At 48.1% G+C, this 71097-nt stretch overlaps 1 protein-coding gene across 6 annotated transcripts; it reads right to left on the bottom strand.

Annotated features, from left to right (window-relative positions):
* Window positions 1-24618: 24618 nt before the first annotated feature.
* Window positions 24619-65950, bottom strand: BRPF3 (bromodomain and PHD finger containing 3). 6 transcript variants are annotated; one of them, XM_026482748.4, is made up of 14 exons: window positions 61182-64912; window positions 58152-58308; window positions 55255-55386; window positions 53111-53239; window positions 52507-52819; window positions 51471-51773; window positions 49151-49657; window positions 46203-46296; window positions 42360-42457; window positions 39011-39108; window positions 35027-35181; window positions 29530-29588; window positions 28890-28949; window positions 24619-28129 (listed from the first exon to the last, which is right to left on the bottom strand). In XM_026482748.4, exons 1-13 carry the CDS (start codon window positions 62765-62767, stop codon window positions 28927-28929), a joined length of 3654 nt encoding a protein of 1217 aa, XP_026338533.1. In that variant the 5' UTR covers window positions 62768-64912; the 3' UTR covers window positions 24619-28129; window positions 28890-28926. The 6 variants fall into 6 exon arrangements, with proteins under 6 accessions (XP_026338533.1, XP_026338534.1, XP_026338538.1 ...); XM_026482749.4 differs by having other exon boundaries at window positions 24619-28949; XM_026482750.4 differs by lacking the exons at window positions 24619-28129; window positions 28890-28949; window positions 29530-29588 and adding exons at window positions 31334-33700; window positions 65770-65950 and having other exon boundaries at window positions 61182-62658.
* Window positions 65951-71097: the final 5147 nt, after the last annotated feature.

Genomic DNA, 71097 nt, shown 5'->3' with positions numbered 1-71097 from the left:
ACGGTGTCTTGTCCTGACATGGCCTCAGGCGCCCTCGCTTGCCAGGCCTGGCTGTTGAGTTAGGCCGCAGTCTCCAATGAGTGCGTCTGACGAGGGCCGGTGGGCCGCAGGCCTCGCCTGTCCTGGGCCTCGGAGTTGAACAACTGCGAAGGTTCACCTCATTTCCCCTTGTTCCTGACGTTATACTGAAAGCCCCAGGGACTTCAAGTGGACGACATCAGGAAAGGATCACATTCCAGCATTTCTGCATTTGATTTTTCAAGGCAATTCATAATCCTGTCAGGGGTTTTGAACTAAGTTAGCACTGCCCGTGTGACTCAGCAGCCCCCGAGGCAGTCACGGGCAAGAAACAGAGACGGCTCAGCACACATGATCCCAACAGGACGACCCAAAACAAATTTACAGAAGAACCCGGAGTTCCCGTAAGTATAAAATATGTGAAGCCGCCCAGGGCACCGCTCTCAGGGAGAAAGACAGCGTCTGGATTTTGGGGGTTAGCTCTTCATTGATGGCACACCACCCTCTGCTCAAACCTCGTAAAATGTTTATTTAGTGAAGAAACTGGTTGTTTCTTGAGGTGAGCAAGTATGAAGGTCACGACATCGCCCATGAATAATCTTGCCAATAATGTTTAACCTGAATCTAATGAAGACCTACTTTCCAGTTCACAATGAATACAGAGCGTGAAGGGAAAAGTGAAGAGAGCTGGGCGGAAATAACCAGACAAAGTGAAACTGTGGGAAGGGCTGGTAGCTCCTGTGGTTGCCACACGGTAGCCATTCCCCGTCCACTTGTTCTTTGCCCGTGTCCCTGTAAAGCAGCTGAAAGACCTGATACTTGATTTTTCAGCCCCCCTTGCATCTAGAAGCCATCATAAAATCCACTTGTGGTCAGTGAGAAGCAAGGGGAAATCTGCTGGTGGCTTCTGAGGAAGAGTTTCCTCTTTGGTAAAAGGAGAAAGGCACATAGGGAGAGCCCCTTTTGGTCCATCCGCCATTCTTTCTGCCTGAGATGCTGCCCTGTGAGAACTCGATGTTTGGAGCTATGGCCGTCATCTTGTAGCCATCAGGGGAAACATGGCGGACACACACAGTGTATTAGTTACCTATTGCTGTGTCACAGATTACCTCACCACTTAATACCTCACAATAACATGATCTTATACAGTTTCTGAGCATTAGGAAGCCAGAAATGGCTTATCTGAGTGGTTCAACACTCTCATGGCTGTTGGTGGGCATCGGTTCTTTGCTGGCTATTGATAAAAAGCTCTGATACCTCACCACATGGACCTCTCCAAGGGGCTGCTTATGAAATGACAGTGTGCTTTTCCCAGAGTGAGATGCAAGAAAGTGAGAGAGAGGAAGAGAGAGAAAGAGAGAGGGAGAGATGAACAAGAAATAGTGTGAACCCAATATGGAAATTGTAGTCTTTTTATAACCTCATCTCAAAAGCGATACCATCCCTTCCGCCATATTCTTTTGGCCACACAGGCCAACCCTGGTAAAACGTAGGAGGGGTGTGAATACCAGAAGGTAGGAATTGTTAAGGGCTGATTTGGAGGCTGGCTACCGCACTGAGGATAGCAAAAGAATAGTCGATCGACTATCGGTGTATTCTCTGTGTGGTGCAAGTGTTTACACCTTTTTCTAAAAAGTCAGCAACTTTCTAAAATGAGGCTTAGGGAGAGAGGAGAAAATCTGACACAACGGAGGTGGGGACAGGGCTTGCTGACATCCTGTCATGTTGTCCTTTGTACGACCTTGAGATAATTCATGCAGCCTAAATCATATCTTCTCATTATGAAACAGCTTCCACATACAGTAAAGTACCAAAAATAGAACAGCAAACATCCAAGTACCTACCAGACATATTGAACAACCTTAACATTTCACCACATCTTGGTCAAATATTTGTTTGGACTTAAAGGAGCGAAACACCACAGAGGGAGGTGAAACCTCCTTTGAACCCTTTCCTAACCTTACCTCCCACTCTCCTTCCCACGGGAAACCAGGTCGGATTGGACAGAATCTGTCTCCTGCATGTTTTTACACTTTTATTACATGAATATGACCTATAAACAATGTATAGTATTGTTTTATACATATTTCTAAATTTCACGTAAGCAAACACATTGATTTATTCTGTGATTTGCCATTTTCATTCCGTGTTGTGATACACAAGGCTCTCATCTTTTCCACTTTGCTGCTTTTGGATAACCCATTATGGGACCACGGGACAACATACTTATCATTCTACCGATGGACATTCTGGTTGCTTCCAATGCTTCACTATAACCAGCAGCGACGCAGTGAGCACCCTTATATACAACTCCCTTTGCAGGGGATGGGAATTTTTCAGGTCACGGTGTGGGTGTATCAATTGCACCCACAACATCTGAATGTACGGAGGGGACTGAGCAATGATGGGAGAGGCTAATGCCATTGAAAGAAGATTTTTATTACAGTGGTCCCCCCTATGTATCCCTGAAACCGTGGATAGTACTGAGCCCTATATATACAATATTTTTTCCTATATGTACATACCTATGATAAAGTCTAATTTATGAATTAGGCACAGTAAGTAAGAGATTAGCAGCCGTAATGAAGAATAACACAACTATAACAAAATTCTGTAATAAAAGTTGTGTGAATGTGGTCTCTCTCTCTCGAAATTTCTTACTGTACTGTACTCACCCTTCTCATGCTGATGGGAGATGACAAGATGCCCACGTCATGAGATGATGTGCGGTGACCGACGCGGGCATGGAACACGGCATGGGGTTACTACCGACTTTCTGGCATGACGTCAAAAGGAGGATCATCTGCTTCTGGTCTGTGGTTGACCACTGGTAACTGAAACCACGGAAAGCGAGCCACTGGTGAAGAGGGGGTGGGGAGGGAACTACTACACTCACATTTCCAGAGACCAGGGGGCATGCCACGCCAGGGCTGTGAACTCTAGCGGTGGTCTCTAGCTGTCTGGTAGTTGGCCCTGGGTGATGAGGGCAGAGAAATGTCACCTCCTGGAGTGTAGGAGCCCGATGGAGGAGGTGGGTCAGAGTCTGGACTCCAGATTGCTTGTTTGCGTAGGAAATGTGTGCTCCCAGCTCTTTGCTCTCTCCAAGAATTGGCCAGCCCTAGGGTGAGGGGTGGGATGGGAGGGCAGTGTCTCCCCAGTCAGGGAAGCCGCACAGGTCAGAACACCCAGAATATACAAAATAAGAAAGCAGAGCTAATGCAGAGGCCGCTCCTCACTTTGGCTACCACGGCCGTGCCACGTTACGCCCCCACTGAGAGCTTGTAAGAGGTCTACTAGCTTTGCTTCTCTTGGTACTTCCAGAATGAAAAATCTTGCCCATCTGAGGGATATGAAATGCTATCTCATTGTTCAACGGCGATTTTCCTGGTTATTCGTGAGGCTGTGTACCATTTCCTCCATCCTTTAGTCAATCCAGTTTCTCTTCTCTCAATTGCTTGTTCTTAGACTTTTGCCTCTGGGGTGGGAACAGTGTTTGTCTTTTGTCAAGAATGCGCAGATGCTGGTACTAATCCGAGCTAATATCAAATGCGTGGCAAATACCCCCTCCCTGTTTGCGGCTTGTCTTTTAACTTTTTTATGTCTCTATGGTACAGAAGTTTAAAATGAGGCATTCTTTTTCCTTTACGATTTGTGTTTTTGTGGCTTGAAGTCATAAAAATGCTCTCCCATATGAAATAGAGTCTGGGTATTTTAAATGGTTTAACCATCAAGCCTAAGCTATTCGTTCTGTCTCCGTTGAAAAACTACAGTCTGGTGGGCAGTTTGGCACCGTCTGTTTTTAAATAAATACTTGTAGAAATTTATCCTACTGACATACTCACAGGAGTCCCCAGAAATATAAGCACAGGACTGTTCAATACAGCAACAATCGTAATAGCAAACATCTAGAAATGTCTGTCAGTGGAAAGCTGGTTAAATGAATTACGGCGAGGTCATATAATGTAATTCTCCTTAGCCAGAGTACAGAATAAGAGAAATCCGGATGTGCGCATATGGGAAGTTCTCCAAGATATATTGGTAAGTAGGAAAAAGGAAAATTAAAAAACCAAGGATCCAAACAGTATGTTCTCATTTATGTTGAAAAGGAGGGGAAAAAAAGAAAAAAGAAAAAAAAAGATTCTCTATGTGTGTGCTTGTAAAATTCCAGAAACAAAACTCCTGAGGGTGGTCACTTCTGAGAAGGGGGACCAGGGTTTGAGGGTGGGTAGGAAACCCAGCGTTCACTGCTGCTTTGTGCTGCTTTCACTGTTATTTCCTTGACTATAAACAAAGAAGAATCGCTGGGGACGGTCCCGTTTTGCCCTAAGTTGCTATTTGTTTTGGCATTTGAAATATTCTGAGGTGAAGAGGGCCTTTCGTTGCAACAGCTGAGAAGAAATTGAATTATCAGAAGTGGGGCAGGAGCAGGACAGTTTCATTACATGTGTTCTGCGGCTGGGTCGGAAGGGCAGCGCTCCCCGCAGATGAGATCCAGACCGGCCCTTGTCTGGGGGACAGGGGAGCTGTCTGCGGAACAAGGGAGAGGGGAGCTGAGAGAGGTGGGGGATGGGCACCTGTCTGTGGAGCGGGAGTGTGTGGGGGGAGGGGGAGCAGGAAAGACAATGGAAGGTGGGGGCAGGTCTGAGCCAAGAGGAGCCGCCCAGGGCCCTGCGGTCCCAAGACCTGCTGTCTGAGTCCCAAGGTCTGGGCCGGCCCCAGGCTCTGAGGCTCCCTGCGCTGTCTGGCTGCGGGGTAAGAAGAGGAGGGCCCCCACCTCAAAGCTGCTGGCAGGCAGTTCTCTGGAGAGGCGGAAAAGCCAGACTCAAAGTAGGAAACCGCTCATCCTATAAGTGAGAATTAAAGGCACTTGAGTTTACCCTCCTTGAGATTTAAGAAGGGAAAGGAATTGGGCCAGGGGTCATAGAACAAAGACAGAAAGTGCTGCCAGGGTTTAAATCCAGTGGCTGCTCTCGGGGGCCCGGCTGCGGGGGGGGGGGGGGGGGGGACTGAAATCACAGCCGGGTCACTGCACCGCTGGCGAGTTACTCAACATCTCTGTGCCTTAGTTTTCTTATCTGTAGAATGGGAAAATAATATTTACCCCACAGGGGGTTCTCCTGGCATACGGTAAGTGCTTATGAAGCGGTAACCAAGGTTAATTCTGTCTTCATTCACCACCTGTGTAAATTTCACCGCAGCTGAGACCCGGCGGTGACAGGTCAGCACCTGGAGGCTGGAGCTGGGTCTGCGGCGCATGCGCATCAACCAAGCTCACAAGCGAGATGAACAAGGTGTGACCCCGCTTGTTGGTTTACACAGGCCAGCCCGCTGAGGGAGTGCATCATCACCCTTCTCTCCGCTCCCCATGTGGGAGCCCAGACTGTACTCAGAGGCTCCTTGGGGGGAATGGGAACACTTCTGGGCTCTTATTTATTTCCACGGCTGTTCCAGCGTCTTGCCTGTCGGCCCCTTAGGGGAAAGCACTCTGGTACATAGGAGGAGCGCAATTGACGGTTGTCAAATAAATACTTGTTGAATGAGTACATGGCCATAGCGTGTGCCCTGTCATAGCAACACTGCAAACGACCTAAATGCTCAACCACAGGGAGTTGTTATTAAATGTGGTCCAGTCACCCCACAAAACCAAACAGTCATTGCAACGGATAATTATCGCAATTACATAGAAAGATAGAGCTATGCTTGTGATGTAGTCTTAGAAAAACAAAAGAAACCAAATGGGCTGGACATGAGGTTGATGTCTTGATGATACTTTGTTAAGTGAAAAAGCAATCCTCAGAAAAGGGAGCATAATAAGCTACCATCTGTGTTAAAAAGGGGGCAAGGAATATAAGGTTTCACTCACAGTGTTAAGCATAAAAAACCCTCTGAATGACACACAGGAGACTGAAAACACTGGGGGCCTGTGGGGAGGAACAGAGGTGAGCAGTGGCTGACAAGTCACTGACAATTCTTTTGTACCTTCTGAATGTTGAACCATGTGAGAGTGTTTCCAGTTCAAAAATCAAATAATTTAAAATACTTGATAGGAGAAGAAAAAGAAAAAAGAAAAGTTTAGGGGGCGCTTGGCTGGCTCAGCAGAGCATGTGACTCTTGATCTCGGGGTCATGAGTTCGAGCCCCACATCGGGCATAGAGATTACTTCAAAAAAAGAGAGAGAGAAAAGTAAAATAAAACACTTGCTGATACATAGCAAAGTAAAATAGATCGATATTTTTTTCCTACTATATTCCTCAATTCTAAGGCATGGAGTTTGCTCCCTACATTTTAAAGTTTCTGATATCAGAACATATCTTACAATCAACGGGCATTCTTAATAGGTTCTTGTGGTGGTTTCTTTTACTCCCTAAAAAGCTTTTAGTCAATTGACGCTGCATCTTAAAATTGATGGCGTTTTAGAATCAAGGAAAAGCAGAAAAATAAAAATGTGGCACGTGGAAAGGGATTATAACAATGAAAACCATTGTGTGGTGGGACTGCAGGGATCTTTCTACTTTAAAATGGCCCTCCCCAGTCTTATTACATCATCTTTTCAACAGTTTTTTAAAAACATATTTTAAATTGTTTTTAGGACAATCAGTGGTTTTATTTTTTAATTTTATTTTTAATTTTATTTTTTCAAAGATTTTATTTATTTATTTGACAGAGAGAGAGGGAACACAAGCAGGGGGAGTGGGAGAGGAAGAAGCAGGCTCCCAGCGGAGGAGCCTGATGTGGGGCTCCATCCCAGGGTCCTGGGATTGTGACCTCAGCCGAAGGCAGATGCTTAACGACTGAGCCACCCAGGCGCCCCCAATCAGTGGTTGTGGAGGGAGGCGGCATTCTCCAGCACCAGGGTCTAGATAGCCTGCAAAGCAGTAAACCCTGGAAAGTCACCACTTCCTCAGTTTGGTTTAGTTTAAATAATTATCAGAGTAAAGCCCTGGGCCCTAAATTTAGCAGTGGTTACAAGGAAAGACTCATTTTCTTCGGATTTTTCCTGAGATACCCGCCTTCTAGGAATAGTCAAAACTTGAGACAACACTTACTTGGCCACAATGGGTGTTTATTTCAGCAATTGGTTCAGACCTCAAGTTTTGGTCCAAACCATTGCCATGGTTCAAAAACAGTTGTTGAGCTGAAAACACTGATAAAACCTAGTGCCTGCGGGCACCAGGATGGCTCAGTCAGTTAAGTGTCTGACTCTTGGTTTTGGCTCAGGTCATGATCTCAGGGTCATGAGATCGAGCCCCGTGTCAGACTCCAGCTCCACGCTCAGCACAGAATCTGCCTGAGATTCTCTCTCCCTCCTCTTCTGCTCCTCCCCCTGCTCATGCACGCTCTCTCTCTCCCTCAAATAAATAAATTAATTAATTTAAAAAACAAAAACAAAAAACTAGTGCCTGGCGAAGCATACTTGAGTGTTGTACCCAAAAGGTGGCCCAGGAAACTTGTTGTTTTCGGTTGAGACCAGTGTCCTGTACCCTGCAGGACTCAGTTCTGTCACATGCTCTGTGGATAGAGGATTTCTTAATCAAATAATCAAGTTTAAGAAATACTGCAGGTGAGATTGGGATAAGAACTTGGAGATCGGGATGCCTGGGTGGCTCAGTCAGTTAAGCGTCTGCCTTCGGCTCAGGGCGTGATCCTGGCGTTCTGGGATCGAGCCCCACATCAGGCTCTTCCGCTGGGAGCCTTCTTCTTCCTCTCTCACTCCCCCTGCTTGTGTTTCCTCTCTCACTGGCTGTCTGTCTCTGTCAAATAAATAAATAAATAATAAAATCTTTTTTAAAAATAAAGAAATAAAAATAAAAGCTCTGAAAAGTCCTGGGAGGCAAGTTCCTTTGGTTTCCTGCTTAACAGAAGTTCTCAACTTCTTCCTACTAATCAAACCCTAATTCTGTTTACCCTTTTCAGGGCAACCATGTCCCTTCATGGCAAGCAAGTCCCAGAACAAGGGAGATATTTTTTTTTTTAAAGATTTATTTATTTCACAGAGGGAGAAAGAGCGAAACATCGAGGGAGTGAGAGAGCGGGGGTGGGAGGGGCAGAGGGAGAGAGAGAGAATCTTACGCAAACTCCGCGCTGAGCGTGGAGCTGCACATGGGGCTGGATCTCATGACCCTGAGATCATGACCTGAGCTGACACCAAAAGTCTGATGCTTAACAGAGTGAGCCACCCAGGTACCCTCAAGGGGGATTAAGAAAGAGCAGATGAACGTAATTCTGGCCAATGAGACAAAAGAAATCTGCTGAGGAATTCTAAGACCTCTTTGGTTTTTAAAGAGAGTAACAAAAACCCTACAGACAGGATGACGGGATACTGTAACAGAAAATCCTGACGGGGCTCCTGGCTGGCTCAGTCGGTAGAACACACAACTCTTAACCTCAGCATTGTTGGGTTCAAGCCCCATGCTGGGTATAGACATTACTTAAAATAAAATCTTTAAAAAAAAGGGGGGGGCGCCTGGGTGGCTCAGTCTGTTAAGCATCTGCCTTCAGCTCAGGTCATGATCCGAGGGTCCTGGGATTGAGCCCACATCCTCGTCCTCTTCTCCTCTCCTTGGCTCCCTACTCATCAGGGAGCCTGCGTCTGTCTCCCTTTCCCTCTGCTCCCACCCTCCCCACCCCGTTTGTGCTCTCTCTCAAATAAATAAAATCTTTAAAAATAAAAACAAAAAGAAAAATTAAAATCCTAAAGAATCCACCGAAAAACTGTTAGATCTAATCAATGAATTCAGTAAAATTTCAGGATACAAAATCAATATATAAAAATCTGTTGCACTTCTATTCATTAATGACAACCTGTTGAACCAGAGAAATTAAGAAAACAATCCCCTTTACAATTTCATCAGAAAGAACGAATATCTAAGAATAAATTTAACCAGAGATGAAAGGCCTGTACACTGAAAACTGTAAGACATTAATGAAAGAAACTGAAGAAGACACAAATAAATGAAAAGAAATTCTGTAGTCATGGACTGGAAGAATAATACTGTTAAAATGTCCATACTACCCAAAGCAATCTACGGATTCAATGCGATCCTCATCAAAATTCCAACAGCAGTTTTCACAGAAATAGAACAAACAATCCTAAAATTTATATGGAACCATAAAAGGCCCCAAATAACCAAAGTAATCTTGTGAAAGAAGAACAAAGCTGGAGGCATCATGCTCCCTGATTCAAACTACAGTACAAGCTGCAGTAATCAAACAGTATGGCCTTGACATAAAAATAGACACATAGATCAATGGAACAGAACAGAGAACCCAGAAAGAAACCCACACATACACAGTCATTTAATTTATGACGAAGGAGCCAAGAACATACAATGAAGGAAGGACAGTCCCTCTGATGAAGAATAATTGGAAGGCAGGCAGGCAGGGATAATGGGCCCCCGCCCTAAGAGGAAACCACCCTTAAAAGGATTTTACACCCGCCCTGGAAGGAGCCCTCCACCCTTTCCCATGTGATAGATAAATGACAAAAACCTGATTGGATGACAGGTGCAGGGAGGGTTCATCAGATGAGAACAGCCCACTAACAAGCCCATAAAAATCCCTCTCAGTCCCCACCCTACTCAGGAGCTTGGTGCTCTGACTTTGCTCTCGCTCTATACATCTTGCTTCGCTGCCCACCGCTCTGCCTGGTCGACCTCTTTGTTCTTTGGAGCATGTGACCAAGAACCGTGGGCACCGAGGGAGAAAAAAATCCTGTAACACCTCCAACATCCAGTGCTGGGAAAACTGGACAGTCACGTGCAAAGGAATGAGACTGGACCATTATCTTACACCACACACAAAAATGAACTCAAATGGTTTAAAGACTTGAACAAAAGGCCCTGAAACCATAAACTCCTAAAAGAAATCACAGGCAGTAAGATCCTTGACACTGGTCTTGGCAATGAGTTTTTGGATCGGACACCAAAGCAGATGCAACGAAAGAAAAAAATAAATAACGGGGACTCTATCAAACTAAAAAGCTTCCGTACAGCAAAGGAAACCATCAACAAAATGAAAAGACAACCTATGGAATGGGAAAAATATTTGCAAATCATATGTCTGATAAGGTGAATATCCAAAATGTATATAAAGAACTCATACAGGGGCGCCTGGGTGGCACAGCGGTTAAGCATCTGCCTTCGGCTCAGGGCGTGATCCCGGCGTTATGGGATCGAGCCCCACATCAGGCTCCTCCGCTATGAGCCTGCTTCTTCCTCTCCCACTCCCCCTGCTTGTGTTCCCTCTCTCGCTGGCTGTCTCTATCTCTGTCAAATAAATAAATAAAATCTTAAAAAAAAAAAAAAGAACTCATACAACTCAATAGCAAAAAAACAATCTGAGTAAAAAATGGGAAGAGGATCTGAATAGACATTTTTCCAAAGAAGACACACAGATGCCCGGGCTCATGAGAAGGTGCTCAACGTCACTAAACATCAGGGAAATACAACTCAACACATCAATGAGGTATCATCTCACACTTGCTAGAATGGCTATTATCAGAAAGGCAAGAAACAACCAAGGTTGGCAAGAATGTGGGGAGAAAGGGAACCCTTGTGCACTCTTTCTGGGAATGTGAATTAGTGTGGCCACTACGGAAAACGGCATGAAGTTTCCTCAAAAAATGAAAAACAGTAATACCGTACAGTTGAACACTTCTGGGTATTTATTCAAAGAAAATTAAAACAGTAACTCAAAAAGAGATCTGCACCCCCACGTTCCCTGCAGCATTATTCACGATAGCCGAGATATGGAAACAAGCTATGTGTCCACCAATGGATAACGGATCAAGTAATTGTGTGTGTGTGTGTGTGTGTGTATACACATGGAATTTTATTCAGACATAAAAAAGAATGAAATCTTGCCATTGCAACGGTGAGGATGGACCTTGAGGGCAGTATGCTAAGCAAAATAAGTCAAACAGAGAAAGAAAATACCATATGACCTCACGTATATGTGAAATCTAAACAAACAAACAAAAACAAAGAAACCCAACCAAGCCCATAGATACAGAGAACAGACTGCTGGTTGCCAGAGGCAATGAGTGGGAGGTGAATGAAATGGGTGAGGGAGCTCAAAAGGTATGAACTTCCAGTTATAAAATAAGTAAGTCCTAGGAATGCAATATACAGCATGATGGCAATCATTCCTGCCGTATTGCCGATTTGACACTTGCTAAGAGGGTGAATCTTAAATATTGTCATCCCAAGAAAAAGAAATTTGTAACTACATGTGGTAACAGATGTTACGTAAACTTAACGTGGTGATCATTTTGCAATATATACAAATATCGAATCATTGTTGCATCCCTCAAACGGATATGTCAATTATACTCAAATTAAAAAAAAAATTCTGCATCCAGTAATGGCTGAGCAGCTCCTATTGGACCACACACCATCCACACGACAAAATTATAAAAAGCAACTGTGAAGACACTGAAGAATGATGAAAGCGCTCGGATAACAGAGATGAGTCAACACTGAAAAGAAGGGAATAGCACTGGATACATTTTTAAATTTTTGTCACTTTTTTACCTGCGGGAAGGCCCTAGCCAGGTGCATGTGGGGTGGTCAAAACTGAGATATAAGCCCATAGCTGTGCTGGCATGAAAAACCAGAGGACAGGGCCATCTGGGTGGCTCAGTGGGTTAAGTGTCTACCTTCGACTCAGGTCAAGATCCCAGGGTCCTGGGATTGAGGCCTGAGTTGGACTCCCTGCTCAGCTGGGAGTCTCTTTTTTCCTCTTCTCCCCCCTCTGCTTGTGCTCTCTCTCACACTCTCTCTCTCAAATAAATAAAATGTGGAAGGAAGGAAGGAAGGAAGGAAGGAAGGAAGGAAGGAAGGAAGGGAAAGAAAGAAAGAAAGAAAGAAAGAAAGAAAGAAAGAAAGAAAGAAAGAAAGAAAGAAAAAGACCGACTAGAGGACAGAGTTCTGCTGAACACATGGCTGGAAAGTGAGGAGTGAAATCCTGGAAAGGGGAAGGAGCCACAAAACGAGAGCCCCAAACTCGGTGTGTAGATTGCACGAGTCTCTGAAGCCCACTTGCGCAGGACAGACTGCAAGCAGCACAGGGAAGACTCGAAAGACCTACATTGAGACGTCCGCTCGCATCTGCCAGCGAGGAGACGTGTTTGCAGTTTGGGAGTTCAGCCCAGCCAGCTGCCCGCTGAAACAAATAAACACAGAAAGCAACACTCCTTAGAAGAACAACAGAAATCCAGAGTCTCTACAGCGTATTGCCTGCAATGTTCAGGATACCATCCAAAGGTACTCGACATTAGAATAAACAGGAAAATGTGGCCCATTGGATGAAGAAAGCTCAATCATTGGAGACCAAACTCAAGATGACCAAGATGGGAGAATTAGCAGACACAGATTTTATTTATTTATTTATTTATTTATTTATTTATTTATTTAGATTTTATTTATTTATTTATTTTTTTATTTGACAGAGAGAGAGGCAGCAAGAGAGGGAACACAAGCAGGGGGAGTGGGAGAGGGAGAAGCAGGCTTCCCGCTGAGCAAGGAGCCCGATGTGGGACTCGACCCCAGAATGCTGGGATCATGACCTGAGCCGAGGGCAGACGCTTAACGACTGAGCCACCCAGGCGCCCAGACACAGATTTTAAAGCAGTGATTGTAACTATGTTCAAGAACAGAAAGGAAAATATGGAAAAGGAAGGGACTCGAAATGAATGAAAAGATACATCTCAGCAGAGAACAGAAACTACAGAAAGACCATAATGGAAATTCTAGAACTGAAAAGTACCTGGAAGGAAAAGACTGAAAGAAGAAACAGCCCATTCTCTACCGTTGGTCAGCATCAGGATGTGACGTTTCTTTTCCCACCATCATCTCCTGGTCGTGAGGACAGCTAGCCCAGGGACCGGGCCCACACGCCGTACATGGCAGAGCAAGAAGATGGACAGGACCTGGGCCCTTAATGATATCAGTCAGCTACTGGATTAGCCAGCCTAGAACTTCCCTGTGACCAGACTTCTTGTATTGGAAAAAAAATTTAAAATGCTTACTTAAGCAATTTCTTTTTTTTTTTTTTTGAAGATTTTATTTATTTATTTGACAGAGATAGAGACAGCCAGCGAGAGAGGGAACACAAGCAGGGGGAGTGGGAGAGGAAGAAGCAGGCTCATAGCGGAGGAGCCTGATGTGGGGCTCGGTCCCATAACGCCGGGATCACGCCCTGAGCCGAAGGCAGACGCTTAACCGTTGTGCCACCCAGGTGCCCCACTTAGGCAATTTCTATTTGGGTTTTATGTGACTTACACGAGAAAGAAAGCATCATACGTTACAACGCTACAGTAAAGAGTTTGGCTTAATTTTGCTTAACCCAAGGTTTACCAAATGTACGTGACCACATTTTTTTTTTAGCTAGTATCTATGGACATGTCAAGCACACTTAGGAAAGTCCTGCGTAGACTCCAGTTTCTACCGTCTAAGTCTGTGCTGTTCTACTGTGTGACCTGTAGGATTTTAAAGGCTGCAGGTGGTTTTCATCACACGGCCACGCGGAACGCATGCCTGTGCAAACTGATGACTGCGAAGTCTGCCTGGAATCCACTATTAGGAAATGTCATGCCTGTCAATTGCTGCAAACCCTTGTTCCTCAAAGTGTGGTGCGTGAGCCAGCAGCCGCACCTCGTACCCCAGACCCACGGAGTCTAAACCCGCACTTAAATAAGACTCCCGGAGGATTCATACACACATTGGAGTCTGCGAAGAGCTACCGTAGACTATACACCCCGGTATAGATGTCAGCGGTATTATGATGAATGGAAACAAGACATAGTGATTAGTTAATTTCTTTTTTTTAAGATTTATTTATTTGTTCGAGAGACAGAGCGCAAGCAGCGGAGGGGCAGAGGAAGAGGGAGAGAAATCTCAAGCAGACTCCCCGCTGAGCACAGAGCCCGTTTTGGGGCTCGATCCCAACCCTGAGATCATGACCTGAGCTGAAATCAAGAGCCAGACCCTTAACCCACTGAGCCTCCTCGGCGCCTCTTAGTTAATTTCTTAATCTGTTTTCAGAGACCTTCAGATAATCATCTCATTTGGCTTTCACTGCAATACTGAGTTAGAAGTTTTTTAAACTCCCATTTACAGAAGAGAAAAGGAGGTTCAGAGCAATAAAGTGACATTTATTATATGACGTTTCTCTAGTCCCATAGTAGGTAAAAAGGTGGCCAACTCATTGCTCGGATGCTGTCATGGTTTTCGATGATGCAGACATCTGATGTCTAACCAAACTGGGAAGGCAGTCCCTGCCACCCCGCTGAACATCCTTTCCGTCTCTGCTAGGCTTGTGCCCCTCTCTCAATGCCCAGCGCTGTCCTGTCCCTCGGGAGGAAATACGTGACAAGCCAGTTCACACAGCTAGGCCCTCCTGTCTGCTTAGCCAGGGCTCAGAGAGGTTTCAAGTCCCCGAGCGGTTCAGAGCCCAAGGCTGAAGAGCTGGGATAACAGATTCCAAGTCTAGAAAGCCAGATGGGTCCTTACGCCAGCCTAACAAGGACTTTTAAACTCCTCTCCGGTTGGAATGGCCCCTCACAATCAACCAGAGGATCGAGACGAGGATGGTATTAGGCTGTGACTGAGAATAATCCAGGCTTAGTGAGAACAAAACAGAACATTTATTCCTCAAGAAACTTTATTATTTAAACCTAAGAGGTTTAAAAAAAAAAATTCATAATGTTGGATTCTTCGCTTGGCTATTTAATAGTTACTTTGTTTAGGTGTTTGATAAAGGGTTTCGATCTTGTTTTTGAGAGGATATATTCTGCCTTCTACCTCAGTTAACAATACCTACAACTTAAGCCCCATATTCAGACCATATGAGATTAGAACCGGAGCAGCACACTCTGACTGTAAGTCTCGCTCGGATAACGTTAAACGAAATTCTCAGGTGCAACGACAGGACCTTTTTGGTTCTACCAATTTGCAAAAACAATTTGGCTATTTATCAAAAATCGTAGGGGCCACCTGGCTGGCTTGGTCGGTGGGGCAGGCAACTCTTGATCTCGGGGTTGTGAGTTGGAGTCCCACGCTGGGTGTAGAGATGACTTAAAAATAAAAAAAACATTTAAAAATTGTAGCAGTTGTGTCTTGGCTGAGGTTCACTGCTTCCAATATTGCTTTGAATGAGTTACTTCATTTCTGGAAACTTCTCCTAATAATCTAAGTCATAGGAAAAACTGGCCAGAAGAGCTTGCCACAGCACTATTTTAAATACTCAAGCATTGGAAATTCATAAGATCTGAGAGTAAGAGAATAGTTAAATGACCTATACCGTATAACCCCCTAATGATATATCAAGTAGCCACATTTTAAATGATACATTTAAAATATATTCAGCATTAAACTGGATTATCCCACTTTTGCCTTTCCATTCAATAGGTGAAAATGGTTGAAGTAAAATGAAAAATTGTCTAAGTTGTAAGGCAAAGATTATTGGTAAGATACCGGCTATACAATTTGGTCTAAGACATATTAGGAAGACCCTTCCCAGACTATGATCACCTGCTCTCTCCATCGCAACCAAAGCCCAGCCATCCTGACCACTCGGTCCTCCGGATTCCTCACAACCCCTCAGCACGCAGTGCATGTCTCTTCCACTGGGATCCTTGATACCAGCGACTGGGTCTTCAGACTCCTTTTATTTGGCACAGCCCACAGCTCAACCCCTGCCGCCAATCACCAAGTCCTATTGATTCTACGTCTTACCTTCCCTCAGCTCTCTTTCTATTCCTTCATCCAAGGCCTGCATTCAGGGCCTCCTTATCTCTCCCCTGGACTCCTGCTATATTTTAGCTCTCAGCGCCATATCAGTTAGCTTACTCCTGACTGTAAGAAACAGAAAACGCAGCAGAGTGGCTTCAATAATGAGGAAAGTCTATTCTTTTTATTTGGGAAAAAACTCCTTTCCAGAAAGCCCTCCAGAAGACTTTCCCTGAGGGTCCCCTGGTCAGCACTGGCTCACACATCCGTGCCTTAGCTACAGGGGAGGCCGGGAAGGCCATCATTCGGCATTTTCAACCTCTGTAGTGGGACACAGGCTCTGCCAGAGGGAAGGAGGGAAGGCTGACGGGGCTGTTTCTACCTTCAGCATAGGGATAGGGATGGAATAGTGTCTGCCTCAAAGTTCCTGTCTGGGTCTTCCCACTCCTTTAGTCCATTTCCAACACTGCCATTATTCATTCATTCATTCATTCATTCATTCATTCATTCATTCAGTGATTCATCCATTGATGAATCAGGTTAATTTTCAATGGCCTTGGCAGCAGGAGGCAGATAGAGAATAGAGATCCATACCCGCTCTCACCTGTTTCCACCTACCATCAACACATATCAATTCCGTTCATATTTTATTGGCTAAAGCGAGTCACACAGCCACACCTAACTTCAAAAGGGCATAGAAGTGAGATCATCCTTTGTGCAGGGTAAGCTGTACTCACAGTTACCACATTCAACAAATATTTACTGAGCATTGACTATATGCTAGGCAAGGTGTTGGAGGTGTATTAGTAAGAAAAACAAAGTATCTGTTCTGAAAGCATTTATAGTCTAGAAAGGTAGAAAGTTCTTCCTTTATGCCCTCATGCTAACATATAAGGACATCAACTGTACCACCTCTTACATTTGCAATGCATTAAAAACAAACAAAAAGGCATGCCTGGGTGCCTCAGTTGGTTAAATGGGTGACTCTTGGTTTCGGCTCACGTCATGATCTCAGGGTCCTGGGATCCAGCCCCGTGTCGGGCTCCACGCTCAGCAGGGAGTCTCCTTGTCTCCCTGTCCCTCTGCCCCTTGCCCTGCTCAGGCTCTCATGCTCTCTCTCTTTGGAATAAATAAATAAATCTTTTTTAAAAATTTGACTGTCTGCTGGAATAGGCAATAAAGCCTTCAAGATGTCTTCTCCCTCCCTGTAAACCTAGTACCTAGAATGGGGCCTAGCACTCGTAGAAACTTAATGTTTGTTGAATGATACATGAGACAGAATGGGCTCAGCTATAAAGAACAGGAAGCCCAGCTGATAGCCACTTAAACAAACAGGGCTTGTATTGTCAAACGGTGACAAGTCTAACAGCCAGCAGCTGCTGTGGTTGCTTTCTCCAGACCCAAGCTCTTTCCAGCTGTATGCTCTGATATGCTTGGCTCCCCGGCTTTTTCTCCCCGTGCTCGTGCCGCATGGTCACAAGACTCCTGCCACTGCCCCACATAATGTATTCATATGTAAGGTGAGAAAAAATCAAAAGGACAGTGGCAGGGGGCTTCCCTCTGGTGACTCCTTTATCACAGGAAATGGAAGTTTTCCTAGTAGCCCCCGGTAGCTTATGTCTCACAGAAAGACATGGATCATACGGGCACCCCAAGCTTCGAGTGTGGCTGAGAGCGTATCTGCATTTCCAGTCTCTGTGGCTGGACGTGACAAACAAGGGGCTGGGAAAGGGTATAGCCATTTTGGGTAGAGCCAACAGAAAGGGTTCTCCACAAATGCAAAATATGTGCTCAATAACTATTTATTGGTGGAAGTTCAGATTTTTATGATCTGGTTCTTTTTTTTTTTTTTTAAGATTATTTAATTCTTTATTTGAGAGAGAGAGCAGAGCTAGAGGGAGAGAGCAAGAGTGGAAGGAGAGGTGCAGAGGGAGAGGGAGAAGCAGGCTCCCCGTTGAGCAGGGAGACAGACAAGGGGCTCGATCCCAGGATCCCAGGATCATGACCTGAGCTGAAGGTTGATGCTTCACCGGCTGAGCCACCCAGGCACCCCTTATAACCGGTTCTTTATGGATTTCTAATAACATAGGAAGAAACTTCATCCTTGTTATGCCAAACCGATTTGAGTGCATCTTCTGTTCATGCTGGCTCCCTATGCCAAGCAAGTTACATGAATTTTCTAATTCAGGCTTTGCCACCTTATGACAAAGTGATTATCAATCTCTGTTTTACATGTGAAGAAATTGAATCTCACAGTAGTTAAGCAACCTGTCCAACCTGCTCACTTACCAGCTTGTAAATGATGAAACAGGACTTGAACTCCAGTGTTTGAGTCCAGAGCCCATGTTCCTATCCTAGACCTTTAGGTCTAGAGGGGAATGGAGAGCTCATTAGAGCCAAGCCCTTTATTTTCATGGTGCCAAGGCCCAGAGATGGGAAGTAACCTGCTCAAGGTCACACAGCAAGTCCAAGTCCTGACCCCCAGGCCATGGTTCTTTCAATCCCAGTGGGCTGCTCTAGTTAGAAATCTCACGGGGTCGGGGCACCTGGGGGGCTCAGTCAGTGAATCAGCCCAGTCTTGATTTTGGCTCAGGTCATGATCTCAGGGTCCTGAGATCGAGCCCCATGTAGGGCTCCACACTCAGTGGGGAGTTTTCTTGAGATTCTCTCTCTATCTCCACACCTCCCCACCACTTGCACGTGCACGTTCTCTCTCTCTCAAATAAATAAATCTTAAAAAAAAAAAAAAAGAAACCTCACAGATTCACTGATCTTTAAAAAGACAAAATGCCAAACTTGGGATACCATAGACAACTCAGTTTTCAAAACAAAGCATTGACTTAAGGTTTGGCAAATAGGACAAATTATTTCCTTTTGGGGGTCAAAACTTGGTGATGAGGGGCGCCTTGGTGGCTCAGTCGGTTAAGCATCTGCCTTCAGCTCAGGTCATGATCTCAGGGTTCTGGGATCAAGCCCCAGTCAGGCTCCCTGCCTGGCAGGAAGCCTGCTTTTCCCTCTGCCTCTGTCTGTCCCTCCCCCTGCTTGCTCTCTCTCTCTGTCAAATAAATAAATAAATAAATAAATAAATAAATAAATCTTTAAAAAAAACAAGACCAACTTGTTGATGAGTTGGCTCAAACTCCTTTCCCCATCTCAGGGGAAACTCCAGACTGTACAATACTTTCCAGTTCTCAATAGAGAAGAGAAAGGAAAGACCGAATGGTCAGAGCTTCAGCTGGGACTGAGATCACTTCAGACTCCAAGCTCAGGCCCAGAAATGCCTTATTTGTGGTGTTTCGGTCTGTCCTGTGTAACAACACAGCCTTGGGAAGCCTCTCAGCGGAATAGAATGTGTCTGGTTCAAATCCCACTCCCACCACCGACTCGCTGTGGGAGCGCATTGTGAGAATCGAGCCGGGCTGAGCTGCAGAAAGTCTCGGGCACAAAGGGCACGCGGGAGGAGTTAAGCCCCTGTGCCCCGGTCCTCTGTGACTTCCCCTCTGGACTTAAGGCCAAAGGGCAGCCATCAGCTGACCTAACAAGCAGGGCCCGCCTTGCCCAAACCACTCCCTGTCTCAGGAGGGTTAAGTGCTTTTTGCCGAAGGGACTCAAACCTGCTGGGGGAAAAGTTTGCTTAAATTGAAAAGTCATTTAGGTGTAACATTTCCGACCCTGGAGAGAGAAGGTTATAGGCATAGGCTCTGGAATCACACGGCGGTTTGGAATTCGGCCCTGATACTTCCTCACTGTTTGTGTCCTGGTATAAACTTGTGTCTCAGTTTCCCACTCTGTACAATGTGGGTGATGACAGTGCCTCCATTGGGGGATTGTCGTGGGGATGAGATGAGAGAACACGGGCCGAGAGCTGAGCACTGTCTGTCTGCCCCACGGGAAGCATAGCGTTCACCGTCACTGTGGGCCTGTCAGGCCCTTCAGTCTCTTCCACGACATGTTTTGTCTCTGCGTTGAGTATGGGTGAGATAAAACATTTTCTCTGCTTCTTTTAGGGGTCAGGCAAGTGGCTGCAGGGGGCAGCAGAGTGTGGTGGCATAGCAGACAGTAGCCAGGAACCCAGGACCACAGTCAGAAGACCTGGGTTCAAGTCCTGGCTCTACCACCAGCGCCCATGTCTCCTTCTTCCTCTGGGCTTCAATTCCCGGTGCCTAAAAGGTGGGGGTTGGAAGGGGTGACCCGTCAGGTCATTCCTGGCCTTAGCCGCCTGTGCTAATCACGGCCATCCAAAAGTCTTCTTGGAAGCCTTGAATAACAAAGACGGGCAGGAATCTACAGTTTAGTGAAGGTTCAGAATGTTCAGAATCCTGTAATTTGGGTTATTTGGGTTTGAGATTGAAGAATTTTCAAGATCTGCCCCCAGACCAACAAGGGCCAGTTCAGAAGGAGGAATAGCAGCCTTCTCCTTGGGCAAACTTGAGGAGTCGCTGGGCTTGTCCTCCTCATTCTGGCCTCCCACCTCTAGCCTCCCTTGGACACAACGTGACTTCCATCCTCCACCTTTTTTCTCCAGACATTACCATAAACAAGCTCTCAGATCCTTCACACTCCGAAAGAAATTCATTCAACAAACATGCACATTCACCCAGTGGGTACCCTCTGTGCACAGGGGGGCACTCTGCTTGGGGGGTGGGATAGGGCAGACAGAAGACACAGCCCCTGCGTGTGGGGGTGACATTCTGGCAGGATAGCCGGGAGCAAGCAGAGTAAGCAAGCAGGATCCACAGCAGAGCACGTGGGGTTAGCAGAGAGTTGCATTTAACCGGGTGAGGGTTTTGCAGAGTGATAAGGATCCAGCAAGCTTGAGTACAAGTGGTGTAGACAAGAAGGGAGCTGTAATAACAAACTGTGGAGTTGAGGCTGGGACAGCCGGGGAGGCAGGGCTGGAAGGGGACCGTGAGAAGGTGATGAGATCAGTGATCAGGGGGCCCATGGGACCTGTGGGACCCGCGGGGCTGAGGGCTTGAAGGAAGCTAGGAAGAAGTTTGAACGTGGGATCCTTGGAGGGTCCAGGGCTTGACCTTGGGACTGAGTAGCTGAGCCATTGCGGGAGAGGAGATCAGGGAACGGGGAGGCCAGGACATCGGTGGATGGCGAAAGCACCGAGCATTGAGCATCGTGGGCAGGACGAGTGGAGGGAGGACAGTGAGCAGGGAGCTTAGACCTTCAGGGAATTTGCAAAACTGACAGCAGTGAGCGGTGGAGGAGCTTGTAAGGACATATTCAACAGTGCAACTTAATGTGAAGTCCTCTCTTGTTTTTATAAGAACTACAGGAAGGGAGAGAGCTGTTTCTGTCATGAGAGGCAGGCCTGAGCATTCAAGGGTGGGGAAGTACCTGGGAGAATCTCATTTCTGCAAGGACCCAACTGTCAGCCTGAGAGACGCCGCTCTCCTTGTGCAATCCAAAGCGGCACGAAGCTGGTGGGAAGGTATTTCATTTTAATGGGTGAAGGGTCTCCTCGCTTCCCCTGAAATACCAAGGAGGGGGCGCCTGGGTTAAGTCAGTTAAGCTTCTGACTTTAGGTTTCGGCTCAGGTCATGACCTCAGGGTCATGAGGTCGAGCCCCATGTGGGGCTCCGTGATCAGCATGGAATCTGCTTGGGATTTTCTGTCTGTCTCTCCCTCTGCTCCTCCCCCCATGCGCATGCGCACACACTCTCTCTGGCTCTCCCCAAAATAATAAAACAAAAAATAAAAAATAAAACAAATAGCAAGGAGATAGCCACCATTTCCACAGAAGCCTGAAATAATATTACAATGATAATTTATGAGTGTCATCTATTGAAAGCCATTGTTTGAGAGGCCTTGGTGTAGAGGAGTTAAGAATATGGGCTCTGCCTGGGTTTACATCTCAGCTCTGCTCCTTACTACTCCTGTTTCACCCCACCTGGACAACGGGGTAATAACAGCACCTACCCTTCCCGCCTCTGAGAGGTAAATGAGCGACTAGGCGCAGAGGGAGTAGCCTGGAGTGCAGGAGGACTAAAAAAATGTTGGCTAGATATTCTGATCTTTCTCATCTCTGCTGGCAAATAAACAGGCAAATAAACACCGACTTGGAAAGGCCCCGTGCCATTCCTATTGCTCTGTGTGGAAAACCAGCCAGAGAGTAAAGCTGAGAGGTTGTCCTTCCCCCACTCATTGCAGTTTAAGAGCTGCTGGGAGGCAGTGTGGCCGAGGGACAGTGAGTCTGCTGGGAGTGAGGGGCCCTGGGTTTAGTTCCTCCTCAGCCTCCGAGGCCCAGGCCAAGTGCGCCCAAGGGCACGGCTGGTGTCTCTGAGCCTCACCTTGCCCACCTGCAAAGGGGGGGCGACCATCCCACTAGACCCACCAAATGAGGAAAGGTTCCACAAGGGTAAATGGTAACTCTCTGGGAGAGGGTATGTGGCTCACTGTGTTGAGTGCCCACCTCCCGTGTGCTGGGCATGGAGGTGCAGAAGCCGGCCTGGGGCACTTCCCCTCCCCAGAGGTATCCAAAAGACAGGGTGTATAGCCTGATGGCCAGAGTCTCTGAGAGAAAGTGCGACGGGGGTCAGATTACAAGGGGAAGAAGTGTTTTTATTGTTAAGTCTATGAGCAGATTTGGGGAAAACAGAATGATGGTGCTGAGTGTGGTTAGCAGTTCCCCTTCCAGAGCATTATCCAACGGAAGTTCCTGCTCACGGAAAATGACCCGAGCTCCAGGCCATAGAATGTTTTCTAGCAGCCTCAGTTCCGAAGCCCCCTGAGCACCCACCAAAAGGAGCACGGGGTGAACACATGGGCTTTTAAGCAGGATAAGGAAAATAAGTTCTCTTCGTGAACTGACATGGAAAGACTACTGAGAAATACTAAGTAACGAAAAAATAACTAGGTGCAAAACAGTATGTAGGATGCTACCATTTTTTGGTCCAAAAAAGCAGGGCAGAGTCTTTATGGAATTTATGTATTTATATAGGCACGGAAGATGCTAAAACTAGTTATAAGAAACTCTTCCCATGAGTTGTCTTTAGGAAGAGGAGGAAGAGGGATATCACTGTACATCCGTTGGAACTTTTTGATTTTGGGGCCATGTAAATGCAGGATCTAGGTGGAAGGAGGGGGAGAGGCGGAGAGGAGCACTGTGTGGGCTCTAGAATCAGGTGGCTGGGCATGGGTCCCAGCTCCACCACTTCCCAGCTGTGCGACCTTGCACAAGTCACTCGATCTCTTTGAGGCTCCGTTTCCGCACGAAAGGAGCATGATAGTAAGTATGGTAATAGGTCCTGGTAAAACCCACCCGGACTCTTGGGAGACCGAGGCTGAGTTCAAAAGCACTCAGACAGAAAATGGTTGCTGTAGCTGTTGAACCAGCCAGGGCTTCCCACTCTCCAGCTCAGCTTCCCAGCTTCCTGGAGGGTACTCGCAGTTCTTTTCCATTCCTATGTAATGCCCCGGGCACCCAGCCCCAAGGGAGTCCCTGTGCCTCCAGGGACCAGGTCAACGCAGAGTGATGGGCGGGGGTAGCTGGGGGAGTGTCCTGAGTCAAGTGCAATACAACTCTTCTTCCCAGAGGAAACCCCTGCAGACGGACTGCTGGGCTCTCTGGTAACAGGGTGCAGCTCTACTGAGCCCCACATCCCTTCATGCTGGGCTGTAGGCCCTGACTGTTGAAAACAGCAATTCTTGAGTACGAGTGTGTGTCTGAATAGCCGGTGCATGCCAGATTCCTGAGCCCACCCTCTGACCCCACTTGCCCACTGAGATGGAGCTCCAGCCACATCTCTGGCACTCAGTCCCACACCCTTTACACTCCATGTCTCTCCCCAGATCACTCACTTGTCCTCAAGCACGTTCAAACCTTTCCTTGGCCCTCCACGCTTCTGACTTCGAGGATCCCTTCCTCAAGAGAGATTGCCCACTTGCCTAAATGAAGCCCGTCTTGATGGAGGCTGCGAAAACACCTCCTCCTCCAGGAAAGCCCTCCGATTTGGGCTTCCTTCCCCTTCCTCCAGGCATCTCAGACCCAGAATCTGCGTCTATCGTAGCACCTCCAGGGCGTCCTTGAATTAGAAGTATCCTCCATAACGAGGAAAGCTATGACTTGCAAGTGCATGAGCATGGGGAGCTCTGGGTGCTCGGTCCCCAGCCCCAGAGACAGGTTAGCATCCCTGTTTTAGAAAGAAGTGAGGCTCAGGGACGTGGGGGTTTGCTCAGGGTGTCACAGCTGCTGGGTGCTGGGCTGTGATCCAGCCTAGCATTTCTGGTCGTTTCGCTGTATGTGCTGCCCTTTCCCTTGGAGACTTTACACTCTCTAAGGGTGGCCCGCAGTTTCTTTCCCTCTCCACCAGGGCCGGGCAAAGTCTAGCCCCTCCGGGAACGCTAATTCTGAGCCAGGGATGGTCCGAGGAAGGAGATGCTGGGGGCATGGCCCGTCCCTGAGGAGTCTGTGTGCAGGTGGGGGTGGCAGTGTAGAGGCAAACAGGATGGGTCTGGGTTGGGGCAGAGGGGAGGGGGCGGAGATGAACACCATCCTTTGAGGGAAAAGACAGTGATGACATAAGACAGGGCAGATACAGATCCTACCTGGGGGAGACTCAGAGAATTAAGGGAATCTGCAGGAAATGGCCAGGCGTGGTGCCAGAGGGGGGGCAAAGCCGGTCTTCCATTTCCACCTCAACATTTCAGGAGGTTGCTGGGTAAGAAAACCGTATATAGACTCCTCCATGTACGGATGCACTTCACACCGATACCCAAAGCTATTCTTTGAAGAACTGTCTGGGAAACAGTGGGGCCAACTCAAAGTCTAGCAACAAGGAACTGGTGAAATCAGTCAGATTTGCATATGCTAAAACACTATTCAGCCCAAGAAAGGAGGAGGAAGTCCTCATTGCTCTGATATGCCACAATCACCAAAATATATTTTAAGTAAAAAATGCAATGTGCATAATCAGGGAAATCAAATTTTAAAGCACGATGAGTTACGATTTCACACGTATCAGCCTGGAAATTAAAAAAAACTGTTAATTCCAAGTATTGGCAAGGAAGTGGGGCAAAGGGAACTCTCAAGCTCGCTGGCAAGTGTGTGAATTGTCACAAGCACTCTGGAAAAGTTTGGCATCATCTACTGAAGTTGATGATGTGCATTCCCTAGGAGCCTGCAAATACCCGAGGGAGATCTGAACCCAAGTTCCCACCAACCCCCACCCCTCCCCCGCCAAACACACACACCAGGAAAGAAACGATAAAGGACATTCACACCAGGACTGTTCCTAGAAGCCAAAAATTGGAAGCAACCCAAATGTCCTTAAATAGCACCATGAAAAATTAATGGTGTTCTCTTAATACAATGGAATTCCATACTGAGTGACAATGAACCAAGCCCAGCCGCGCACAGCGACGTGACCGAATCTCAGGATCAGAATCATGGGTGGGACAAAAGCAAGTTGCGTAAGACTGCATGTGTGATATGCCTCCCTCTCTTCAAAATCCAAAAAGAGGAGACGGCGCACCATATTTATTGTGTGCTGACTTAAACATATGGCAGGCCTATAAAGAAAAAAAGGGCATGATAAGTATAACATTTGGGATAGTATTTGGGGAGAAAGAGGTAGGGAGTGGGAAGGGAGGGCCACAGAGATTTGAAAAGCTCTGCTTCTTTGTCTGGGACAGGTGGCAGATACCAGATGGCTTACTGTATTGTGGTTTTTTTTTTAATTTATATATTATTGTATAACTGCTATTTTTGTATCTGTTCAATATTTAATAAAAACAATTTTTAAAATAAGGCCTAGACTAGTGTGAACAGTACGCTACCACCTGTATGTATAAAAGGGACACAGACAAGCACGTGCACACACACTGGTATTCACGGATCTCTGGAAGGTTATGTATGTAACTGGCAAAACCGGTTGCCTCTGGTAGGGGAACTGGGAGACTGGGGACAGGGAGGGAAATTTCCCTGAATTTTAAAATTTTGAATCCCATAAACCAACTTAAAAATAATAAAGTTCTAAGAGCAATGGGAGGGTGTGAGGGAAGGAGGAGGAGGGGTGGGGTGGGAGGAGGACTGGTACTCTGGGTGCGGAAACCTTCTGGGTGTGCCCAGGGTCGCACCGGAAGCCAGAAACCCCGCCAGATAGCCCAGGGGAGCCTGTGTCCTCATCCCACAGCTCAGGCCTAGAACCACGTCACTGTCTCGCCCCTAAGGACAGGGCCAGCTTCAAATAGTTGCCCACATCAACTCTGGCTCTACAATCATTTATTTCCAAACAAAGCTTCCTTGGGTCTCTTTCCCTGACCTTGCCTGCTTATCTCAGACATTTACCCCACCAGGGATTTGAACAATTCTTTTGAAGTTGCTTCAGGGTCTTCTGAGCCTTCATCCTTGATGACTCGGAAATGTGCTTGTGTGTCACCAAGGGCAGTCAACAGCAAATAGGCTCTCTTCATCCCCTTTGTACTTCTCCCCCCGAGGCCCTCATCGAAACCTTCTCGCACATCCTTAATTCACACTGGAATACCGCTAACTCGAAGGAAACCAGGGTCACGGACATGTCCCCAAAGACCATGACCTGGGAGGTAAGGGCACAAAACAGTGGCATCAGCCAGTAGGCAAGGAAGGATTTGGACACAGTGCGCGGGGGTCTTCTGCTCTGCTTAAGGACTGGAGTGCTGGCAGCTTGGCTCTGGATAAGAGAGGTGCTCCTGAGGTTGGCCTCAGTCCCCCCAGCCCAACTGCCAGGGATAAGGAGAAGAGGGCCAGGGATGGTTGTGTTATTCTGAACTAAGAGGTACCTTATTTCGCAAAAAGCCAGTGCAGGCATCTGGGAGGCACCAAGAAATGGGTTCCCAACGGAAAAGCACCTTAGCCAGGTCGTGTTGCATAGAAGGGGGGAAGCCTGGCTGGATAGGAGCTTACTGGAAGCCAGTCAACAAGCCCGCATAGAGCAAAGCCCCGGGCCGTCAGTGCAAAGTGTTGGCGAGGACGTGGAGTGACCGGACTCCCATACACTGCTGGGGGAGCGCAAACTGTGCAACCAACGGAAAACTGGAAGAAACTCCTACAGCTAAACACGTAAACGTTACGCTCAAGCTAAATGCTTAAAGCCAAACCCCGAGCCCTAGCACTCCTGGGGTATTCTGAAGAGAACTGGGCGCCATGTCTACAAAATGGCACAAACAAGAATGTTCACAGCAGTGTCATTCATGCATGAGAGCCCCACACCGGAAACAACCCGACACCCACCAGCAGGAGGATGGACAAACACACCGCGGTGTATCTGTACAACTGAAAACTATCCAAGGCAAAGTAGAGCTACATGCAAAACAGAGATGGGGTTCAGAGACATGACGTTGAATGAGAGAAGCCAGACTCAAAACAGCACATATTGTATGAGTCCATTACATGAAGTTCGAAAACAGGCAACACTCATCTATGGCCACAGAGGTCTGGACGGTAGCTACCCTGAGAGACGGGCGATACTGACTGGGAAGGAGTATGAGGAACTTTCTGGGGCGCTGGAAAGGTTCTGGACTTTAATCTGGGTGGTGGTTTCATGGGTAGGTACACGTGTACAAATTCACGGAGATTAAACTCGAGGTTTGTGCACCTTAATTACCATATGTAAAGTTGCATGTAAAACAACAATAAAGGGGCGCCTGGGTGGTTCAGTCGGCTCTTGGTGTCGGCTCAGGTCATGATCTCAGGGTCGTGAGTTCAAGCCCCGCATGGGGCTCTGCCCTCAGCGGGGAGTCTGCTTGACCTTCTCTCTCTCTCTCTCCCTCTTCTTCCCCCACTCACGCACGTGCTCTCTCGCTCTCTCAAATAAATACATCTTAAAAAAACAAGAAAACAACAATAAAATTCAAGGTCTAAAGCTCCATTGCTTCCGCCACCTGGCCTGCCTACCTGGCTGCTGGTCCTGCCCTCCAAACAGTGTTGTGTGTACCTCGGGGTGACCATTCACGCCAGGTGCTGGTGTCTGTACCTGAGGGCGGGGAGGGAACTTCTCAAGCTAGAGAAGAAACTGTAGAGCCGCTGGGGGAGTGTCTTTACTCGCAGATGAACACAGGGCAGAATTGGGTCTAAGACTTACTTCCATGGAAATGCACACCCAACAGCGTAATTCCTGGGATAGAGATACAGAACTCCATTCAACTTCAACCGCAGAGATTACCAATATGTTAGCAAAACAAAGGGGTAAAAGAACCAAAACCAAAAACAGGCTGCAGTTGGCTTGGGCCAGTTCATGACACACAGCAAATGAAGAAAAGCCCAAATTAGGCAGGAGAGGTGTTGGGCCTTGGGTTCCGGCCATGCCAAGAACTTCTGCCCTGATCTCAGAAGGCACAGCCTCTCGGGGCAGCCGATCTCTAGCTGCCCAGTGCAAGAAACTGAAGGACATGCTCTGTCGAGAAGGAAACAAGAGACTATAAGGAATTCCATGAAAATGCTGGAAATGGCTATTTCTGGAGAGTTCAAATAATCTTATTTTCTCCTTTGCACTTGAACAAAAAAAATCCCGAATGAGATAGCAAACAGCAAATTTTATCATCTTCCATTACCAGCTCAGATAAAATCCCTTGGGGGCCCTTCTGGACTGTGAAGCTAGGGGAGGAGGGGGCGTCCCCCGGGTCCCCGTGCATCCTGCACCCTGGCCCATCAGGAGCCATCAGGGCTGAATTGCCAATACTGCTTCTTTGTCCCCCAGAGAAGCCTCTACAAAGCTGAAAGGAAGAGGAAGGAACTCACACATTGCTTCAGGAGCAAGGGCAGTTAGACGGAAACCAGCTCCTTCCAAACAGCCTTACAGAGGCCAAGCAAAGGGCACAATGTGCTTTGACATAATAACACAACAACCCTTCTGAGATTCGGGAACAAATGGCTTTTCCTACTCCGTGTGGCCTGAGTCCTGGCCCTCTCAAGAGTATTAAACTTGTAGAAAATACATATCTTTTCTTTCTATCCCTACTGCCGTCTGCTATCCTCGAAGGGAAAGGGTGAGCAGAAGGGCACCCCCAAGTGCCAAGGTTGAGTCAGAGACCCCTCCGGCTCCGGCCTAGTGGACACACATCTCTGGCTCCTCTGCCCCACTTCTGCAAGAAACCACTTCTCTCCTGCAAAGTCCTCCTTCCCTCATCGGCAGGATGAGATGTTCGCACTCTTACCTCTCATCCCTCTTCTCTCCGAGTCAAAGCTCACAGCCTAGCCAGGTCGGGAGAGGCCATCTGGAAGGCAAATTCACACTCAAGGGTTAATGACAATTAATACATTAACAGAAGTGGCCAAGTTGACAGAGTTTGGCAAATGCCTTTCATTGTATTTTTACACTTGCGAGGAAAATGAAATTTTGTATTTCTAGTCAGTACCCCCACATGCTCCAATATCAAGATATTTTAGGCTTCGGTCCATGAATCTTAATCATGATATTGATAAAATTCATTAAGGACACTTCTGCTCACCTCGAGGGCTCTGAATACATGGGCCTGTAGAGAGTAGAAAGTGCTGGATTCTGGGTTCTTTCCGGTCCAGCACTGCTTTTTCCTGCTCTGTGATGCTGAGCACATGTGACCTGCCTCTTTCTGTGAAATGAGTGGGTGGGCCTCGATGATCCCTACGACTGGACTTCCTCTGTGTGAGGCCCTCCCCAGGGACCAGACCCCTCGGAAGGCGCTGTCTCCATCCCCAACCCCAGCCTCCAAATATAAGGGGCTTTCCTCAGGTCAGTCCTTTCCCCCTGTCCTTGGCCACTGTCCTAACTGCCCTGGTGGGCTCTGGTGCCCCCACGTTTCTGTCATGTGCTCCTACCTTCCTCTTGAACTCCAGGCCCAGTCCCATCTGCTTGCTGAGGGTGTTCCTCAGATGTCCTGTGGGCGACACAAACTCATCAAAACTAAGCTCTCCTTCCTCCCCTTCAAACCCACTGCTGATGCCTCCAGTCATGGAGCAGCCCTGTCTCTGCACTCCAGCTTTTTGACTCTGACATCTAATTAGCTGCCAAATTCCAGTCCTGTCCCTTCCTTGTTCAAATCTGCCAGTGCTGCACTAATGCCTCCCCGACTTCAGGGTCCTCTCTTAAGTCAGTCTCAGAGAGGCTCAGAGAAGTCGAGGACCATGCTTGAGGTCACACAGCCAGTGAGTGACAGGACTCCTAACCCCATCTCACCTTGTTGGCACTGCAGTGGCCGCCAGGCAGATGGAGCGGTGGTGAGTCACCGCAGTGGAGCACGGAGCAGAGCTCCGAGCCCCGCCTCTGCCCGTGTTGCCTTCTCCTCTCGTCCTCACCTGCTAAAACCCTGCCCCTCTGGTCATCTTCCCTTTCTGTACAAAATGGTTTTATAGGGTGAGTGTCCCATCTCGCCCTAAATATTGCCTTTGTAATTCAAAATATAAATTTATAAAGAGGGATTTCTTAAGCCCATCTCTTTAAGGCTTGAATTAACCGCTTCATTGTTCGGAAAGCTTTTGTTATTCAACAAAACATGGTGTCTCTCCGGAACTCCTCCCCTCCGTGGGAGCCTCGCTGGGCCTCATTCAGAGTTGTCTGCGACCTGTCTCACGAACCCGGTTGTGAGCAACCGGGGACCCGCATCCCGTGGGCCAGGGGTGTGCATCTCTGCACCCTCGACACGTGATTCAAGAATTACCAGAGCGCTGGATGTACCGTGTCAATGTTGCATTAAATTAAGCACTTTTACGCTTTAGTGACTTCAGTAAGAATTTCAAAGGCCCTGTGGAGGAGGCGATCAGGAGAACCCTGTCCTTCAGTCACACTGCTGTGACATGTAACTCCCAGTCAAGCACAGGAGCCGGATAGGAGCAGAGACAGGACAGGGGAGGGGATGGCGGAAAGCTGTCCCAGGCCCAGCAACAGAGCCGTTTGTCCCTGGGAACTCTCCCTCTGGTCTTCAAGATGTCCCTTTCCAGAAATGCTGCAGCCATAGCCAGTGAGAGAGGGGGTCTGGAACAGAAAACGTCAGTGCAGCCTTGAGATGCTGTGGAGCCCACCAGGAAACCCTTGGCCAGATCCTTCTCCTAGGATTCTGTCACCATTACTTGGCTGGCTGTCCTTGGACAAGTCTTTTAATCTGGCTGATCTGTTTGGTCATCTGCAAAAAGAAGACCAGGTAGGCGCTTGGATCCCTTCCAGCACTAAAATGAGCTAGGCCTCTGTTAGGCCTGTGTGTCCCAGCTATCTATAGAATGGGGATGGCAACAATGACAGAGGAGACGTGAGCATCCTCTAGTCTCAGATTTGGCAAGCCTGGTAAACAGGTGCCAGAGACACGGGGCTACTTCTCCCGCTGCATGAGGAACAGATGCTCCCAAAGGAACATGGCCACTGGAAGGCTGAGCTATGGGCAGGCAGGCTGGACCTTCTACAGAACCGAGAGGCGAGGGCTGTCTGGGAGGGAAACAATGTCGGAGCCCATCTTCACACCCCTGCCAGGGGTCCAAGAGGTCAGACAGACAGAGCCCTTTCCAGCTGGGAGCCTGCAATAGCTAGACAACCCCATTCTTAATGGTTCCTGCCTTTTGAGGAGGGGGTGGGCTACAGGAATTAGGAAGAGAGGGCGGGCCCCCACTGATGACACCAAACACAGCACAGCGATTGCTGCCCATTAGAACATTTATTTCTCAGAGAGAAAATAAGTTTCAGACAGTCATATTATAGTAGGTAAAATTAACTTTTGTATTCTTTACAAGCATAGATTTTTCTCTGTTTATTACCTCTCTTATACCATCTGTTATAAACAATTCTAGAAAGCAAATAAAGTCACTTTCTACAATAAATAGAGCATTGTGTGCTTCACAGCAGACGCGACTGAGACACAGGCCCCACGCCACAGCAGGGTCTGAGCCGCTTCCCATTCTAAAAGAGCAGTTTTAAAAATGAGAGTCAGAGACTGAAAGAGTCAAGGAGATTGGGGAAAAAAAGAGACTAAGAAAGAGAAGGTGCTGGGGGGAAGAAAGAGATAGACACACAGAGAGAGAGAGAGAGAGAGAGAAAGCCCCGAGATCTTACAACACAGGTTGAGACAAAGGTCACAGAGTCCACAGCTGACCGACTACCTGGGGAGAGGGGGACGCATTGGCTCCTTTAAATAAACCACACTGTGTGCATTTAAAATACTCAGCCACACAATGGAGGACTCCAGTAATGGAAACTATAGGCCTGAATAATTTAGAACAGTATTTTACAATTATATACACCATGTCCTTCCCTAGCCATATGCTGTATTGTATTTTTATTATTGTACAAAATCCAAAACCCCTTCCTTTATGTTATAGAGAGTTTTGTTGGTTCCCTTTTAAACTCTGGCTCGTGTCCCAAATGTATAAGAAGTTGCGGTGGTTGGTTGGTTGGTTGGTTGTATTTTTAAAAAGTCGAGTGTGTAAAAATGGCAGTGATCTCCCCAGTGACTTTGTTTTGTCCAAAACTCCCCTATGAAAAATTTAAAACAATTAAAAAGAATGTCAGGTTAAAAATCAACATGGCGATCAGTGGCCTGCGACCCGGCCCTGCGACTTTGGTGCTTAAGAGGTGAAAAGAATCATCCAGAGAACAGACATCGAAGCCTCTGAAAGTTGTGTTGGTTTGTCAGTCAGCATTCCCCATTTCACAGTTTTTTCTTTTCCTTCCGTTTCTGAGAAGGTGAAGGTGGGGAGGGGGGTTGAAAGGAGGAGAGGGAAGGGGACAGGGGTGTGAAACAAAAGTGTGGTGTCCCCTGGAGTTCGGGAGCGGGAGCAGCAGAGGCTGGGCAGGGCAGAGCGCAGGCAGGGAGCTGCTGGACTGCGGGCACCACCAGCCGGGGCGGCGGAGAGTGAGGCCCACAGACAGGACAGGAGGGGTGAGCAGCAGACCCAGCTGAAGAGCACACCTGCACCCCACAGCCCTCGACGTCCAAGCGGACGGATGGACAACCAGCCTGGTCTGACAGAAGCCTGCCAAGCCTCAGCCCGCCACTCGGCACACAGGGAGAGAGCAAGAGGGGCCCCGCCTCCACTCAAGGGGGCAAGCTTTCACAGCCTGGCCTTAGCTGTGTGTCTGCAGCAAATGGGGGGGGGGGGGCAGGGGAGATGTGCTGGTGGAGGGGTCACCCGAGTGGTAGGCTGTCCTCTCTCCTGGGCCCTAAGGAGCCAGGCGGAGGCACGCACCTAGCATAGCAGCTGGCCTCAAAGGGAATGAGACATAAAAAAAAGACCAGTTTGGTGATGGTTTCTGTCCATTTGGCACAAAAGGAAAGGAAAGGAACATGGGAAAAAGAGAGACGGCACTGGTGCAGAAGATGGGACAGGGAAGAGGTATGAGAATGGGTGATGGAGGGGAGTGAGGGTGAGCTCCGTGAGCTTCCCTGTGGGACCCTCGTGTATCCACAGCACCTCTGGGGTCAATGTCAGAGCCTCGCTTGCCCTGAGGTGTAGTTAGCTGGGAGTGGGGAGGTGGGGGCCAGACAAACCTCTGAGAAAGAGCCTAGGACCTCTTGCCTTCTGGGCTCAGGTCCATCTTCTTGGCCAGGCCTAACCCTCACAGCTAATTCTACTTCTAACTGGTTCTTCAGTGGACTAGCCCCCGAGCGAGCTCAGGTGGGAGTTTTTGGCACACAGCAGGCCCACTAGGGGAACCACACAGTTGGTCAAAACTGGGGCCTTGCCCATGGGGACGACACAGCCCAGTCCCTGGCCTGCCATGGAAGGGGAAGCTTCCGGCCATACGACTGGCTGGGGCAGGAAGAGGCCTCTGTGCCGCATGGGACAGAGGCAGGGCAGGCAGATGCAGGCCAGGCCCTGCCCTTACAGGTAGCTGGAGGTGACGAAGGAGTGGGGCCCCCGGACCCGGCTCAAGTGAATCATTGCACGGTCATAAGCCACCTGCACCGACTTTCGGATGCTGGTCTTGCGGCCTTCTAGCATCTTGAGCTTGTCCACCGTGTCTTCCACACCCAGGGGCAGCACTTTGTCCCTTGGAAGCCACTGCCTAAAATACAAGCACAGTAAGAGGCCCAGGCTGTGGTGGGTCGCATGAGGGGGCTCCCTTGGGTCGCATGAGGGGGCTTCCCACTTGCCCAGGACAAGCAAAGCCGGGGGAGCGGACAGAGCAGGAGGAGACAGACTGGGACACCCCAGGCAGGAGACCACCAAGGGACCTATTTTGCAGCCAGGCCCTTCCCTGAGCCCCACAGCACTCACTCTGCTTAGAGGGCTGTCAGGCCTTGGGAGCCAAGAGAGGCCCATGTTAGGGTTAGCCCTCACCCTGCCTTGGGGCATCAGGGAGCTATGGCTAGGAACTGGGACTGATACCAGGAATCAATATTTCCTTGGTGGTGCCCACACCTGGTATGTCTGTGTGTTTTTTCAAATCCCCAGGTGAATCTAACACATGGCTGAAAGCTAGCCTTTGGAGCCAGATCTCGGTTTGGATCCCACTTCTGGCTATGGGTTCTTGGCTTTCCGAGCCTCAGCTTCCTCCGCTGCAAAATGGATTGGGAGGGGATTGATGAAGGTTTAATGAGGATTAAATGAGATTATGTATGTAAATCAATTTGCATGACGGCATGGAGTAAACACTAAATGATAGCTATTATTATTTGGACTAGCTAGTCCTATACCCCCTCATTCTACAGAAGCAGAGGTGAAAGAACTCCCCTGCTGCTAAGAGAAGCCGTGAAGGGCAAGCAAGCAAGCCCTTTGCCACGGACCCCATACTGCCCAAAACCACCCCACCTCCACATCCCCCCACCCGAGGACTAAGACACGCATGCCCACAGCCACAGGGAGGCTCTCAGCTGAGTCCTGTCCAGGAATCACCCTCCACCAAGGGAACTACCTGGCCCAAGGAGACCCCCCACCCCCATCTGGGGGCAGCCAGCATTCAACGACTAGTTGACACGAGGATACAAAGGCACAACCCCAATTCCTGACATCGCTAACAAGCCCCCCAGCTCCAGAGTGCCCCTGAGGATCAGTGGAGGCCTCTGCAGCAAGTGTGACGCAGTTCAACACGTCCCTCTGCCCAGGCCTGCATCCCTCATCGCCACAACTCTCCCCAGCAAGCCTCCTGACAGCAATCTCCATCTCAGGGTGTTTCCCAGGGAATCTGATCTGAGACACTCCTCAGTTACTATTAACGTGTCAGGGGCAGGCCAGCTGCTGGTAATGCCTCACCTGACCTGGGTGCAGGCAGGGTCACGGAGTCCACAGCCCCTCTGCGGACCTCCCCAGCATGGCAGTGTGTGCAAAGCCTCCCAGACGGGCCCCTCAGCCCACACCCTGGTGCAACCTCCTGGCCGTAGCACCCACTCACCAGGTGCGCTTGTTGTCAAAGAAGAGGACAAGGAAGAGCTTCTCTCCAGCCTCGGCCTGTTTCTGCTCTCCCAGCTTCAGCACATCCAGTGGGGGGACAGGGATGGGGACACCATTGTGCAGGAGGCCCTCCCGGGGCATCTTGGGATCGATGATCTGGAGGCAGGAAAGGAGAAGGCACTCAGCTGCGGGTGGAGGGGGTGAGCAGAGCACACTGCACCAGACTCCCTGCAGAACCGCCCCCCACCAAGCTATGCAGGGCCTGAGCCAGGCCCACAACCAAGTGATGAAGGGGGCTGACCTCTTCTATGACCCCCCTGGACCCCAAAATGGAAGTCTTGGCTCTCCTTTCCCAGTTTGTTGGCCTAATCCTCCAAGCCCTGCCCAATCGGTTCTTCCGATGAGGGAGCTTGCTCCATGAACCTTTGGGGCCCAGAGCTGAAACAGAAGCAATGTGAATCCAGTATGGGGGGGTGTCAGATTGAGGGGTATCTGTGATGTCCAGGCCAGATCGGCAAATTCATTCTTCAAAACGTCCCTTAGGGGAAGGGAGTGGAGGCCATTTTTTCCCTTGTCAATTTCCCTTTAAAACCTTTGCAGTTCACTTCAAAGGCTCTGGGGCCTTCCTAGACACCATGGCTATGAAGGAGGTTATGCACCAGCAGCAGGGCCCATCCCTTTGGTTCTACTACCAGAGCCCCTGGTTACCCACTACTTTCCTGTCTGGCTATAACCTTCCTGCTGTGTGGACTAGGTACATTTGTGGGCACCTCCATGTGAGATCAGAAAGAAGCTGTTAAGACTGAACTTGGAGGGTTGCTGGGGCAGGGAGAATGACGTGGCTGGAAAGAAGGGCCATCAGAGGAATTAATGCTCGAGGCTGCAAGCTCCACAGGGCAGGGGCTCCGCAAAATGCCCGGTGGCATCGACAACCGTGATCTCTAGCTCTAGGAAGCACTGACAAAGCTCCTGCTTATTCACATATCATCATCTTATTTCATCTTCTTGCTGATGCCAAGAAGTCTGCTGACAGCTATCAGCTGACAGAGGAGAGCACCAAGTGCAGGAGGACATGGCTGGCTGTGGCCACGGTGGCTTTTCTGCTGCCTGCTGCCCTACACAGCCGTTTCCAAAGTAGTGGGTTGATCGCCTCTGTATGCTGAGGCCAGAGGGGCTTGGAAACATAGTGAGGAAGCAGCTTTCTCCAGAGATGGAACAATCTTAACTTCTATCCCGAGTCCCAGGGGGCCTGTTCTCATAATAAACTGCTCTGGTTGTTTACCTTTGGGTGTCTGCCAGCTTCCCTACTTCCCTCTCAAGATAAGCAGCTGAAAGCAGGTGTTCTGGTTCAGAGTTTGCTCTAAGGAAGAACCACCCCCACCCTGCCCCCAGCTGTGTAGTTTGGTCAAAACTCTTTATCTCCCAGCCTGTCTGTCCCCCCGGGACTGAAGCTAGCTAAGGGTCCTAATGAGAACCACCACACAAGCCCCCCCTTGAGCTTCCTCAATTGAACGAGATAGCGGGGCCACTCTTCACTAAGCCATGCTGGTTCCTGCCTTGGAACGGGGGGCAGATGGTGAAAAATGTCCCCCAAGGGCAGAAGCAAGGTGGGTAAGTTGCCCCTCGAGGAGAAGTCTCCTCCCCTTTTAAAGAAGATACAGGAAAATATGTCCCAAAATAACAAATAATGGACCATTCGCTCAAATGTTAGGCAGATGTAAAACAACAAGGCTTGTGACACACTTAACACATTATCTAATAAATGTGTATATACACTACTATAGCTGTACTACATAAATAAATACAGGGAACGATGCAAAATGCTTACAGTTGACATGCTAGAATGGTAGGGTTCCTGCTGCTTTTCTCCATTTTTCCAAAACGTCTATAATACAGATGCATTATTTTACAGAAAAAAAACCTTTTTTTAAAAACAAGAGCCAAAAAAGAAAAAATTTAGAAACTGTATATTCATTGTGGACAAAGTACATATTTAAGTATGCACAGGAGAACAACTGGGAGAGCATAAGCCAAAATAAAAACATAGGCTGTGTTCAGGTGGTGGGTTTTCTCAGGTGGTGGCTGAATTTATTTAATCATGAAAGAAAATGTATGATTAAGAAGATAATTAAAAAGGAAACAAGACTAATTTTAGACTTTTGTTGTTGTTGTTGTTTGTTTTTGCACTGTGAGACTTAAAAAAACACCAAACCTGTACAGCTTTAAGCACTTCCTCAACAACTACACTGGGGGTCTCAGTGACAACAGGACACAGAGCCGTGTGAAGGCAGACCCCAGGCCCAATGTCCTCAGCAGCTGGTCACAGCGTGGATCCCCCCCACCTGCCGCTGCTAAAGGGGGAGTGAGGTAGCCAAAAGGCGCTCCAATATGGCCCCAGCAAGTTGTATGACCTCTTAGAGCTGTAGCTTCCTCCAGTCCAAAAGGGTCAGCGTGCCTGCCCTCTTGACCTTAAGAAGCTGCCATTAGACCTGAAAGAGCTGTGAGAAGCCCAGAACTCTTGGATACATGCAAGCAGTTGGCAGGGTTGTTCACAACCCTGGCTACAGATCATCTGGGAAGCTTTCTAAAAAACATCCATAGCTAGGGGTGCCTGGGTGGCTCAGTCAGTTAAGCATCTGACTCTTGATTTCAGCTCAGGTCATGATCTTGGGGTCGTGAGATCAAGCCCCGCGTCAGGCTCCACACTCATTGTGGAACCTGCCTAAGATTCTCTCTCTCTCTCCCTCTCCCTCTGCCCCAACCCCTCCCGTGCTTGCTCACTCTCTAATAAAATAAAATAAAATTAAATTAAATTAAAAATTTTAAAAATATTCATTGCTTAGTCTGGCCTTGTTCTCACTGGGTTGTTCCGAGATAGGGCCTCAGTATCTGTATTGTTTAAAAAATTCCCCCGCGATTCTGGGATGCCCCAAAGGTTTAGAATCACTATCTTCCCGTGCCAGATGGACATTACCTCCCCGACACAGAGGTAGTGCTAGGAAATAACAATCAAGGTGGTAAAAATGGAATTTTTAGCTACTGCTACTATGGCAAAAATGAGGTATTTTAGCTACTACTGGTAGGAGTAGACACTGGAACTAACTTTCTAAAGAGCAGCTTGGCAATCTGTATCAGAATTTTGCAGACCTTGCCCCAAGAAGGCAACCCTAAGAATTCACCGTATAGAAATAATCATGATCGCACAGAGTAAAACTATAGTGATGTTTACTGTCAGCTATTTGTCATAGTGAAAAACTCAAAACAACCTAAATGACCAACTAGGGAATGGTTAAATAAGGTGCATGCACACAGCTGAGAACAGTGCAGTCATTAAAGTGATGCTGACAAAGAACGTTTAATGGCACAAGACACGCGTGTTCATGGTACACCATTAAGTGAAAGGGAAGTTAAACAGAGTATGGTCTCATATTTATGCATTACAAAAAAAAAGGCTGAGTGGATATATACCAAGAGGTAACCTCTGAACAGATGAGACTATGGGTGATTTTGAACTTAGTGGCTCAGAACACAGGCTTTGACAACACACACATTGAGCCTTGGGCTCAGATTCCAACCCTGCCATTTAATAGCTAGATGACCACAGGCAATAGATAGATCCTCAATTTTCTTCCTCACAAAATGAGGAAAAGCCGTATCTTCCTCAGTATTTCAAGAATTTAGCATGACAAATGTTTAATAAATTCTCTACAATGAGCATATATTACTTTTATGCATAAGCAAATAAATAAATGCTATTAAATCCTCATAAGCCCTAGTCTCTGTCTTCACACTTTTACCCTATTTTGAGTGCTCCAAGCTGGGGGACCTTGATAGTTTGACCCACCCAGGCTGGGGTAAAACCTCCCTCTCTTCTGCAGCTAAAGGCACCCTGACTCCCACCACGCTCTGCTGGCTTGATCCAATCAGATCAGCCCTCCCGAGCAGCCCAGGGGAGGGAGGAGGGTGGTGTCTGGGGCAGACTCACCAAGGCAGGGTAGGAGGGATAGCCTCGGCACTTGGCCCACACCAGCTCCAGGGGCTCCAGGTCTCCGCGGTCTTCAAAGGGCATCAGGAGGCTTCTGCCTGGGGGTGGGGGAGGGGAGGAGACAGCACCCAAAGGGGACTTGGAATGGTGCCCAGGAGGCCTGCCTGTGGCCTCCATTTGACTAGGGCAACCCAGGAATGAGTCAGCCACATTCCCTCCACCCTTCCTCTTCCCTGCCCTTTCTTTAGCTCTTAGACTAGACCAGGGGTCGGCAAACTTGTTTTGCTGCAACTACTCAACTCTACTGTTACAGCATAAAAACAGCCATAGATATTCTGCAAAGGAATGAGTATGGCTGTGTCCTCATAAAATTTTATTTTTAGACACTGAAATTTGAATTTCATGCAATTTTCATGTGTTACAAAATATCATTCTTCTTTTGATTTTCTTTTCAATCATTTAAAAATGTAAAAACCATTCTTAGCCTGCAGGCCCTACAAAAACAGGCAATATGTTAGTTTGCTGACCTCTGGACTAGAACCCTAAGATGGTATTCCTTGGAAAAATATGACTGCTTCATCACCAGGACCGCAGGAAGAAAAGTAACAACCCAGCTTGACAAAGCCACAAACTGCTCTCTGGGCCTCCCTGCATGGTGGGCCTCATGATAGAGGCTTCATGGAAAAAGGTGCCTGGGACAGACATCCCAGTAAAACCACTTGCTAAATGAGTTCTTTCCTGACAGGGCCACGCCTGGCCATTCAGGTCACCTGGATACAAGGCGCTCAGCAGAGCCAAGCAGGTCTGCAGGTCCTTCATGGGCATGATTTCTCAGAACCTGACCTGGGTGTCCTGCCTGGGGCAGGCACCGCATCTCTCCAGCCTACTCTGTTCTGCATGCGATGCGGCAGCACACATGGACAGACTTCACAGACGCTCCTGAACAGAGAGGAGCCTCCCTCCCCTCCCCACGGCTACAAACAGAACTCAAGGTGACCAAGCTCAACCAAGGAAAAAGGCCCAAACCCTGAAGAGTGGAAATTATGTTCCTAAGGAAATATTACCACCCTCATTTATAATTTTTAAAAAAATGTACTACTAATAATGAGGTATTACTTCTTTTTTAAAGATTTTATTTATTTATTTATTGAGAGAGTGAGGGAGGGAAAGAGAGCGCATAAGTGGGAAAGGGGGGATATGCAGAGAGAAAAGGAGAAGCAGACACTCCCCACTAAATAGGGAGCTGGACACAGGGCTCGATCCCAGGACCCCGGGATTATGACCTGGGCAGAAGGCAGCCGCTTAACTGACTAAATCACTCAGGTGCCCTGAGGTATTGTTTTTTATGCATTGGGTCAATAGCAATAACAACAAAAAGATAAAATCCAATACTAAAGAGGAAGGCTGTGGGGAAACTGGTGCAATCACGCACTGTTGAAGAAACTGCAGACCAGTCTAATCCTTAAGAATACAATTTGGTGGGGGGAATGTGGGTGGCTCAGTTGGTTAAGCATCTGACTCTTGATTTCTGCTCTGGTCATGATCTCAGGGCTGAGAGATTGAGCCCCAAGTCAGGCTCCTTGCCGAGCAGGGAGTCTGCTTGAGATTCTCTCCCTCCCCTTCTGCCCCTCCCCCTCCCCCTCCTTGCATGTCTGTGCTTTCTCTCTCCCTCTCCCTCTCTCTAAAAATAAATAAAACTTTAAAAAAATATATAATTTGGCGGTATGTCTCAAGAGCCATTAAAAAAAATGTATGAATCATCTGCTTCAGTACATTCCTTCCATGGGAATTTATTCAAAGAAAAAGAACTTTAAAAACGAATAAAAGGATTTTGAACAAAAATACATATTTACTACATTATGTATAATGTTAAAAGTTGGAAATAACCAAATGTCTAACAATGAGAGAGTTAAGTAAATTATAATGCACTGATTGGAAGATACACTGTTCCAATAATATGAGATAAAGATCGTGTCAACATGAAAAAAGTATGAGAGAATGTTGAAAAATGCAGAAAACGAAATGTTCTGGATTAACATTTTGTTAAAAATGTGCCTGAAATAAACAGAAGGCCACACAGAGACACGAAGACAACTGTGTTAAGGTGAAGACGGGACAGGAGTGGGTCAAAAGTTTTAAATTTCCTTTGGCATCATTTTATAAGTCTGTGCTTTTAAAAATAAGAACAAAATGTCGCTACCAGAATCACAGTGTAGGTGCCAATCTGCTGCCAGTTTGCGCCAGATGCTGTTCCAACTCCTCGGATACGAGCCCTGCTCTCTGGGCGCGGACAGTCAGACATCAGTGAAACACGCGGGCATGCATTCCTCAACACACATGTGAGAAAGAAACTGATGCTAAGGGAAAGTAAGGTGGTTGGGAGAGGGAAAGAAGAGAAGCCCTGACGCCTGTGTGTTAGGAAGAAGCTTCAAAGACAGGGCATCCAGAGCGCACCCCCACCCCCACCCCCACAGGAGGGCTGCACAGAGGTGCACCTGGAGAAGAGCCCGCCCTGTACCCACTCCACTGAGCACCAACCAGCCCTCTCCTTTGGCCCTGCCTTATCCTGTTCTTGAATCCCTTGGTCCAAAGAGACAAGACCCATGTATTTCACTGTCTGAACCAGCCTGAGTAGAATGTCTCATGGGGACAGGGCTGAAAGCACTGGATCCCATGCAATCACAGGGCAATGTGTGAGATTCAGTGATCCAGGCTATCCTCACTCCAGTGAGGGCAGACTGGCAGTGGGTCTGGAAACTACAAATACACACTTCTCTCAAGATGGGTATGCTCCCCAGTGATACAAAATGATCTATGTACAAGGGTGCTCGCTGCAACACTGAGTAGAACAAAGAAGTGAAAACAATCTAAATGTCCATCTGTGGAGGGCTGGCACTCCTAGATAATGGGACATCAGGCAGCCAATAAAAAGCACAGAAGGATCTCCAAGATATATTACTAATTGAAAAAAAGCATGGTTTAAAAGAACACGTGTATATTAGCTTTTCTACTCACTCTCTTAAACATGTGCACAAGCTCTGGCTTATATACGTATAAATTTCATCTAGAGACACAAAAGAAACTGCTAACAGTGGTTGTTCTAAGGAGGGTACTCCTGGCTTTTCATTATGCACCCTTTTTGATTTTTGTTATCATGGGCATATATTACTATTCAAATTTAAGATGAACTTAAAAAAAAAAAAAAAGAGTATGAATGACCTGGGAGGGGTGCCATCTCCATGCCCAGCGCCCGAGACTTTGTAGGAGCTACGGGTCTGGCTGCAGCTCTGTGAGCTGGTACTTTGGAAGGCCTGCGCCCCCCCAGGTCCACCTGTACACCACTCCTCACCTGAGCTGCTGTAGTCAGAATCTCCATTTACACCTTCCAGGAAGGGGACACGAGATAGGGCTGGCTTCCCACGGCTGCGTTTGGGGGGCGTCAGACCACTGCATATGGAGCAAGAGGCAGAGGGGGCGAAATGAGCAATTTTAAGGACCAACACACCCGCTGCTGCTTTCCTATCTCTGACAGGAGTGGAGCTGCAAAAACCCTTCCATGAGAATGGTTTCTCACCTTCCCCTAACAATTTGCACTAACCCACGATACGCTTCTGACCACAAAGTTCCCATGAGGCTTTGCGGGACCACTTCATCCATGTGGAAGGACTCTGGAAAGAGATGCCGGCTTCCCTGCCCAGGGACTTTGGCCTTCCTCCAGAGGAAAGGTCACTCCAGGCACCTGTCAATCCTTCCAGGGTCTAAGCAGCCCAGCCATCACGAGCCAGTCTCACATCTGTCCAGAATTCTTTTACACTGCTTCTTTAGAAACCAATTATTTTTGAGGTACAAAAATGTGCCTCTTTCCCAAATTTTCTATAAAGGACATGTTTTTCTTCCTTAATTAGAAAAGACATTTTTTAATTGAAAAAAAAATCCACTTCTCACTTCCACTTTGTGTGTGAAGTTTTTCTTAGACAGAGAGGGATTTTTTTTAAACAAACAAGCAGACCAATTTTTTCCATATGGTTACTGCAAAGAGGTAAAATATATGTATATATTAGACAAAGACTAGAAGGTAATAAAGCAAAAATGAGAACGATAATACCAGAACCGGAGAATGGTATAACCGGAACCCACCCAATTATCTGTATTTTTAAATAGTTCTCATGATAGTTCCAAGCCCCTGGGCAAGAATGATGTGGCTAAAGCTTTCTCCCATCCAAACTTTGGAAAATATCACTGCTTTTTTCAATGAAAAAGAAAGGCTTAAAAGATGGGGCAACAATCTGCAGAAGAGTAGAAATGCTTAAGACAACCCTGGTGGGATAAAAGGAGGCTGGCGTTAGGACTGGCTGGAGAGTAGGATACTCCTGTTTTACTGAATCATAGCTGACTTTATTATAATCTTACTCAGAAAACCCTGCACAACCAGAACCCAATGAATCCTAATCCTTCAGTAACTGGCAGGTTGGTAGCTTTTTTCCTGCTAGTCAAAATTAGGACCTGTTTGGGGGAAAAAAAAAAAATTAACACCCGGTTTACATTTCGGATTCAGTTCCCACTCACCCTATAAAAATCTGTCACTGGGCTTAGAGACTCTGAGGTCTCTCAAAGTTCCTATAATGGATCTGGGGAGACATCTTCAAATACAACAAAAGAGGACACAACAAAGTGGTTAAGAGAGAAACTCTGGAGCCAGACTACCTGGGTTCAGAACCTGGCTCTTCTACTCATGAGTTTTGTGACCTTGAGCAAGTTACCTACCCTCTCTGAGACCGGTGTCCCCATATGCTGCTGTGAGGATTTAGTACACAGAAAGCACCCAGTAGAGCACATACCCAGTACTCAACAAATGGCAGATGGTACTTACATAACAAATATTATTACATGAAGGGCAGTAAGTTTTAATGTCTCACTTAAAATATTATCAACTACTAATGCTGTACTATCAAATGATGAGCTCTGAGAAGGAGGAGCTCAATAAAATAAGACGCAACAGCATAACTAGGTCCGTGTACTCCTGTTTCATAGAAAGAGCACAAGTGACTCAACATGGCCTGCACTTCAGCCCTCTTCCCAAGTTATGCAGATCTAAGCAGCCAACCCAAACTATAATTATTTTGTTTACTACTTTAACATTCATTTATCCCTTCTAGAAGATAAGCTCCATGAGAACACGCCTTAGCAGTACTTAGAACAAAGCCTGGCTTGAAATAGGTGCTCAATTATTAATATTTGAGTAAGTGACCCACGGAAAGAGGGCGCAGCCCCAGTCTGCTCAGAAAATCATCAGGAAAGATAAACCCGGGATAGGTGGGCAGGGGGATAGAATTAGTGAACACAGGTTCTTTCAAGGTTCTTTCTAATTCTGGGATTATATGATTCCAGTATAAAGAGTAATGCCAGTCCACCACTGAGACCCAAACTACACTCGGAGTCAGACCCACTTTCGGTGTGTTTCCCAAAGCGCCTGGGGGCTCAGTCGGTTGAGTGGCTAACTCTTGGTTTCTGCTCACGTCATGATCTCAGGGTCCCGAGATCAAGTCCCACATCGGGCTCCACGCTCAGCACAGAGTCTGCTAAAGTTTCTCTCTCTCCCTCTGCCCCTCCCCACCCCCCATGCATGCACTTTCTCTCTCTCCAATAAATAAATCTTTAAAAATAATTAGTAAGTAAAATCTTCCTTTACATACTTACCACCACAGTGTAGGGGGGGAAAAGGAAGGAAAGAAAAAGAAAAAAAAAAAATCCTGCAGCTGGAGTCCCAAACCTCCTGTTTTAAACCCTGAAATTCCATCGAGATCCACTGAGTTAAAGAGGAAATGCTTCCAAGGGCACTATTCCCACACTGAAGAGGGCTCTAGAGAAATCGGTGGCATGGACTGGAGTTCTGCACAAAGGCAAACACCTGGCCCAACCAGCAGGCTAACCAGAGGCTGGCCTGGCTTCCTTCCTGTAGTTCATGGCTGGGACAAGTGCCCTTCATGGAGTGAAGGGCCCAACACACCTTCCACCTTTAGTCAAGGGCTAGGAGGGGATAGTTTGATAATCCCACTCCTGCCCCAGCCCCAATGAAATGGGTTTCCAGGCATTATTATCTTTGAAGGGAGTTAAGAATTCCAACCCAGGACCAGGGTGAAAGAATCTTGTAAGATTCTGAAAGCTCTGCTTCCTCTATGCCTAGTAACTGTGTTTTTTTCTGTCCACTGCCCCTCTATCTCTAGAGGCCATGGAGAAAGAAAGCTAGGGTGATTCTGAGGCTTGGTGGAGGAAAATCTCCAAGGGACCACATACCACAGCAGGGGTCCTCCCGTAGCTGCCCCCCTCCCCCAGGAGCCCAGTAGCCAGGACAGAGTGAATACCTAACAAAACACACACTCAACCTGCCTTGAAAACGCAGAGTCTTTTGGTGCTGCCCTGGGACCTTTCCTCCCCTACTCTGAACCCAGGATCCATTCAGGAGTCATGTTGGAGGACCCTGAGGCAGCTTTCAGGACAACTTGTTTCTCCTCTGTGGCACTGAGAGTCCCCCATTTTCAAGAATCCCACACTCTGTGGCGTCTTGCAGAGCATCCATAGCACAGAGCACGGATTCAATAAACTCTTGGGACTTGGAAGAAACTTTAACGCTCTGGTCTCAGAAATCCTCCCTTCGGGGAAAAGAATGGAAAAAGAAACCCATCCTTTCCCCACTCAAGGACAGCAGAAGAGCTAGGGCCTTTGACTAAATAAATGGCTATTCCAAACTTCCCATCTGCTCATTTCTTATTTGCACACCACACCTCTTAAAGACACCTTTGCTATGGTGCCCCAAAAGGCAAAGGGCAAAACCATGTCTGTAACTGGGTTATCAGAGTGGCCCAGCAGGGAAGGTGGGGATGGCTCCAATGTTAACTTTGCTGGGCAATAGAGATTTGGCTGTCCCTGCCCTCTGGAGCCAAATTCAGCTCTACAAACCCTGTAAAGCATCAGCGCCACTCCTCCCCTTCCAGTCAGATCAGGCCTGAGAGGCAAGGGTCACCCTGTTTCCTAGGAGCTACCAGCATTACAGACCACAGGCCTCAGGAAATAGCAGGGGTGGGGGAAGAAAAAACTTAAGATAAGCAGGAGGAGGTTCCATCTGTAGCTGAGCAGAGAATAAAGGGGGAGGTGGCAGAGCTGCCAACAAAGCTTTGGGAACAACGGTTCTTACCTGCAAGCTTCAAATGCCAGTCCACCACTGAGACCCAAACTACACTCGGAGTCAGACCCGCTTTCGGTGTGTTTCCCAAAGCCGTTGGTCACGCCTGCCAAGGACACACAGAGTAAGCCTCAGTACAGAAACCCCCTTCCCCTGACCCAAGCTGTCATGTGAGGCAGCTGACTGGGGAGGGCTTAGTGAGGAGGGGTGGAAAGGGTGGCTGTTCCTTCCCACATGGGAAATGGGTCTTGGGTGGCAGAAAGAACCTGGTGAAGACTTGGGGAAATGCTGACGAGGGCAATGAGCAGACACTGCATTTTCCTTCCCATCCCTCTGGTTTAACTTTAAGGAAAACACAGCACACAGCTCACACCAGTTATTGTCATTTGGCTACAAAAGGAAATACCAAGACTTCCCTCCTCCAGCTGGCTCCTAAGTCCCTGGATCTGCTTCTAATTTCAAGCCTCAATTATCAGGGAGTCTCCTCTGCCTCTTGGGGAGCCCACCCGCCTTGCCTCTTCAGATAAACACTCACACACCCTATCTATCACACAGCTGGCAAAGCTAAGCTTCATTCTTTGAGGATGGTGTCAGGGGAGGTTGGGGCAGGGTAATGGCTATGTCAGTCCCACCCCAAGATATCTAGCAGAGCCAGTCAGAGCTGAGGATGGGGGACTTCAGCAGATCTAAAGCAGACCTGACCTTGCTGATATGGGGAGTCAGAATTCCCTGGGTTCTAGACTGGGCTCTGAAATACGGGCCCCTTTTCCTTTTTAACCTCTGCTTCTCCGTTTCTGAAGATAATACCTTCTTGCTTATTGAGGACACTATTAAGTATGAATGAGAGAAGGTCTGTTTACAGAAGGGGGCCCTTTGGAGGCAAACGAAGGCTGTCTGGTCATCCCAGGGACATGACGCTCATGAGCTGCAGAGGCTTCAACTCTCCTATTATCTGATTCCAAATCACAATCCAGAGTCCGACAACTGCTAGCTGAGCCAAGAGCTCAAGAGCTCTCAGTCACAGATACCTTGGCCAGAACACCCATAAGAGAAGGTGCCTGAGCCAAGAGATCTGGACTCTAACCTGGCTCTGCCTCTAACATTACGGTTTCTGTTTAAATCACGAAGCCAGCTGTGTCAGAGCTGCCTCGGCCACCAAAGATCAACACCTGTTTTTGTGAGACTCCACTAAGGTCGTACAGAAATATTCCTGGGTGCCAGGCCTCTGGGATGGTGGGAGATGAACAGATTCTAGCAGGTTCCCCAAACAGTGGGCCCTCTCAGGTTGCATGAGCCTGACGTCCAGACCTATTTCCCAACAGGGGGATTTTTCATGTTTAGTGCACAGCCTTCTCAGTGCTGTCTGGCTGCTCCTCTCAGAGCGGAGACGACAGCGGTAACTGCTACCACGGACTGCTGCATGCCAAGGACTTCATGCAGGCTATTTCCAATTCTTAGAGCCCCGCAAGGAACGTATCACCAGCTTCCTACTAGAAATAAGAAACAAGCTTGAAAGGTTAATTAATTTGCCCAAGCCTGACCCACAGCTGGTCAGAGATGGGATGTGAACCCCAGTCTGCCTAACTCCAGGCCTCAGACTCTCGAGTCTATATACCAATCTACTGCCCTAATACAGGGAGGCTTGGGCCAGACGGGGAAGGGAAGGTATTGCTAGAAACCAAGTGTTAGGCGGGAAGACAAAAAGCATGTGCTGGCCACACAGCCCAAAGCCACCACATAAAAGGACAAGAGAGCAACACGAAAAGCAAAAGCCAAGAGCAGGCCCCTCCCACCAAGCAAGCTGCCCTCCCCCAACCCACTGGGACTAAACGACACTGTCTGCACCTCCAGACCCACCTCACCCACTTAGCCTTGGCTCCTGATGCTCCAAGACGCCCCTCTCCAACTGCCCCTCACAGCACTCTGTTCTTGTTTCCATACACACGGCCTGAGCCCTTGGCTCCATCTGCTCCCTGCTATTCTGCCCTCTTCCCACAGGACCAGCTCAGGCCCTGCCTCCTCGTGGAGCCTCCCCAACTCCTCCAGCTCCCAGTCCCTGAACACCTCCAGCAGTGCTGTCAGCTAACACATCACCACGGACAGTCTGGCACTCTAACATCTCTGCACCTCAGGACACCATCTGGACTCCTCCTGGATTGTGGACCTTTCAGAGCTGGCACTCAGTCTGACTTACTGTATGACCCCCCGTGACCAGCTTGTGCTGGACGTGTAGTAAGGACTCTTTAGTGCTGAAGCCCCCGTTACCTACCTCCGGAGCCTCGTCTCCACCCATACCCTGGCTAACTCTGCTGCAGCCACACTGTTTCCTCACTGTTCCCCAGGCATGCAGGAGTTTCCACCTCCGGGGCCTGTGCACTTGTTAGCCCATCTTTCTGAAGTGTTCTTCCCCAGATACCCAAATAGCTCACACCTTCAACTCCTTCAGATTTTTACTCAAATGTCCCCCCCTTAAGCCTCCCCTGGCCACCCTAATACCATCCAGTACCACCTATTCCCCTTCCCTGCTAGATTTTTCCCCATAGATTCTAATACAAGATACAAGCCACTGATTTACTTTTAGTCTTTCTCCCCTACAAGGGGGATTTTTCTTTTGTTCACGGATTTTCTTCCCCCCAGTGCCTACAATAATGCCTGATAAAATTATCTGATGAATGAATGAACTAAAGAGAAGGTAGAAACCACTTTATAATATATAGCTTTGCAAACCCTTCAGTGCCAAAGAGGGCCCCAGACACAATCTCGCCCTCTCGAATTACTTTCTCAAAGCCTTTTCCTCCAGGCCACTACTCATGTGCCCAACAGGTTAAGCTATGGAGCCCTCAATGCTTCTATTGGTGTCCACAGGGACCATTAGGGAGGCAGCCAACTAGGGTAGGTGCTGGCCAGCAAGGCAAAGCAGAAAAGCAGATGAGAAGTAGAGAAGTCACAGGCGTGGTCACCTGTCTCCTCCTCCTGCTGGGGGGACCTCTCCCCTTCGCTCTCACTACAGCTCCTGCTCCTTGGCCGTTTCCGGGAGTGCCGATCATCCTCGATGCTCGCCGGAGAGGCAGGAGAGCCCACTGCACCGTGGTCCTCACCATTCTCCAGGGCCCTGTCTGGGCTCCTCTGTAGCTTAACCCCATTCTTGGCCTTCTTGAAAAGGACCGAGGTGCGGCGGCCCACACCACTGAGTGGGGCACCAGCAGGGGCATCAGGGGCCATGAGAGAGACTCTGTTGATGCCATTGTCACTAAGCAGGCGTTGCAAGGGCTCACTCCCAATCTGCAGAGGTGATTTTTCCAAGAGCTCATCTTCTTCCACCTTTCTGGGCTTTAGTAATCGGCTTGGAGGTTTGCTATCATTAATGGGTTTCAGAGTAGGGGGATCCGGAGGGGAGTCTTGCTCAGACAGGGAAGGTGCAGGCCCAGTGGGCTCCAGGGTTGGTGGGGGAGGCAGTTTGGAGTCATCTGTTAGAGAAAAAGAGAACCTAATTGAACATTTTAGAAAAAGTCTGCCCCTACAAGCCAAATACTGACACTGATAACCAAGAACCAAAGGCAGGGGCTATTATAAATCCTGACACGTATCCCAGGTCTCCTGTCCGAGGCAAAGAGAATGTAGGATTAAGTTTTGTCTACATTTATCTAATACCATGTGTAGTATTAGAATCACCTAGGAAGTTTCTTAAAAATTCCAGTGCCAGGGGCGCCTGGGTGGCACAGCGGTTAAGCTCCTGCCTTCGGCTCAGGGCGTGATCCCGGCGTTATGGGATCGAGCCCCTTATCAGGCTCCTCTGCTATGAGCCTGCTTCTTCCTCTCCCACTCCCCCTGCTTGCGTTCCCTCTCTCGCTGGCTGTCTCTATCTCTGTCGAATAAATAAATAAAATCTTTAAAAAAAAAAAAATTCCAGTGCCAATTGAAAGTAAATCTCTAATGATGGGGTATTTTTTTTATAAAGCTTTACCAGGTAAGTCTGATGAAATGAGTGTCACAAACCATTACTCCACACCTGAGAAAACTGAAAGCCACCTGGCTTCATTGATACTCAAGCAAGTTCAGCTTACATATTAGAGGTGCACAATTCTCATTCGACTCAAGTGTTTTCCCTTCTGTCAATGTATTTTGTCTCCTATCACCCAAGTGAAGCAAGCAGGACAAGCAGAGAGAGTAAGTTTACAAATGTGGAAAAATGAGAGCAAGTAAGTTAAGTCAGTGGTCCCCAAACATGTCTGTTCGCTTGCCACCATGAAACTTTTAAAAATGAAAACTTCTAAGCCATAGCCCAGACTTCCTTCATCTGACTCTTTGGGAGGTAGGCCTGGGAATTTTGTTTTGAAACCCTCTGGGAGAAGCTGTTGCAGCCAGTCACTGGGCAGGACATTGCGCTGCCACAGCCCAGGCGTGGGATATAAGTGGCATGCTGACTACCACATAGGGAGTCAGGAAGAGTGACTGCCAAATGGGACCTCCCAGCCATGTCCTTATTCTCAGTCAACCTAAAATAAGATGGGCCATTCCTTGCAATTTGGCTCCTTACCCTCTGGTGATACCTTCAAACACTTCTAGGCTGTGTGGATGACAGACCATCCCCAAGCTGTAGGCTCAGCTCCAAGGATCTGTATGAGGAATACAATTCTGTCCCCAATGAAGGGGAAGGATGCAAAGCAGCTCAGCTTTAAGGCTGGGTCTTTGAGAATCACCTCTGGATGTCTTTTTCAATTTGGCCTTTCTGCTTGGGATGGGCGAGTAGACTTGGCCAGCTGGGGTCAAAGCCACGAGGGAGCTCAAGAAGCCAGACCATCTTTAGGGTCTTTCTTCCTTTTCTATCCTCCCATTCCACAACCTAATCTGCTCCAAGGGCCTATCTACATGATGGTCTAAGGTGAGCTAATATTTAACTAGTATGTGCAATACAGCCATATCAGGTACAAAATACTATAATGCTTCTTTACTGTTAGTAAAGACCTGCTGGGCCCAGCCTCTTAAACTCCCCAAACCTGTCCACAACCTAGCAACTAAATATCCATGTCAGTGGTTCCCAGAAGCACACTCCAATACAACAGCCAAAAAAAAAAATTCTGCTGAATTTTGGTCTCTAGTGATTATTAAATATCTTGGATATCATCCCTGGATATATGGAAGTGTGACCCTCTAAGGGTTTGTGCTTGCCCACGAGGGTCAGACCTAAACTCAGGGAAGGATGCTTCCACTATGGGATTTCAGCTTAACCCTTACTCTGTTACCTTGGTCTCCAACCCCCCGACTGCCCCTGTCTCTCACCTCTGTCCCCATCGTCTTCTGGCTCCTCCTGTGGGGCCTGCTCCAGCACAGCCGCATCCCCCTGGGGCCCTGCTGGCAGCTCCCCATTGGACACAGTCTTGTTCAGTGATGGTGGCTGTGGTGGTGGTGGCTGCGCCAGCTTCTGCCGAAGGGCATTGATCTCCCTGCGCAGTAGGCGGACACGGCGGGTCCGGGCCCCACTGGACCGCATGGCGCTCACCAGGTCCAATTTCTCCAGCAGCTCCTTCAGCTGCACCTCCGGGGACAAATGGGCCCGGTTCTCTGGGATGAGGATGTTGTCCACTGCCAGGGAGAAGGGAGGACAGAAGGGGCTGAAGGACCTGCCCAGCCCAGGGCAAGGGGAAGGGACCGAATCCTTCGGATGCAAAATATTCTCCTGGAATGCCTGGGCCAGTGGCTTCCAGCAGCGTCACTGTGGGGCCTTGGCCCTGGTAACACCACTGCCCGGAGGGCAGCCACAGGGACAAGGTCAGAATCTGGGAAACATCTGCAGGAAGCAGTTCACAGTCATAATTACAGGCTCCGTGGAGCAGGCACGAGGCACTTGGCAATCCCCTGGCCTGAGTGACTCGCTGCTGCCATCGAGAAGCAGAGAGCAGGGGCAGGCAGAGTGCGGGGCTCAGAGGGAAGTCCATTTTCCTGCTCCTCTACCTGCACTCCTTTGAAAGAGCCAGACATACACCAGCATTGCACTCTCCCTGCCCCATGCTCCCATGCCACAGAGAGGGCGTCCAGAAGAGGAAGACCCCTGGTAAGGATTTAGCTTTTCAAACAGACAGCTAGTACCTGATTCCCTTTCCTGCCACTCAAGAAATACTCAGTGAATTAGTTAAACTTTAACTCTTAGAACTATTGCAGCCACAAGCAGGTATATCCCAGCCTGTGCCTACCCTCAATTCTTCTTCTCGTGTCTACCCTATATAGCTCCAAGGCCCACCCCGATCCCTGGCTCTCTGGGCTCCGTCCCTGTGCCTCCTCCTGGTCCCTCTTCTCCCCACCCATCCAGGCTTCTCACCGTCTTCCCAGGAGAAGCGGTAAAAGTCCTCCAATTTGGGTGACTCAGGCAAGTGGGTGCCCCTCTCGGGGTCATAGCCGATGTTCTCTGCCTGCCGCCGAGCATGCCGCAGGATGGCCCCTCCCAGGTCCCGCAGGCGGACAGCTGCTCGGTGGAAAATTGTGTCTTTAGCATTATACTTCATGCAGTTGGTAACTATAAGGTTAAAGTCCTCCTCAAACTCCTCCAAGGTGCGGTACAGGTGAGACTCCAGCTTCCGCCTCATAGTAGAAAAATCCATTGGCTTGGATATGAATTCCAGGTAATCTGGAACCTAAACATATAAAACCTGTACAATTACAACAACCATTTACTAGCCAAACAGGTGCACCCTTCACCGGCACTCTTGCCTCCCCGTTTTCTGGTTTGGCAGGCTGGCTCAGGCAGAGCCCCAGGGCCCTGGCCCCCGCTGGCCTGCTGACCTCTCACCATGAGCAAGTCTACTAGCTTTGCCAGAAACCCCCAGGTTTTGTCCACCCTGCGGCCCAACCCCTTCCTGGCCTACTCAGACCCTGTTTCTAGTCCAGGAGGGGCTCGCTGTTTGGGAAGTGGTGAGGGAACTTGCCTCACTCAGGTTGACAGGTTCGGCAAAGATGTGTGCCGGATCCTTCTCTTGCAGCAAGTCCAGTGTGGTCCTCAGCAGAACGTTGAATGGCATCAGCTCCAGCTCCATGGCAGCCTGCTGGACCTTGACCTGTGGAGAAGGTGCAAAGATATCAGGACACCCCCTGCAAAGACGCACCCAACTTCTTAATAACTTGACTTTCACCAATCATGTACAACAAATTTTCACAGGGTATTAAGCTGACCAGTATGTGGGGAGCGATCACCAGCCCTCAGCCTAGAAATAATGACCAACAGCTACCAGGTTATGACTGTTTCCTATGTATCAAGCACCGTACCAAAAACTTACAATACTAAGTTAATGCTTTCATAGTCCTTCCTAAATGCCAAATAACATTCTAAGCATTTTATGTAATATAACAAGTATATAGGGTAGCTACAGATGAGGTATTTTACAAAGAGGCAACTGACGCACGGCGAGACGAAGTAAATGGCCTGAGGCTACACAGCCAACAATGGGCAGATTAGGAATTCAGTCCTAGACAGTCTGATTCCACAGTGTGTGCTCTTGACTACTATGCCACACTGCCTCTCTACTTAGATTACCTCAATTAATCATCATAATAACCCTGAAGGAGAAATGGCTATTATCCCCATTTTACAAATATGGAATCTGAGGTTTGGAAAGAGCATGAGGAGTCACTAACCCGACAAGACAGGATTTGAACCCAGGTCTGACTTCGTTCAAAGACCACACTGATGATTTAAAATGTGACTCGGGCCAAAATTCTTAGTATGCTGAGATATTGATCCCATTGGCCCTTGGGGCATCTGGACTGGCCCGGGATAACCGGGGCCTGGAGACTCACCTCCTCAGGCAGCAGCAGCCTTGTGCATTTACAGTGGTATGTTGCACACATGTGATTTTCTATGTATGCCCTAATGTTACAAGGTTGGGAAGCCATGGATTAGGCTATGAAACGTTCCTTCCTCCTGGTGACATCAAAACAGGTCTGCCAGCTTCCTTTTCCCTTTTATTTCTCTGAACCACAGGCAAGAAGCAAAGCTCAGCTGTGGGACCAGGCCTGGGATGGCACAGGCAGTTTGAATCTGTGGAGAAGGTCCTGAGATGCCCTCCATGCCACCCACTCATGCTAGGTATGGCAAGAGCTGCCCAGTCTCAGAGGTGGAAATGGAGGCTACAGGCCTCTGAGAGAAGGGCTCGTGCTGGGGCTGAACAGTGAAGGAGGGTTTGGAGAAGAGAGAAAGGAACATCTTTAACCCAGGCCTCTGAAGCATACAAGTTACAGCTGCTATTCCTAGACTGGAGGGAACAGCTTTGGCTCGTCGTTCATTCAATTAATAGTATTCACTCTCTGCCATGTGCAGAGTGTGCCAGTGGACACTTCAGGGAGGCAAAGACTATCAATAATGATGATGATGACAGCAGCTGACACTTCTATAGCCCCTACTACGTGCCAGGCACTGTTCTAAGATCTTTATATATACACTAAGTCATCTCCTCTTCATAACCTTATACGTGGGTTCTATTTTTACCCCCATTTTGCAGTCGAGGAAACTGAGGTATAAGGAGATTAAGCAACTTACCCAATGTCACACGACCACTAAGTGGCAGAACCAGGACTTAAACCCAGGTAGTCTGGTGCCACAGCTCATATTCCCAACCCCTGCATGACACTATCTCCCTCAACATTCCCCATGCTTAGAGGCTGAGACCCTACTTGGCTAGAGGTCAGAAATTTGAATGAGTCAAGACTGTAAGTGTTTTAAGGGCCAAGTGAAAACCCCAGGCCAGCAGTGATGCCCATCAGAATGGTCTGAGCAGCTTTTCAAAATACTCAAGACCAGACTCCGTCTGAGATTTTGAGTCAAAAACTCCAGGGATGGGCCCAGGCATATGATAATAAGCCTCGGCATGAGGCCACCAGACGCTGAATCCCCCAGGTTAGAAGCCATGTGTGGCATCATACCCAATATAGACCAGCAGGCCTTGGAGCCCCCAGTGCTGGGCAGGAACAGGAGGAAGCGGACACCAGGCAGAGGCTCCCGGCTCTCCTGATGCCACACTGACAGTGGGAGAAAAAGATCTTGAACAAGAGCTTGGGGCTGAGGGCTCGTCCCCACCTGTTCCCGCTTGAGCTTCTCCCTTTTCCGAATCAGCTCAATCAGCAGTCGCGCCCGCTCCAAGTCATGCCGGAGCTTCTGCCAGTATTTTAGCTCTTCCTTCACTGCACTTGTCTTCTCGTCCTGCTCTCGCTGCAGGAAGGAAGGGAAAGGGGAGAGGAGCTGGAGGCCTGCTTCCTGCCCAGTCCTCTCCCTGTTCCAGCCTCACAGGGTCTTGATAGGTAAGGGCCCCGCACCCTGGCTGATCCACGTTCCTGAGAGCCCTTTCGCCTCCTCTCTGCCCCATGCCTTCCTCCTGCACTCCCCCAGCCTTGCAGCAATGTTTCTTAACTGCCCCGAGATAACCACTGCTGGAATGAGAGCTGGGACTGCTTCCCCACCCCCTGAGGATGACAGGGGGCAGCTATGCCCCTCGGGGCTGGAAAGAATTTCAGAAGGAAACTAACAGACACCTTGGGGTGGAAAGAATTTCACCCGAGAGCTGCCACTTGGCTAGAAAACAACGTGAAGTTCTTACTACAAGCTTGTACTAACTGACTTGAACATACTTTAAAATACCACCAGCACCAAAAAACATGATTCCTGCCCTAGAAGAGGTTATAGGAGAGTTAAGGGAAGAAGAGGCCCAGGGGTTGAAACACAAGGGCATAGCAGCACAAACATATAAAAACTCAACAGATAAACTACGTATAAAATGCTGAGAGGATATAAAATAGAGAGGATCTGAGCAGGTTGGGGTTGGGTCAGGGAAGGCTTCCCAAGGAGGCAATCTTACTAGGGTTTCACATGCTGATGGATATAGGTGAACAAAGCAGTAAGGAAGGTCTCTGCTGGAACAAAAGAGACCCCAGGGAAGAAGCGTGAAGGCAGAATTAATGATTCTTTGCTTGGTGAAAAAAATGGCCTGGCCAGAGCAGACAAGCTGGAGAACCACAAAAGACAAGGAATATCCAGGATTCAGCTGATAAGAAGCCTCAACTCCAGGCAAAGGAACCTGGATGTGGCCTGTCTGGAGAGGGGGAATATGTTCTATAAAAGGAATATATTCTGGAAAATAGTGTGTAAGACAGTATCAGTTGCACAGTGAAGAAAGAATTAGAGGTGGAAGACTACCTAGAAAGCTATTGCTGAAATGGGGGGGTGGGGATGGGTGAGCAGGGGAGCTGTAGAATTGAGACAAAGGACCATACACTGATAAACTCCCCCCAAAATAGCATAAGGGATGACTGACTGTGGCTTGTCATGGAGGGAAGAATCAAAAATAACTCCAAGATGGGGAATGTCTGAGGTCAGGAGGGAGAAGGTTCCATGTCAGTAATGGGGAGGGGGTGTCTGGGTGGCTCAGTCGGCTAAGTGTCCAGCGCTTGATTTCGGCTCAGGTCATGGTCTTGTGGGATCAAGCCCCATGTCAGGCTCCGAGGTCAGTGGGGAGTCTGCTTGAGGATTCTCATCCTCTGCCCTTCCCCTTGCTCTCTTTCTCTCAATTAAATAAATAAATCTTTAAAAAAAAATGGGAAAATATGTTTACCGAGAGGAAGGAACTGAATTCAGTTTCCAATATCTGAATTCTAGGAAACAACAAGAACATGGACATCTGTGATTTCCCCACCCCAGAGGGACTGAGGGCAGAAAAAAGGGAGGAGGACAAAACAAGAAACGTGGAGCTATTGCCACACTTATTTACAACTATGAGGGTGCACAAGCTCTCCCAGCAAATGGGCAGGCAGCAGAACCCCTGGGAATGTTACTACTGAGGAGTAAAAAGTCGGGTCAGCAGGAGGTGCAGTCAGCCGGATGGAGGAGGAAGGAAATAGGGTCATAGAGAAGCTCTAAGACAAGGTGATCCATGGTGTCCAATGCAGCCCAATGGCCAATACAGTGAGAATGTGAGGTAAAGCTTGCTGGGCTGGGAGGAGGTGGCTGATGTTCTAGGGGAGCCTACAGGGGAGCAGGCAGACCACTTCAAGGAAGGACCAGATGCAGACTTGCACTTCAAGACTTTAGTTACAAGAGGCAAAGTGAAATCAGATAGAACTCAGAGGGCATCAGAGTCGCATAAAAGATTGCTTCATCTCTGGGGTGGCAGTGTGGAAATATTACAAGGCAGAAGTAATGGAGCAAGTGAGGAGGGAAAAAGAACTAAAAATGGTAAAAAAAAAAAAAAAGAAAAAATTCAGGAGGCCTCCAACCAACTCAGAAAATACTATAAACATGCAACAGCTCCGTGACTAAAAGGCCACCATGACCGGCCAGGCTCTGTGCTACAACTTAGATGGCACATCTCTGTGTTTTCTTTTCTTTTAAAGATTTTTTATTTTATTTATTTGACAGAGATAGACAGCCAGCGAGAGAGGGAATACAAGCAGGGGGAGTGGGAGAGGAAGAAGCAGGCTCCCAGCGGAGGAGCCCGATGTGGGACTCGATCCCAGAATGCCAGGATCACGCCCTGAGCCAAAGGCAGCCGCCTAACGACTGCGCTACCCGGGCGCCCCACATCTGTGTGTTTTCTATGAAACGTTTTTTGGCATATGTCAGTATAGTGTCTTAAGGAAAGTGCTCCTTGTCCTAATTCATGCAATGCGGCCTCCTGGCCCTCACTCAACCCACTTCTTCCTTTCTGCCATGTCTATGAGGTTTTCCTCACATATATGGAAAGCTGGGCTTGCTCTCCACTCTCCCCTAGAATTTGCTTCAAAGTCAAGCCTCTCCCATCCAGAAGGAGCTGCTGTCTGGGCCCAAGAGCTCTCTACGTGCTGGAGGTTGCTCCTGGGAGATGCCACCTGGAGGGGTGACCACTTAGGCAAAGGCTCTGCAGAGGGCTCAGGAGGGGTGCCCCAACCATCCCTCTTTCTCCTTCACACTCCATCTCCTCCACCACCTTCCATCACTTCACCTACCTGCTCGGCATTTCTTTGGGACTGCAGGTGGGAGTGCAGGCGCCGGATGAGGGGGACGCCATTCCGTGCCTGCCTCTTCAATAGCCAGTAGTTGTGAAGCCGCTGTATGAACTGGTTTTTCCTCTGAAAGGAGAGACCACTACAGATCTTGTTCAACCTTGAGTAGAGGCACAGGGAAGTGAAAGACAAGGTCAGTGGGCAGCCCTGATGACAGCCTCCTCTTCAGACCCTGGGTTCATTTCCAAAACTTATATATATATAAGAAGACTGAATAAAGTGGCCAAATGCCTCACCTCAGAGAAAGGCTTAAAAAAAGACAGCAAAGTTAAGCAGCTCAGATTCAGCATGAGATAGAAATATCACTTGATTTTCCACCTCCTACCTTATAGTCCTGATTCTCCAAAAGAACCCTCTCCCAGGAACTCTGTTTCCTGCGGTCCTGGACTCCTGGGAAACAGGCCTGTGCCCTGAACTCTTGATAAAGGCATCAAAAAAAGAACAGGAACTTGAGTAAACCGTGGGCAATGTGGTCACTACTTCCTCCGCCCTGTGGCTGAGGGTCCCCCCAGACCAGGGACTAGCCCACAGGGAAGCTGGAAGGGAAACTAAGTAGAAGTACACCAGGCTACTGCTTTCTGAGCTCAGATGCAACACCTTGGAGCTGCCTGACCTCTGGTTTTTCATTAAAGATCTCAGCAGCCTAAAAATGTCTAATTTTGAATGAAATGGGAAAAAAAAAAACTGGGAAAGAGGATGGAGCACCTGAAAACTTAGCTGGCTAAACTAACCCAACAGAGAAGTCTTAAGGTCAGGATTTAAGCCAATAATACATGGGGGCGGGGGTGGGGTGGGGTGAGAGGGTGGGAGTGAAAAGGGTAGGAATTAATGAGAGCCTATAATCTTTATCCTAATAGCCCTGTTGCAAGATTGGTAACATTAGTCTCACGGTAACAAAAGATGGAAAGGCGGCTTAGAAATAGACGCTGGATAACTCTCGAAGTCACTAATGCGGTTAAAAGATGGTGGAGCTGCACAGGATGTGAATCAATGATCTCTCTGCTACACCATCCTATGTCCCAAAGTTGGTTCTCCAGAGTAAGCAAGGCCTCCGTACCCCTGTTGTGTTTCCTCCACTTTTTCTGTTCATCTCACTCCACTGAAAGGAAGAGAAGTGTGGCTAAACAAGAAAGTAGAAGCTAAGAATGGGCATGGTGGGCTGGACGTTGCTCACCCAGGCCGTGCACCTTTCCACAGTCAGACGTTCCTGCCCCAAAGCCAAGCTTACCAAATCAAGGCCTAGGCCTTTCCCCAAAGAACAGATCCCCCACCAATGCCCATGCCAAGCACACCTGCCCAGATGCAGGCAGCCCCCTCCCACTACAACCTCTTGGCCATGGAGGGTTCCCACAGCATCTGTGCAGGTAGGGAAAAGAATAAAAAACAGCAGCAGCAGCAATAGCCACCGTTTATTGAGCGCTTACTATTTACCAGGCACTGTGCTAAGTGCTTTACTTATATCATTACATTTATTTCCCACAACAACCCTGTGAGGCTCATTTACAAAGAAATAAGGCTTAAAGAAGTAACCTGCCAAAGGTCACACAGGTAGTGACAGGAGCAGGAGTCAAAAGCAGGTCTGTCTGGTTTTTTTCTTAGCCAGCATGCTATGCTGGCCCCTACAAGACACATCAGAGCAGACGTGACAACCAAAAAGTCTAGTCCAAGGGCACAGTGACCCTACAGATGTTACTAAGCATGGACCAACTCAACAACAGGGAAGAGGGTAGCCTACAACAGCTCTGTGACTAGAAGACACTTCCAGTTGACTGAATTCTAACTCTAGCCTCAAGAGCCTCTCCCTCCCGCTCTTCTCCACTCTTGTGTCTCCTTCCCAGACTGAGAAGTCTGGCTGCCTGTTCCCCTTACAACAACTTATTCCCCACTACCCTCCAGCACTCTTTTCTGCCTAGCCTTTTCAACAAGAGAAACAGACAATAGGAACAGAGCCTGGAGGCATGATGAGCCCCAGCTTGTGGTTAGGTTCTGTGCTTCCCATCTGGTTCCAGCCCTTTGAACAGGACTTGGCATATAGTAAGTGCTCAATAAACACCTCATTGAATGAACAAAGGAGTGAACAACTTTACCTCCTGTGGCTGCAGTTTCTTCATCTGGGGGTATGGGAGAAGGTGCAAGGACTACATTAGATCAATAATCTCCAAGATTCCTTCCTGCTCTAACACTGTTTACTTTCTAAAAAATATCACCCTTGAGATGAGCTTCCACTGGAAAAATCTTTCTGGTCTTTTGCTTTTCTGCCCTCTAACAGCTACTTCTCTGATGGTTCAAAAGAGGTACAATGGTCCCTCTATAGACTCAGTAGGGACAAAGGTGGCTTAACTATACAGCTAAACCGAGTAAGCCTCTTTCCCCTAAATCTGAAAGCTTCTCAAGAAAAACAGCATGTCTTCCCCACACCACCAGCCCCTCACACAAAGCCCCCATCATTCCCAGAACAGAGCTTTCTGGGCAGCAGACACCCATACTGACCCCCTGAAACAGAGGTTCTCTCAGTTCTATCCCCACGGGGGTTTTTGGTAACATATGTGGGGAGTGTCTGAGTTTGTTACAAAGACCACGCAATGAGGGAAGGGATGCAAATGGTGCTTACAGACAAAGATCAGGGATGCTAAACACTGAGAAATCTATGGGACAGTCCTAATAATGAAGAAGTATCCTGTCCCAAATGCCACTTGTGCACCTGTTGAAAAATACTGCTTTAGACACCCTTCACCTGGGTTTCTAAGCAACTTAACTGTCTGTCTCACCTTGAAGCAAAGGAAACACATTGCTCTCAGGGCACAATCAAAACCACAAACCAGACCAGGGTCCAAAGGAGAAGTCTAAATTTGAGGGCACAGAAGAGAACAAACGTTCACCAACCATGCTTGGGGAAGGAGGTCCTGGCTCAGGGCCAACACCAGGCCAAGAAGAAACCATCGGTCCATGGGGAGCCCTCCTGGGCAGGCTTACCTATAAGAGGGTATCTGTGGGACAGTGACCATGGGGACAGTGGAGGGCGTATCTCGGCCCACTTCCTCCGGCTCCTTCTTGATCTTCTGCTTCAAAGTCATCTTGTTCTTCTTGGGCACCCCCTTGAGGGGGCCACCTACCCCACCCTGGCCTTCATCTTCCTCCTCCTCTTCCACCTCTTCCTTCTCTTCTTCCTCTCCACAGCCTTCCTTCAGCCCTTCCTCATCCCCAGCCTCACTGAGGCTCCCAGGGGAGTCACCCTTCCTCCTAGCAGTGGCAGCACCTGGCGGCGAGTGGGCCTCACAGTAGGCGGTCTTGCGTACTGTGAAGATGGTGCCGTTGAGGCTGGTCTCACGCATGGGCTCAATCTTCATGAAGAGCCCAGCCCGCTGTGCACATGTCACATGAAAGGCTGTGTAGCAGTTCACCTTATGGCACTGGATGGCTGCCCCCAGCCCCTTCTGCTTGCAGATATAGCAGGTTAGTTTCCAGCGGGCAGGTGGGATGTTGTCGATGCCCTCAATGGGCTCCAGGAACACGGTGTTAGCGAAGCAGACTTCAGGGATCCAGATGGCACACACCACGTGCGCCCAGTGCCCATCGCTGGTCTGTTTGAAGGCGCCGCCCTTATTGGGGCAGAGGACGCAATCCACAGGCCGGGAGGGAGACTGTAGGCAGCAGCGGCATAGCCATTGGCCCTCGGGGATGTAGGGGACACCGTAGCACTCCTGGTGTACAGCCAGGTTGCAGATGTCACAGAAGAGAATGACGTTGCTGTTGTGGCATTCGTCGTCCAGGCACACACAGCAAAAGGCGTCTTCGTCAATAAGTGACTGCTGGGCCCCACTGCTGCGACTCTCCAAGTATGACTCCTTCTCAAGCCGGTCTACCAGCAGCTCGAAGGTGTCTGCTGACACCAAACTGTGCCCATCTACACGCCGCTTCTCATTCACCATGTCCAGCCAGGCAAGGTCTTCCTCATCCATGTCATACTCCACCTCTGCATCCAGGTCTTCAGGCGGCTTCTCGATGTAGCGGTAATAGGCAGCAGGCAGCGGGGGCGCTTCTGGCTGGCTGCCGGAGTCCACCATGCGAAAGCTGGGTTGCGGCAGGTGGAAGGAAGTGCCGGACGCATGCTTGGAACAGGACTCCTTCTTCTTGCCCTTGGAGGAGGGTTTTTTGGACTTGCCAGGGAACTGAGGCTGCTCACTGTTTTCCTTGTTGCTATTGCATTCGGTGATATCCTGGGCAGTCAGCTCATCCTCTGTGATGATCTTGAGTGGGTCATAGATGCTGATTCGATGCAGGCGTCCATCAATGTCCACCTCGACGATCCGCTGGGCCTGGGCATATGTCAAGGTCTCCCGAGTAGGTGAGCACTTCAGACTGTAGGGGGATGGGGAGCGCCGGCCCTCGGCATTCTGCCGCGACTTCCGGCGAGGCTTCCTCATGGCACCTGGGAACCAAGGGGACAGGCCTAAGGAGAAACCAGGAGACTGAGCTGAAGGTTCAGGCCTACACTCACTCACCCTTCCATCTGTTCGAGTGGCCACCAAGATGACTGTCTCTCCCCTCTGTGTGAACATCCTGCCCTTCAGACATCCACACGGCTTGCTCCTTCAAGTGTTTTCACAAACACTGCTTCTCAGTGAGATCCTCTCTGAGCACTCTTACCTAAAACTGCAAAGCTCTTTCCCCCCACCAGAAAATCTTTCATTCTGCTTTATTTTTCACTGTAACACTCCCCATTTTTTATTATGCTATGTAATTTGCCTATTTATCATGAATGTCTGCTTCCTTACACTAAAATATAAGCTCCATGAGGGGAAATATTTTTGACTATCTTGTTCACCACTGTATCCCCATCACCTGGAATGGTGCCTGGCTCCTATGTAAGCATGCACTCAATAAGTACTAGTTGCACGAAAGGAGAAATCCAACATGCATGATCCCTGCCCTCCAGGTGCTCCATCTAACTGAAGGGACAGAAAAGTAAACAGATCATCACAATACAACATGGAGAGACATTTATGTACATAAGGCTGTGGGGTAGCTAAATATGGAAAAGGAGGGGGAGGTCCAGGGTTCAGAAAAAAAGAAAACAAATAGCATCCACTTTCAAGCTCTGTACATGACCAGTGGCCCCATCACAGGATCAAAAGCTCATAGGTCTAGAGCCTTCTCCCAACCCGTCTTACAATGATCAGAAACTCTATCCCCTGACCACGCCCAGGGCAGAAGAGGTGAAGGCACCTGAAATGTCTGCTATGTGGTCTAGACTTCAAACTACAGTATACAGGGTTTTTTCTGGAAAAGGCAGCATTCAGGATGCACTGGCTGGTACATCTCTAAGCAGAAACACTGGAAGCTCTGGGAATGGCCCCACGTGGCACTGAAGTTTTAAGTGGCCTATGTGGGACCCTCATTGCACCTACTGCCAAGGTGACTGGGGCAATATCTGAGGTAAACTCTCAATGCACTGTTACTTCAAAAGTTCCTCTCTTCCCAAATACTTACATCTAGTCTACCCTTGTAGAGCAAGGAGAAAGCCCTAAAGTTTCCCACATCATTCTCTGAGGAAACGGAACTACGACAAGCTCATAAAGAGCTGTGGTAGCAGTTACTGAGGCCATCACTACCAGGAAGGACACTGGGAGATATGGTGCCCCAAGGTGTGGGCAGAGACCTGGAAAGGTACAGCGAGAGGATTTCAAAGAGAAAAAGAGTTTGTCACCTTGGCTGCAGGATCTACCACCTTTATCTATAAAGCAGAGATGATGATGATAATTTAGCACACTTTTGCAAACTATAAATCCCTTTTACTTTTTTTAAAGATTTTATTTTTTTTTTTTAAAAATTTAAGTAGTCTCTACCTCAACGTGGGGCTTAAACTCACAACTCTGAGATCAAGAGCTGCATGCTCCACTGAGTCAGCCAGGTGGCCCAATCCCTTTTACTTTTAATATTTCTCTCAACTAGTTTGGGAAGTAGAATAGATATTATCATCTCCATTTTACAGATGAAGAAACAAGCTCAGAAAGGTGTCGCTCAACCGAAAGAAAGCTACAATTCAAACCCGGATGATATATTGAACTCATCTCACGGGGAAGAACACCACGGAGATGCCATGGTCTGGTACAAAAGGAGGCTCTGGGGCACTGTAGGTTCTAATCTTGGCCCTGTGTGACCAGGAGAAAGTCACTTAATCTCTCTGTGCCTCCAGACTCCCCAGTAAAATGAAAATTAAATCTACCTCTTAAGCATTGCTATACGTTAATAAGGTAGTATTAACATCCTTATTTAAAAGGCTTTCCAATCCCAAAGTGTGACTGAAACAAACAAACAAACAACTTGGCTGAGGAACAGTGCCAGGCAGGCACACACCCCATTTGGAACAAAAGGCAACAGAATCATCACAGCAATTCTGTCCAGGTTCCAGAGGCCCTTGGCCACTACATGCCCGACAAATGCCAACTCCCTGGGGGTACCCCAGGCCAACAGACCTGCTTCATTGCCCCCACGCCCTCATGGGCAGGGAGATCCTTGCAAAGGTGTGAAAATCTACCTCAATACTAACCTGAAATAGTTTAGACGGAGGGTGTGGAGCCTCCTTTGTTAAAGTGTCGTATGTTCTTCCTCCCTACCTGCTACCCCCTTGGCAGTCTGGGGTAGCTCTTCACCCAAGCAGCAAGTATCTACTGAAAACCTCTTGTCTCAACCGAGGCTCTAGACACCGGGCGGGGGGGGGGGGGCAAATTCTGGAGAGGGAAGGGCTGCTGTTGAGGAAATGACTTTCGCCCGCAAGGAGCTTACAGTCCAATTTTTTGGCGGGAGTTTCTCAACCCACGCAGCCCTTCCCACAAACACACCACCAAATACCCGCAACACCCCCAGGTCTCCTCAGTAACCCCTGAGCCCCCACTCGCCCACCCCACCCAGGTCCCCGAAGAACGAGGAGTTTCTGCAATTCGACTGTATCTCCTGTACCCCACGAGAGACTCATGAGACAGGGGACAGCCCCAGCCAAGGCTCCTGCCCCTTTAAAGAGGCACCTCTTCCAGAAGAATCTTGACCCTTCGGAGGAGAAAGGAGGGAAATAACACCTCCTCCCCTGAGGGGAGGGGGCGAGCGCGCCAGAGACAGACTGACGCGGAGTCCGACCCTCAGACAGAGAAAGCTAGCGCCAGCGAACCAGCGGGGCAGAGAGGCGACCGCCATTGGTCGCCTCACCTGCCCGTCAGGAGAAACCGGGGGGCCAAGGGACGCTCAGGGGGTGGAACCCTCCGCTGGTCTGACCAATTGGGGAACAGGGCGGGGGCGGGGCTCGGCGGCTCGCCAGCCAGGGCCGGGGGGGAGGGAAACAAGATGGCGGCTGCGGGAGGGGGTCCTCGCTTTTCAGCTCCCCCCTCACCCGCCTTCTCCTTCGCCGCCGCCGCCCTCGCTCCAGGAGAGCGCTTTCGCGCCGCCCCCACCCCGCTCGGTTAGCCCCCCGCTTCCCTCTCCCCATCCCCCCCGCGCAGTCCCAGGTCCCCGTAGGCCCCGCTGCCCCCGCCCTCGCTCTGTCCGGCCCCGCTGCCACCCCCATTACCTCAGCCGCCGGCCCGGCCCCACCGTTCGGGGCCCCTGGGCGCGGGCGGGCCGGCCGTCGAGCAGGTCGGCGCGGCCCGGGGAGCGGAGCGCGGCCTCCTCCCGCGCTGGCCTCCGTGGCCACCGCCGTGCCCCCTCCCGGCCCGCGCTGGGGCCCCGGCCCGGCCGCCGCCGCCGCTCCCGGGGGAGGAGGGGGAATGAAGCCGCTGCCGCCGCCGCTGCCGCCACGGAGCCCGGCCGAGGGGAGGGAGGGATCAGCCCCCAGGCAGGATCCGCCCCTCCGGCCTCCCCCCCGCCACCTCCACCCCTTCCCTCGCTCCCTCCCTGGCTCCGCGGGCTCTCCCGCTGAACAGGAGCGAGAGCGCGAAAGAGGGGGGAACGGGAAGAAAATCCCCCCGCCCGTGCCCGGCGCGGCGGCGGCCGGGGCGGCGCGGAGAGGAGCGCGGAGCCGCCGCCGCCACGGGGCACCGTCCCCGGCTCGGCCTCACGGTGGCGGTGCGGACGCGGCAGGGGCGCCGAGCAGAGACGGGGTCTGCGCCCGCCGCGGCCAAGGCTCACCCCGGCCCAGCCCGCCGCGGGGCGAGCCCGCAAGGGAGCGGGGGACGTCGGGGTCTGCTTGAGAAAGACAAGGATGCCCTAACTCTTTAGAGTGGTCCCTTGTTCCTTCCCCCTGACCCTGCGGGAGAGGTGACTACGGCTTGGGGCAACAAACCCCCTCCCCGAGTTAGAGGGCCTCTCCAAAGGTTAAGCCAGGGCAGTCATTGGAGTCAAAACCGGTCTGTAGTCTTTTGGGGTGCAGGTGCCTGCACTACTCCCAGAAAGTCGCCCTCCCTCCCCGGCCGTGCTCTGGTCCGGAGGACAAAGGTCTAGCGATGTCCATCCCCTCCCCCAGTGAGGACAGCCGGAAAAGACCCTCTGTTGTATACAGGTGAGCGTCTTGTTCCCCATAGGACATCCTTCTTAAGAAACAGACCTGACTTTTCGTTATGTGCTATTCTCTCCCCTATGTGTTTAAAAAGAGTAAACATAAAAGTTTGACAGTCTACTTAAGGACTTCTGGTAACTCGTTTGTCACCGTAGACATGGGAAACTCTCTCTCCTTAAACCTGATTTGGCTAGGAATCGGTTAATTTAATGCAATAAGCGGCTTTCTAAAAGACTCTTGACAAATGGCAACTTCAGACTTTCAGATGTGATCAGACTGGCTTTTGTTTCGATAAGTAAAATTTAAGAAGAGGAGACGACTTCTTTGCCACCCCCCCCCTTAGCCTATAAATCAGAAAGCTTACCTCATATGACTGAAGTCTTAAGTACCAATATTTAATGATGTGTATAAAAGATATATGGATAGACTGCCTTTAAATGTGAAGATGAATGACATATTTTGAAAGCGTTACCTCTGCCCGCGCTGGTGGTGTAGCTTGGTGAGACTTTTCACAATTTCTTGCTTGGTTCTGATGATCAAGGACACCAATTCAAGTCAGAGGATGAAAGATAGTCTTAGGATGCAGGTCTTCCAAATGTTTAAACGGGGGGGGGGGGGGGGGGGGAGGGAGGGTTATTGCTACTTTTGAAGTATAGATGTTCATTACCCTAAGGAATTTAAAAAATTGTGGTTTGAATTTGAAAATTTGATGAAAGTAAGAAAGCTAATTTGTATTACAAAGATGTTTTTCTGATTACATGGTAGCACCTTGTAACAGTGATAGCAAAAATTTTTCTGTTAACCAATTTTCTGAAAGAAAAGGGAGTGTCTTGTGGAGCTAAGCAAGGGCAGGGCGATGTTTTGAAAACTGTAATGATGAAGGAGTATGAATTAATGCCAAGTGTTCTAGGACTAGGGGGAATAATCATTTGGAGGGAAGGTGTAGATAAAAGATGATTAATTGTGGAAAGGAAAGCCCCAGAGGCGAGAGAATATTACAATTACTTTTAGTTAAGGGGGGAAAAAAAAGCCAAAACCCTGAAGACTAAAAGAAACAAGAATACTGAATTTCATTTCTTGTTCTTTTAAAATATGAACTATATCCATTTATACATATGACTAGTAACTTTTATTTCTTGGTAAATATTCACAAAATTTATTTAGCACAGTTCTCATTTGTGTGATTGGGAGCTATCTTTTTTCCACTAAAGTTAATGAAGAGATACCTTGGGAAAATGCATTGGTTTTCACATGCAACAGTAAGTATAAAATAATGATTTAAATATGCTTGAAAAAGCATGAAGTTAATACATTTGATTTCCAGGTCTTTCTATTCAAAGTTTTCATAGGAAGACCTTATTCAACGGAGTGTTTCTCTTCTATTTTCGACTTCCACTTTCTTAATGGTAACATTACAGTTGTCCTCAACTTTTATTTTTTGACATTTATTTTTGACCTTTTTTACTTATTTTTGACATTTGGGATTGGTTTCTGTTGTAACTCCACACATAACCAGTTCACAATGATGTAATCTTAAATGTAACATGGGACAATTATGTCATTAAAAACAAATTTGGAACTTGTATCAAAAATCCCAGAGGCACTAAATTTAATTAACTTTAATCTTTAGCTATTTTAAAGAGTTTAAATTCACTAGCCCTCAGCCCTTCCATTAACCCATATGACAATTAAGTTCAACAAACACAGGCACAGACCTTTGTTTACAAATAGTAGTTTTTCAAAATTTTGCATTTTTGAGTAGAAACTAACTTATTTGAGTAGGATTACCATTTAGAGCTAAAAAGGAAACGTGAATATAAAAGTTTCCCCCTCAATTTTTTTTCAGCATCTCAGAATATCTTTGTCAGTGCTTTATTGTTATCATTAGTTTACCAAGGCAAGAATTCTCTGAAGGTTCAGATGCAATACTACTGGATTAATAAAATATGTACGATGAAAGAAAATAAGCTTTGATGGATTGTTACATTATTTTTAATAGAATATTCCTTCCTTCCTTAGATCTTGGCAAAAAGAAGTATGAAAACATAAATGGGAAGAATGTTTGAGGTTGGAATCATTGTGACATTTTATGCCATAATGAAAATGGTTTAAGAATACAGTGTTTGCTTAGAAAAAGGAAAAAGTTTAGGTAGGCTAACAACAAGCTTTAAATTGAATATCACACCTTCTAAATTTAATTCCATTCATTTATTCTTACAGCAGACACTTATTGAACACCTACTGTGTGTCCAACCCTGTACAAGTTGCTTTGGAAAAAGTGACAAAATCTCAATCTAAAAAGGTCATATTGTTCCTTGCCTTGAGTAACGTACAATCAAGAAGCAAGCTAGAAATAACTAGAAAACACATGCAGGAAAAATTAGATAAGGCAGTGAACAGTGTGGAGCTACCATTATTCAAATGGAAGATGGGAGGCTTTTTTTTAGCCAGATTCTAAATAATGATGGATGTGAATTGGTGAAAAGAGTGACATTATTAGGTTGGTGGCAGGGCAGCCCAGGCAAAGGAACAATATGCAGGGAATAATAAGGACATTATTCTATGGGGTCTATATGGGCAGATGTTAGAAAAGGTTGAATTGGATATGGGATATGGCAAGGGTATAAGGATAATAAAAATAATACCTAACACTTATGTGCAAGGTAGTATACTTAGTGCTTTACATACTGTATTAACAAAAATCTTTGTTGTGCTTAAAAAAGAAACTCAAATTAGTTTAATAAAGGAAATCTATTTACTCACATAACCAGAAAGTCCAGGAGTATATCTGGCTTTAGGCAAAGCCAAGAGACTCAAATTATGTCATCAGGATACTGTCTCTAGCAGTCTCAGCCAACCTGAACTGATAGCTGTGACCAGAAAAACATGATACTCTGAAGTCTGGCCATTGTTCACTACTAGAACCAGAGGACATGGCAGGAGGTGATTTTCCAAAGGTACAGTGGGCACATATACAAAATAGGTCCAGTATACATGGACCTATTTCTCATTTTTCAATTTATTAACTCAAATTATTATTATGGTCTCCATTGTGTATACGATAAACTAGAGCTAGGAACAGTATTAGGAAAACCAGGAAGAATTTACTATAAATAATTAGGTATTAAGACAAAAGGGCATTAACCAGAATGATATATGGAATGGCAGAGAAAGAGGAGGGAAAGGAAAATTCAAATCAGAAATAAGAAGACAGGGGCAGCTGGGTGGCTTAGTTGGTTAGGCATCTGCCTTCAGCTCAGGTCATGATCCCAGGGTCTCAGAGCCCCCAATGCAGGCTCCCTGCTCAGTGGGAGCTTACTTCTCCCTCTACCCCTCCCCTTCCCCCTGCTCATGCTTTCTCTCTCTCTCTCTCTCTCTCAAATAAATAAATAGAATCTTAAAAAAAAAAAAAATCAGAATACAGATCAATAATTTGATGGCTGATTGAACATAGGTAGGAACAAAGGAGATCATTCAAGTTCAGACTTAGGAGGCATTTACAGTGTTGCTACAATTATTGAGAATTAGGAGGTAACAAAGGATTATATAGGAGCCCCTGTTGGGTCTGTGGGCCCAAGAATTGAGGAAATGATAAGTCAGCTCAAGTTCTCTGGAGTCTCTTTTGATCACACTAAAATACATAATTCATTCCATGATTGTGAGCTGCAGGTAAGTTTCTGTTTTATGCTTGTGAAGACCGCAAAGGTGAAAAGGCCATGCTTTCAGGCCTGAAGACACTTCAAGTCTAATCACAGGAATAAAGCAAGTATATTAATAAACATACATACAGCATATAAGCCACTCCGGAGAGATACAAGCAAAGTAGCTGAGGGTTTAGAGAAGAGGGAAGGTCCTGTGAAGAAGGTGCCATTTGAGCTTCACCTTAAAATTTGGGTTGAATATCAACTGGGAGGATGGTACCGGCTGAGACCAGCATAAGCAAAGAAAGGGGAAAGGAACACCAAAACATTGATTCAGGGAACAGTGGGTTTCCCCCATTTAACCCAAAAATGGGAGATGTGAGAGAAAAGGCTGGGAAGGTAAAAAGAAAATCAAAGTGTGGAGACTGTTAGGTAGGGAACTGGATGTGAAGGGGCAGTAGTCCCTAATGATTTCTGGAACATTTAAATGACTTGAATAGTTCTATGCTTGAACATCTAGTCAGGTGAGAAGAGTATGGTATAATATGGCTTAAATTATCCATCTACTATGGCTTGCATTATTCTCTTTGGACTTGAATTCTAGTATATTTACCATATACTCAGTGCAATGCTTAACCACAGGCCTGAAAGTAAATAGTTTGTGGCAAGTGTAAATTGTTCGAACTGGTTTAATGTCTTCTCATTTCAGCCTTTAATTAGCATTCCCATTAAATCCTAAACTCTTAATCAGAGTAAAGTCAGG

This window comes from Ursus arctos, unplaced genomic scaffold (genome assembly GCF_023065955.2).
Source record: "Ursus arctos isolate Adak ecotype North America unplaced genomic scaffold, UrsArc2.0 scaffold_31, whole genome shotgun sequence".
Taxonomy (NCBI): domain Eukaryota; kingdom Metazoa; phylum Chordata; class Mammalia; order Carnivora; family Ursidae; genus Ursus; species Ursus arctos.
The sequence above is the reverse complement of the archived record's forward strand: the minus strand, read 5'-3'. Positions and strand labels throughout refer to the sequence as shown.

What these genes read in the sequence shown, in the direction of transcription:
- BRPF3 (XM_026482747.4), bottom strand. Translation starts at nt 62,767, where the DNA reads ATGTTCACACAGAGGGGAGAGACAGTCATCTTGGTGGCCACTCGAACA. An exon ending in CCGCTTCTCCTGGGAAGACG is followed by an intron (nt 51,774 to 52,506) that starts GTGAGAAGCCTG and finishes TCTCCCTGGCAG; the next exon opens with TGGACAACATCCTCATCCCA. An exon ending in ATCCCTCCTACCCTGCCTTG is followed by an intron (nt 35,182 to 39,010) that starts GTGAGTCTGCCC and finishes TCCTGCCTCCAG; the next exon opens with ATCATCGATCCCAAGATGCC.